Source organism: Triticum dicoccoides, chromosome 5A (assembly GCF_002162155.2).
Source record: "Triticum dicoccoides isolate Atlit2015 ecotype Zavitan chromosome 5A, WEW_v2.0, whole genome shotgun sequence".
NCBI classification, from domain to species: domain Eukaryota; kingdom Viridiplantae; phylum Streptophyta; class Magnoliopsida; order Poales; family Poaceae; genus Triticum; species Triticum dicoccoides.
This window is the reverse complement of record NC_041388.1, coordinates 380276815-380348903: the sequence shown is the minus strand read 5'-3', so window position 1 is coordinate 380348903 and position 72089 is coordinate 380276815. Positions and strand designations below refer to the sequence as shown.

Genomic DNA, 72089 nt, shown 5'->3' with positions numbered 1-72089 from the left:
GGCAAAAAGGGTGCACCCCTGTAACGCGCCCAGATCAATAGCCAAGAAATACAAACCCATTACGCGGCGCGGAACCGTTCTGGAGGGATGGATTGATGGCCCCTGCAAAATACACACCACACCGGATACTATACCAACCCACAGCCTTAGAGCATGTTGGATACTCCGGCAGGTAGCCAAAAATGGCGAGGACATCCTCACCAAGGACATCCCGGAGCAACACCCTCCAGAAGACGACGAACCCGGAGTACTGACAGTCTTTGAGACATTCACTTCAAACAATAGGCGCAAAAGGGCACTCCGCAAACTCACCGAAGTCTGCCAGATCGCAACAATAAACCCCTGGAACGACACAGCGATAACCTTTAACGCTGGCGACGAACCAAAACACAGGAAGTCCGAGCACCAGCCGCCTTGGTCCTCAGCCCAATTGTGGATGGCTTTCGGCTCACCAAGGTTCTCATGGACGGCGGCAGCGGACTAAACCTCATCTATGAGGATACAATACGAAAGATGGAAATAGACAGGAGCTGCATTGAGCAAAGCAGCACGACCTTCCGAGGAATCATTCCCAGTCGGGAGGCACGGTGTGCAGGAAAAATCACACTCGACGTGGTATTCGGCACGCCGGAGAACTATCGGTCCGAAGAAATAACTTTCCAGGTGTCCCCTTTCAACAGCGGATATCACGCCCTCTTGGGGCGAGATGCATTCACGAACTTTCACGCAATACCCCATTACGGGTACATGAAGCTTAAGATGCCCGGGCCCAACAGCATACTCACTCTAGTTAGTGATCTGGACATAGCACTCCGTGCCGAGAATAAAACTGCATCCCTGGCCCTTGAGGCATTATCTGAAGCCCTCGCGACCGAAGAATTAATCGCACTGCACTCCATGGTGGACAGAGATGATGTGGTCCTAGACAAACGCCCCAAATCCACCTCATTCAAGCCGATAGAAGAAATAGTCAAATTCCAAGTCCACCCAACGGACCCAAAGGAGACAACATCCATAGGAGCACAACTAGACCCAACGGTTGACGCCGCTCTACGAGAGTTCCTGCGCGAGAATTGGGATATATTCGCCTGGCACCCTTCTGATATGCCAGGATCCCACGCGAGTTGGCCAAACATAGCCTCAATATATTGAAGGGACATAAACTGGTCAAGCAAACAGCGGCGCTTCTCCGAACCCAAACGCCAAGCTACGGGGGAAGAGCTTGCCAAGCTAATCGAGGCCAGATTCATTAGAGAAATAAAACATCCCGACTGGCTGGCAAATTTGGTGATGGTACCAAAGAAGGACAAATCCTGGCGCATATGTGTCGATTTTAAAGACCTCAACAAGGCATGCCCCAAGGATCCCTTCCCCCTTCCCCGCATCGATCAAATCATTGACGCCACCGCAGGACATGACTCACTGTGTTTTCTTGACGCATATTCCGGATACCCTCAAATCAAAATGAAGGAATCCGATCAAGCTGAACGACATTCATCACCCCATATGGGCCATTCTGCTTCAACACTATGCCCTTCGGGCTCAAGAACGCTGGCGCCACATACCAACGCATGATTCAAACATGCCTGGAGAAACAGATCGGCAAGACATTTGAAGCTTACATGGACGACGTCGTCATCAAAACTAGGCACGTCGAAACACTAATAGATGATTTACGTCTCACATTCGACAACCTCCGCATGTATGACATTAAGTTCAATCCGGAGAAGTGCATTTTTGGTGTCCCTGTTGGGTTTCATCGTTTCCAATAGAGGAATTGAAGCAAACCCAGCCAAAATCCGAGCTTTGTCACAATTGGCTAAGCCAACAGACCTTAAACAAGTTCAAAAGCTCGCGGGTTGTGTAGCAGCTCTAAGCCGCTTTATCTCCAGATTGGGAGAAAAGGCACTGCCACTCTATCGCCTTCTACGGCAAACCGACCACTTCGAGTGGACGGACGCGGCAATAGCCGGACTGGAGGAAATAAAAACCCTTCTTGAGAGCAATCCAATCCTGGCCGCACCAAACGCCAGCGAACCGATGTTATTATACATATCGGCAACACATCAGGTGGTTAGCGCCGTACTCGTCGTTGAACAAGAACAGGACAGACATAAATTCCCGCTTCAGAAGCCAGTATACTACATATCTACTGTCCTTACACCATGCAAATCCCGGTACCCTCATTATCAAAGGATAGCATATGCGGTCTTCATGGCATCCCAAAAGCTCCATCTCTACTTCCAGGAGTGTTCGATCACGGTGGCCTCCAAAGTACCACTCAATGACATTATAAACAACTGTGATGCCACGGGCCGGATTGCCAAATGGGCCATCGAGCTCCTCCCATTTGACATTACATATAAGCCACGTTGAGCTATCAAATCCCAAGTATTGGTCGACTTCGTCGCCGAATGGACAGAAGCTGAACTCCCTAAAGAGTACGGCACGTAATCCAATTAGGTCATGTATTTTGACGGCTCCAAAATGCTGGCAGGGTTAGGAGCGGGCGTCGTTTTAACATCCCCTATTGGAGACATCTCCAGTACGTTCTCCAAATACTATACACAGACTCCAATAACGCAGCCGAATACGGGGCCTTATTGCGTGGTCTCCGAATGGCTGTCTCCATGGGCATACAACGCCTAGAAGTACGCGGGGACTCAAACCTTGCAATATCTGAAATAAATGGAGATTTCGACGCCAAAGATCCGAAGATGGCAGCGTATCGTAACGCAGTCATAAAAATGTCGGCCCGGTTTGAAGGGCTCGAGTTCCATCATGTGGCTCGAGAAAGTAATCAAGCGGCGGATGTTCTTGCTCGTATCGGCGCTAAGCGCGACCCCGTCCCACCTAATATTTTCCTAGAAAGGCTCTTTAAGCCATCCGTGGTGTGGCAGGGGAAAAACGACAATACTAGTTCGGATCCAAACATAACCCCAGATCCCGGAAACACCAACGTCGTCGGGGGCTCAGCCACCAAAATAACGCCGTCGACGTATCTCATCATGGCAGTCATTGCCCCATGGACCGAACCCTTCTTGGCCTACCTTAACAGGAAAGAGCTTCCCGAGGACCAGAATGAGGCCCGCTGCATTGTCCGGCGTTCAAAGGCATACACGGTTCATGATGGAGAGCTCTATAAGAAAAGCGCCACTGGAGTCCTTCAACGATGTATATCCGAGGAAGAGGGGTGGCAACTCTTGGCTGAAATTCATGCCAGACTCGGCGGTCACCATGCCGCAGCTCGGGCCCTTGTTAGCAAGGCCTTCCGTACAGGGTTTTATTGGCCGATGGCCCGAGCAGATGCACAAGACCTTGTCCAACATTGCGTCGAATGCCAACTCTTTGCCAATCAAAGCCATATGCCCCCACTACCTTACAAACAATCCCCATCACTTGGCCTTTTGCAGCCTGGGGACTCTATATGGTCGGACCCCTTAAAGGAGGAAGCCATAAGAGAAAGTATCTGGTGGACATGGTGGATAAATTCACTAAGTGGATAGAGGCCAAACCAGTTAAAACGGCCGAAGCGGGGCCAGTAATAGATTTCATATCCGGTGTGGTACACCATTACGGTGTCCTGCACAGTATAATCGCCGATAATGGCTCCAATTTTACAACCGATGAGGTGAAAACCTGGTGTGCTAATCTAGGCATTAAGCTCGATTATGCCTCTGTCTATCACCTGCAAACAAATGGTCAAGTCGAACGGGCTAATGGTCTTATTATGAGCGGCATCAAACCCAGACTAGTGTGGTCTTTGAAGGAATCAGACAAGCACTGGGTGGAGGAACTTGACTCCGTACTCTGGGGGCTGCGGACCACGCCCAACCGCTCTACTGGATATACACCCTTCTTCATGGTGTACGGTGCGGAAGCAGTGTTACCCTGCGATATTATTCATCACTCACCTCGAGTGCGTATGTATGAAGAGAGAGAAGCCGAGCTTGATCGGCAGGACAACTTAGATGCCTTGGAGGAGGAGCGCGACGTCTCCAAAGCCCGTTTCGCATTTTATCAATAGCAGGCTGCAGGTATCAAAGCAGAGAAGTGCGGGCCAAGACGTATAACGTTGGTGAACTCGTTCTACCCTTGTCGGAGAAGAAAAAGTACAAACTCAAGCCCAAGTGGGAGGGTCCCTTCATCATTGACGAAGTTCTCACCGGAGGAGCATACTGCCTACGTGATGCGTCAGATAATCACCTGGAGCCGAACCCCTGGAATGCGGCCAGGCTACAACGATTTTATGCCTAACGCCGAACTCTATGTTCGTTTCCTCCCTCCTGTTATTACCATTATTTATTTATTTTCTCTTTTCATCTTTTACCTTTTTTGTTTTCTCTTTAGCCTTATGGCTTTAGTGCGGCTAGACCATCCCTACCTGACACGTACATCTCTATATATGTACGTGCATTATACCTAGGGGCTTCTCGTACAGAAGCTTGCGACTATTCTTCGAGCATCAAGCTCAGCACATATGCGTTCCTTTTTTTCCATATGTACCTTTTCTTCGCCACTATATGCATCGATATGACTTAAGCTTTGGCCAAGCTGGGTTGCCTGGCTCCTGTGCTTATGCCCTACATTCCCATTAGTTTGGCTAGGGCATAAAGGGAGCACCTCTGTGATTGTTACTGCCGGGTCATCCGGATGTGTACCTCAGACTGGGTGAAGCCTAAAGCTAGCGTTCTTAAGGGAATATTCGGTTAGCGAATTATAGGTGTTTCCGCATTCACTCTATTGTGAACCCCAGTTGTTACTTACTCTACGATTTTATCAATCACAGTTCGGACATGCACATTAACATGCATGCACACCCAGGGAAAGGAACCCTTAACGGAAGTATTTCTCTGGAAGATGTTTCTTACATAATGTAATATAACATAACTAGCCGGATACACATTGTCTGTTTGAGCAATTATGACCCCTACGCCTGGTTTCCACGCATACCCCGGTATATTCTACCGCTACGGTATTCGGAAACACTCTGAACCTTCGGGTTAATAGGTTGAAGCGAAAAGGTCGGCGATGACAATTGTCTTTATTATCCAGCTAGAAGGAAAGTACAAAGTCGCTCACGACTCAAACACTTCCTCCTCTATACCTTCCAAAAGGCGGTCTAATTTACAATCCTGTTGAGAATATTTGGCGGCCACCTCTACTTGGTCATATACTAAATTAACGGGAATTTCTTCCCCATTCGGCCCTAGCGGTCCGACACGAGCCATGTGATTAGGATCCAGCTTGGTATATCGCGTATTCACCATGGCCCAGGCCTCTCGCGCACCCTCTCGGCAGGCCGATATCTTCCACAGCCGAACACGCTGCCGCGCTCTCTTGAACAGCTCTACCAGCTTCTCCATGCTTCCTGGAGGGGAGTCGGATGGCCATAAGGCCTTGGCTACATTCCGCATCGCCTGCCGAGCTTGCTCGTGCAACTGCGACAGCCCTTGCAGAAGATCACTTGATGATCCGGATACCTCCTCTTCGGGGCGGTTCGTCAATACACCTGCAATCACAGCTATATCAGCTACCGTTACCTCCAAACTGTTATAAGATAAAAGCGGCCACGTACTGAATATGCCGCTTCGCAGCTTCTTGTTCTCCTTCACAGAGTCCGCTAGCTGAGCTCGCACATCTTTCAGTTCTTCGCCCAGTTTGGCGTTAGAATCCTGGAGTTTCTTTTTCTCCTCAACAACTTTTGTCAATACATGCTCGCCCGCTGCTAGTAGCTTTTTGGCTCCGTGTTCTTTGCTTCGAGCGGCGTCCAGCTGCTCCCGTACTTGGTCTAACGACCCAACACAAAGATAAGTACCCAGATTCACACTATCGGTGTATCATTATGAATTTTCGATAGAGGGAAATATTACCGGGAGATGCCTTGTATTTCTCCAGTTCGGCATTGGCAGCAAGCAGCTGGCGCTGACACTTTTCTAGTTCCTGAGCTAGCTGGGTGTTCTTCTCCGTAAGCACCTGGTTGTACATTGATCCTTAAATCAGTTGTTTCAACTCCTTTAAGTCTCGGGGGCTACTGGCATATGGTTATCATAGTCAGACAAAACAAATTTACCTGCACATCTTTCAAATGTTGCTTTGTGGCCCTGTTAATTCCATCTCAAGCAGCTCAGATGTATGCATCGGCTGAGCTGAATGCGTTAAATGACTCTTCTGAAAAGCCAGGGTCTTGTAAAATGGCCCGGCGACGCCGACGATTCATGGCACTCTCCACTTTTGAGTTGGTGACGGATACATCGTTCGAGTCCTCGGCTGGAGGACAGTCCGGCGTCGCCCCTGCATCAGCCCCCGTCTTCACGGTAGGATTTGAATCCTGGCTGCGGGGAGTACGGCCGCTTGAACCTCCGGATATAGTCCGGCGCACCTTTCTCCTGACACATGGAAAACGGAAAGGTCACGGTTGGACGTGACTGCTCAGGTGCATGTTGGCGAATTCATACCTCTTCGATGAAGGTATGGTCGTGTCTTCATTTGCTTTCCTCTTGGAAGACTCGCCCGGAGTAGGGGACGCCCTCTTTGAAAGTACCCTTGGAGCGGTATGTCACGCCGAACCCTTCCCCTTTTGAGCACAGGATAGTGCGGTGGGTAAGAAGGAAGGAGAGATTTCTTTTGAGTAAGGTGTCTTCGGATCACTTACGTGTGAAGCTGGAAGGAGGCCGGGGTAATCGGCGATAATAGGTACATATGTATCGTTGTAGCTCATCTGATAGAACGTTCCCTCCTCAAGCTCCACGAATATATCTGGGTCTTCTTCATATCCAAGGTCAATATCCTGTTTGCGATTCTCCGACTGAGGGGCAGGGTCATGGATCCCCTCGATAGCCTTTCGCCATTCCTATTATGAGCAGATAAGATGTTGCCTGTCAATGAATGATCCAAGGACAAGATAAATTAAGTGAAGCTGAACCTTACCCAGCTGGGAGGATTGTACATGGAAAGTCCATCTCGATGTTGGAGATGGCTGAACTCCTCCTTCTCCCCTTTATACAGCTTGGCCAGGATCTTGGCTAGAGCGGCGGGGGTCTTCGGGCCTTTTCGGCCATAACATGAGGCGTCATTTTCTTTGTTATAGTGCCACATGGGCAGTCCTCGGTATTGGAGTGGCTGGACCCCCCGCGTTATGGAAATTGCCATCACTTCGACTATTGACAATTCGGACTGGGCAAGTGTCTTAATCTTGCCTAGTAGCAAGCTGATTTCCGCGCTATCCTCTTCCTCGAGGCTCCGAGGACGCCAGCTGTGGCGCTTCTTCAGTGGAGCATTTGAAAACTCGGGGAGGCCAATGCGGACGGGGTCGGGTAGAGCGACGTCGTCAATATAGAACCATTCGGAAGACCACTCTTCGGGAGCTTTCTTCGGCGTGCCAGACAGATATCCGGTCCCGGCAATGCGCCACACTTTGGCTCCTCCCACTTCAAAGATTGATCCACCTTGATTGCGAGGGACAAGGCAGAATAGTCTTCCCCATCAATCAAAATGGGCCTCGCAGCCCAGGAATAGTTCGCATAGGGCGACATAACCCGCAATGTGGAGGATGGAGCCGGGGGTAAAATTGTGCAGCTGGAGACCGTAGTACTCCAGCAGCCCTCGAAGGAATGGGTGAATTGGAAACCCCACCCCACCCCCCAGCAGATAGGGGACGAAGCATACCCGTTCTCCCGCAGACGGATTGGGAGAATCCTCTGCCTGGGTTTTGCCGTTGAAGGAGGCCAACCCTGCTCGAATAGGGACCAGATCTGCTGGAGGGAGAAATCCCTACATTTGCAGCTTTGCTAATCAGCTATGGGACAGAGAGCACCTCTCCCACTCGCCTCTCTCTAGGTTGGAATGGGAAGAAGAGCTGGGGTTGTTGGCCATGTTGGAATGGTCCTGCCTGGTGGTCTTTGAGGATTTTCTCCGCTTGGTGCCAAAGGGATCTGAGATCCAATCTCTTTAAATAGATACTCTTCCTTACAGGGCTGGGGTGTTATTTGCAAAAAATACCCTGACTGTCCGCATTCGCTCGACGCGTGGAAAACGAGGACATTAAGCGCGCAGAAGCCGAGGGGATACATCGAATCTATGGACGAATACACTACTTAAGGGAGGAACCCGCCTTGCAATACCGAAGATAATCCGTGTGCCGAACACCTCACTATTGAAGACTGGTTCGGGGGCTACTGAGGGAGTCCTGGACTAAGGGGTCCTCGGGCGTCCGGCCTGTTATCTATGGGCCGGACTGATGGGCTGTGAAGATATGAAGACCTAAGACGGTGCCCGTGTCCGGATGGGACTCTCCTTGGCGTGGAAGGCAAGCTTGGTGAACAACTATGAAGATTCCATATTATGTAACTGACTCTATGTAACCCTAGATCCCCCCGGTGTCTACATAAACCGGAGGACTTAGTTCGGATTGGTGATACTCAATACCGTAGTCTTACAGGCTAGAATTCTAGGGTTTAGCTATTACGATCTCGCGGTAGATCAACTCTTGTAACACTCATATTCATCAAGATCAATTGAGTAGGAAGTAGGGTATTGCCTCCATAGAGAGGGCCCGAACCTGGGTAAACATCGTGTCCCCTGTCTCCTGTTACCATCAACCCTAGACGCACAGTTCGGGACCCCCTACCTGAGATCTGCCGGTTTTGACACCGACAACCCCCCTTTTCCTTCCCCTCTCACAATCCTTCCTTGCCCCTCCTAGTAGGACTAGAAAAGGATGAATCCTACTCCTAGAAGGAGGAGGATTCCTCCCCTCCTTGGGCGCCCCAAGGGCCGGCCGGCCTCCCCCTTGCTCCTTTATATACAGGGCAGGGGGGCACCCTAGAACATACAAGTTGACATTGTTTAGCCGTGTGCGGTGCCCCCCTACACCATAATCCACCTCGGTCATATTGTTGCAGTGCTTAGGCGAAGCCCTGCACAGGTAGCTTCATCATCACCGTCATCACACCGTCGTGCTGACGAAACTCTCCCTCGACACTAAGCTAGATCTAGAGTTCGCGGGACGTCACCGAGCTGAACGTGTGCAGATTGTGGAGGTGTCGTATCTTCGGTGATAGGATCGGTCGGATCATGAAGACGTTCGACTACATCAACCGCATTGTCATAACGCTTTCGCTTATGGTCTATGAGGGTACGTGGACAACACTCTTCCCTCTTGTTCGCTATGCATCACCTAGATAGATCTTGCGTGTGCGTAGGAATTTTTTTGAAATTACTACGTTCCCCAACATCGGTAACCCCCGGCACTCCGGTAAATGCCCAAACTCACCCAGAACCATTCCGATGTCCAAACATAGGCTTACAATATATCGATCTTTATGTCTCGACCATTCCGAGACTCCTCATCATGTTCGTGATCATATCCAGGACTCCAAACTACCTTCGGTACATCAAAACACATAAACTCATAATATCAATCGTCGCCGAACTTTCAGCGTGCAGACCCTACGGGTTCGAGAACTATGTAGACATGACCGAGACTCATCTCCGGTCAATAACTAATAGTGGAAATTGGATGCTCATATTGGTTCCTACATATTCTACGAAGATCTTTATCGGTCAAACCGCATAACGACATAGGTTGTTCCCTTTGTCATCGGTATGTTACTTGCCCGAGATTCGATCGTTGGTATCTCAATACCTAGTTCAACCTCGTTACCGGCAAGTCTCTTTACTCGTTCCGTAATGCAACATCCCGTAACTAACTCATTAGTCACATTTCTTGCAAGGCTTATAGTGATGTGCATTACCGAGAGGGCCCAGAGATACCTCTCTGATACACGGAGTGACAAATCCTAATCTCGATCTATGCCAACTCAACAAACACCATCGGAGACACCTGTAGAGCATCTTTATAGTCACCCAGTTATGTTGTGACGTTTGATAGCACACTAAGTGTTCCTTCGATATTCGGGAGTTGTATAATCTCATAGTCATAGGAACATGTATAAGTTATGGAGAAAATAATATTAGTAAACTAAAGGATCAAAGTGCTAAGCTAACGGATGGGTCAAGTCAATCACATCATTCTATAATGATTTGATCTCGTTTATCAAATGACAACTCTTTGTCCATGGCTAGGAAACTTAACCATCTTTGATCAACGAGCTAGTCAGGTAGAGGCATACTAGTGACACTCTGTTTGTCTATGTATTCACACATGTACTAAGTTTCCGGTTAATACAACTCTAACATGAATAATAAACATTTATCATGATATAAGGAAATATAAATAACACCTTTATTATTGCCTCTAGGGCATATTTCCTTCAGTCTCCCACTTGCACTGGAGTCAATAATCTAGATTACATTATAACGATTCCAACACCCATGGAGTCTTGGTGCTGATCATGTTTTGCTCGTGAGAGAGTCTTAGTCAACGGGTCTGCAACATTTAGATCCGTACGTATCTTGCAAATCTCTATGTCTCCCTCCTTGACTTGATCGCGGATGGAATTGAAGCGTCTCTAGATGTGCTTGGTTCTCTTGTGAAATCTGGATTCCTTTGCCAAGGCAATTGCATCAGTATTGTCACAAAAGATTTTCATTGGACCCGATGCACTAGGTATGACACCAAGATCGGATATGAACTACTTCATCCAGACTCCTTCATTTGCTGCTTCCGAAGCACCTATGTACTCCGCTTCACACATAGATCCCGCCACGACGCTCTGCTTGGAACTGCAGCAACTGACAGCTCCACCATTCAATAAAAATACGTATCCAGCTTGTGAATTAGGGTCATCCGGATCAGTGTCAAAGCTTGCATCGATGTAACCATTTATGACGAGCTCTTTGTCACCTCCATAAATGAGAAACATATCCTTAGTCCTTTTCAGGTACTTCAGGATGTTCTTGACCGCTGTCTAGTGATCCACTCCTGGATTACTTTGGTACCTCCCTGCTAAACTAATAGCAACGCACACATCAGGTCTGGATCACAACATTGCATACATGATAGAACCTATGGCTGAAGCACAGGGAATGACTTTCATTTTCTCTCTATCTTTTGCACTCAATTTCACACCTTGTAACAGAGGCAAGAACCCTTTCATTGCTTGATCCATTTTGAACTTCTTCAAAACTTTAACAAGGTATGTGCTTTTTGGAAGTCCAATTAAGCGTCTTGGTCTATCTCTAAAGATCTTGATGCCCAATATATAAGCAGCTTCACCGAGGTCTTTCATTGAAAAATTCTTTTTCAAGTATCCTTTTATGCTATTCAGAAATTCAGTATCATTTCTGATCAGCAATATGTCATCCACATATAATATCAGAAATGCTATAGAGATCCCACTCACTTTCTTGTAAATACAGGCTTCTCCAAAAGTGTGTATAAAACCATATGCTTTGATCACACTATCAAAATGTATAATCCAACTCCGAGAGGCTTGCACCAGTCCATAAATGGATCGCTGGAGCTTGCACACTTTGTTAGCACCTTTTGGATCGACAAAACCTTCTGGTTGCATCATATACAACTCTTCTTTAAGATATCCATTAAGGAATGCAGTTTTGACATCCATTTGCCAAATTTCATAATCATAAAATGCAGCAATTGCTAACATGATTCAGACGGACTTAAGCATCGCTGCGGGTGAGAAGGTCTCATCGTTGTCAACTCCTTGAACTTGTTGAAAACCTTTTGCAACAAGTCGAGCTTTGTAGACAGTAACATTACCGTTAGCGTCGGTATTCTTCTTGAACATCCATTTATTCTCTATGGCCCGCCGATCATCGGACAATTCAACCAAAGTCCACACTTTGTTCTCATACATGGATCCCATCTCAGATTTCATGGCCTCAAGCAATTTTGTGGAATCTAGGCTCATCATCGCTTCCTCATAGTTCGTAGGTTCGTCATGGTCAAGTAACATGACCTCCAAAACAGGATTACCGTACCACTCTGGTGCCGATCTTACTCTGGTTGACCTACGAGGTTCAGTAGTAACTTGATCAGAAGTTTCATGATCATCATCATTAGCTTCCTCACTTACTTGTGTAGGAATCACTGGAACTGATTTTTGTGATGAACTACTTTCCAATAAGGGAGTAGGTACAATTACCTCGTCAAGTTCTACTCTCCTCCCACTCACTTCTTTCGAGAGAAACTCCTTTCTCTAGAAAGGATCCATTCTTAGCAACGAATATCTTGCCTTCGGATCTGTGATAGAAGGTATACCCAACAGTCACCTTTGGGTATCCTATGAAGACACATTTCTCTGATTTGGGTTCGAGCTTATCAGGTTGAAGCTTTTTCACATAAGCATCGCAGCCCCAAACTTTAAGAAATGACAAATTGGGTTTCTTGCCAAACCACAGTTCATAAGGTGTCGTCTCAACGGATTTTGATGGTGCCCTATTTAATGTGAATGCAGCCATCTCTAAAGCATAACCCCAAAATGATAGCGGTAAATCAGTGAGTGACATCATAGATCACACCATATCTAATAAAGTACAGCTACGACGTTCGGACACACCATTACGCTGTGGTGTTCTAGGTGGCGGGAGTTGTGAAACTATTCTGCATTGTTTCAAATGAAGAGCAAACTCGTAACTCAAATATTCTCCTCCATGATCAGATCGTAGAAACTTAATTTTCTTGTTACGATGATTTTCCACTTCACTCTGAAATTCTTTGAACTTTTCAAATGTTTGAGACTTATGTTTCATCAAGTAGATATTCCCATATCAGCTCAAATCATCTGTGAAGGTAAGAAAATAACGATACCCGCCGCGAGCATCAACACTCATCGGAACGCATACATCAGTATGTATTATTTCCAACAAGCCTGTTCCTTGCTCCATTGTTCCGGAGAATGGAGTCTTAGTCAGCTTGCCCATGAGGCATGGTTCACAAGCATCAAGTGATTCCAAAAGTCCATCAGCATGGAGTTTCTTCATGCGCTTTACACCAATATGACCTAAACGGCAGTGCCACATATAAGTTGCACTATCATTATTAAACTTATATCTTTTGGCTTCAATACTATGAACATGTGTATCACTATTATCAAGATTTAGTAAAAATAGACCACTCATCAAGGGTGCATGACCATAAAAGATATTACTCATATAAATAGACCAACCATCATTCTCTAATTTAAATGAATAACCGTCTCACATCAAACAAGATCTGGATATAATGTTCATGCTCAACGCTGGCACCAAATAACAATTATTTAGGTCTAAAACTAATCCCGAAGGTAGATGTAGAGGTAGCGTGCCGACGGCGATCACATCGACTTTGGAACCATTTCCCACACGCATCGTCACCTCATCCTTAGCCAATCTTCGCTTAATCTATAGCCCCTGCTTCGAGTTGCAAATAATAGCAACAGAACCAGTATCAATTACCCAGGAGCTACTGCGAGCATTAGTAAGGTACACATCAATAACATGCATATCAAATATACTTTTCATGTTGCCATCCTTCTTCTCCACCAAATACCTGGGGTAGTTCCGCTTCCAGTGACCAGTCCCTTTGCAGTAGAAGCACTCAGTCTCAGGCTTAGGTCCAGACATGGGCTTCTCCACTTGAGCAGCAACTTGCTTGTCGTTCTTATTGAAGTTCCCCTTCTTTCCTTTACCGGTTTTCTTGAAACTAGTGGTCTTTTTGACCATCAACACTTGATGCTCCTTCTTGATTTCTACCTCCGCTGCCTTTAGCATTGCGAAGAGCTCGGGAATTGTCTAATCCATCCCTTGCATATTATAGTTCATCATGAACTTCTTGTAGCTTGGTGGCAATGATTGAAGAACTCTGTCAATGACACTATCATCAGGAAGATTAACTCCCAGCTGAGTCAAGTGGTTGTGGTGCCCAGACATTCTGAGTATATGTTCACTGACAGAACTATTCTCCTCCATTTTGCAGCTGTAGAACTTATTGGAGACTTCATATCTCTCAATCCGGGCATCTTCTTGAAATATTAACTTCAACTCCTGGAACATCTCATATGCTCCATGATGTTCAAAACATCATTGAAGTCCCGGTTCTAAGCCGTAAAGCATGGCACACTAAACTATCGAGTAGTCATCAGCTTTGCTCTGCCAGGTGTTCATAACATCTGGTGTTGCTCCTGCAGCGGGTTTGTCACCTAGCGGTGCTTCCAGGACGTAATTCTTCTGTGCGGCAATGAGGATAATCCTCAAGTTATGGACCCAGTCCGTGTAATTTCTACCATCATCTTTCAACTTAGCTTTCTCTAGGAACGCATTAAAATTCAACGGAACAACAACACGAGCCATCTATCTATAACAACATAGACATGCAAAATATTATCAGGTACTAAGTTCATGATAAATTAAAGTTCAATTAATCATATTACTTAAGACCTCCCACTTATATAGACATCCCTCTAATCATCCAAGTGATCACGTGATCCATATCAACTAAAGCATGTCCGATCATCACGTGAGATGGAGTAGTTTTCAATGGTGAACATCACTATGTTGATCATATCTGCTATATGATTCACGCTCGACCTTTCGGTCTCAGTGTTCCGAGGCCATATCTGCATATGCTAGGCTCGTCAGGTTTAACCTGAGTATTCTGCGTGTGCAAAACTGGCTTGCACCCGTTGTATGTGAACATAGAGCTTATCACACCCGATCATCACGTGGTGTCTCGGCACGACAAACTGTAGCAATGGTGCATACTCAGGGAGAACACTTATACCTTGAAATTTAGTGAGAGATCACCTTATAATGCTACCGCCGAACTAAGCAAAATAAGATGCATAAAGGATAAACATCACATGCAATCAATATAAGTGATATGATATGGCCATCATCATCTTGTGCCTTTGATCTCCATCTCCAAAGCACCGTTATGATCACCATCGTCACCGGCTTGACATCTTGATCTCCATCGAAGCATCATTGTTGTCTCGACAACTATTGCTTCTATGACTATCGCTACCACTTAGTGATAAAGTAAAGCAATTACATGGCAATTGCATTTCATACAAAAAAGCGACAACCATATGGCTCCTGCCAGTTGCCGATAACTCTGTTACAAAACATGATCATCTCATACAATAAAATTTAGCATCGTGTCTTGACCATATCACATCACAACATGCCCTACAAAAACAAGTTAGACGTCCTCTACTTGTTGTTGCAAGTTTTATGTGGTTGCTACGGGCTAAGCAAGAACCATTCTTACCTACGCATCAAAAACCACAACGCGGTATAGTGATTGCTTTTTGATCTTAAAAGGAACCCTGTTCATTGAATACGATTCAACTAAAGTTGGAGAAACTGAGACCCACCAGCCACTTGTGTGTGAAGCATGTTAGCAGAACCAGTCTCGCGTAAGCGTACGCGTAATGTCGGTCTGAGCCGCTTCATCCAAAAATATCGCTGAATCAAGAATCAACTAGTGACAATAAGCAATATGTATATACTCACACCCACAACTCCTTTGTGTTCTACTCATGCATATAACATCTACGCATAGACCTGGCTCGGATGCCACTGTTGGGGAACGCAGTAATTTCAAAAAGATTCCTACGCACACGCAAGATCCATCTAGGTGATGCATAGCAACGAGAGGGGAGAGTGTTGTCTACGTACCCTCGTAGACCATAAGCAGAAGTGTTATGACAACGCGGCTGATGTAGTCGTACGTCTTCACGATCCGACCGATCCTAGCACCGAAGGTATGGCACCTCCGCGATCTGCACACGTTCAGCTCGGTGACGTCCCATGAACTCTACATCCAGCTGACTATAGGGGGAGAGCTTCGTCAGCACGACGGCGTGATGACAGTGATGATGAAGTTACCAATGCAGGGCTTCGCCTAAGCACTACAACGATATGACCGAGGTGGAAATCTGTGGAGGGGGCACCGCACACGGCTAAGAGATCAACTTGTATGTCTATGGGGCGCCCCCTCCCCCGTATATAAAGGAGTGGAGGAGGGGAGGGCCGGCCCTCTCTATGGTGCGCCCTAGGAGAAGTCCTACTCCCACCGGGAGTAGGATTCCCTGTTTCCCTAGTAGGAGTAGGAGAGAAGGAAGGGGGAGAGAGAAGGAAGGAAGGGGGGCCAGCCCCCCACCCAATTCGAATTGGGCTAGGGGGGGTGCGCCCTCCTCCTTGGCCTTCCTCTCCTATATTCCACTAAGGCCCAATAAGGCCCATATACTCCCCGGGGGGTTCCGGTAACCCCCGACACTCCAGTAAATGCCCGAACTCACCCGGAATCATTCCGATGTCCAAACATAGGCTTCCAATATATCAATCTTTATGTCTCGACCATTCCGAGACTCCTCGTCATGTCCGTGATCATATCCGGGACTCCAAACTACCTTCGATACAACAAAACACATAAACTCATAATACCGATCGTCACCGAATGTTAAGCGTGCAGACCCTACGGGTTCAAGAACTATGTAGACATGACCGAGACTCATCTCCGACCAATAACCAATAGCGGAACCTGGATGCTCATATTGGTTCCTACATATTCTACAAAGATTTTTATCGGTCAAACCGCATAACAACATACGTTGTTCCCTTTGTCATCGGTATGTTACTTGCCCGAGATTCGATCATTAGTATCTCAATACCTAGTTCAATCTCGTTACCGGCAAGTCCCTTTACTTGCTCCGTAATGCAACATCCCGTAACTAACTCATTAGTCACATTGCTTGCAAGGCTTATACTGATGTGCATTACCGAGAGGGCCCAGAGATACCTCTCCGATACACGGAGTGACAAATCCTAATCTCGATCTATGCCAACTCAACAAACACCATCGGAGACACCTGTAGAGTGCTACATCTTGAGCATGCGTTGGTTTTCCCTTGAAGAGGAAAGGGTGATGCAACAAAGTTGCGTAAGTATTTCCCTCAGTTTTTGAGAACCAAGGTATCAATCCAGTAGGAGGTAACACGCAAGTCCCTAGTACCTGCACAAACAAACAAGAACCTCACAACGAACGCGATAAAAGGGGTTGTCAATCCCTTCACGGTCACTTACGAAAGTGAGATCAGATAGAGATAATAAGATAAATATTTTTGGTATTTTTATTATATAGATTGGAAAATAAAGATTGCAAAATAAACAATGACAGAAATAGCAAGTGGATAGGAAAATAATATGATGGAAGATAGACCCGAGGGCCATAGGTTTCACTAGTGGCTTCTCTCAAGAGAGAAAATTCTACGGTGGGTGAACAAATTCCTGTCGAGCAATTGATAGAAAAGCGCATAGTTATGAGAATTTCTAGGCATGATCATGTATATAGGCATCACGTCTGCAACAAGTAGACCGAGACGATTCTGCATCTACTACTATTACTCCACACATCGACCGCTATCCAACATGCATCTAGAGTATTAAGTTCATACGAACAGAGTAACGCATTAGGCAAGATGACATGATGCAGAGGGATAAACTCAAGCAATATGACATAAACCCCATCTTTTTATCCTCGATGGCAACAATACAATACATGCCTTGCTGCCCCTGCTGTCACTAGGAAAGGACACGGCAAGATTAAACCCAATGCTAAGCACTTCTCCCATTGCAAGAAAGATCAATCTAGTAGGCCAAACCAAATTGATAATTCGAAGAGACTTGCAAAGATATTAAATCATGCATAAAAGAATTTAGAGAAGAATCAAATATTGTTCATAGATAATCTTGATCATAAACCCACAATTCATAGGATCTTGACAAACACACCGCAAAAAGAATTACCTCGAATAGATCTCCAAGAGAATCGAGGAGAACTTTGTATTGAGATCCAAAGAGAGAGAAGAAGCCATCTAGCTAATAACTATGGGCCCGAAGGTCTGCGGTAAACTACTCACACATCACCGGAGAGGCTATGGTGTTCATGTAGAAGCCCTCCGTGATCGATTCCCCCTCCGGCGGAGCACCGAAAAAGGCCCCAAGATGGGATCTCACGGGTACAAAAGGTTGCGACGGTGGAAATAGGGTTTCGTGGTGCTCCTGGATGTTTTTAGGGTATATGGGTATATATAGGAGGAAGACATAGGTCAGTGGAGCTACGAGGGGCCCACGAGGGTGGGGGGCACGCCCTCCTTCCTCGTGGCCTCCTTGCTTCTTTCTTGACGTCCACTCCAAGTCTCCTGGATCACGTTTGTTCCAAAAATAACTCTCCGAAGGTTTCATTCCATTTGGATTCCGTTCGATATTCCTTTTCTGCGAAACACTGAAATAGGCAAAAAAACAACAAATTGCACTGGGCCTTTAGTTAGTAGGTTAGTCCCAAAAATAATATAAAAGTGCATAACAAAGCACAGTAAACATCCAAAACAGATAATATAATAGCATGGAACAATCAAAAATTATAGATACGTTGGAGACGTATCAAGCATCCCCAAGCTTAATTCTTGCTCATCCTCGAGTAGGTAAATGATAAAAACAGAATTTTTGATGTGGAATGCTACCTAGCATAATTCTCAATGTAATTTTTTTATTGTGGCACGAATGTTCAGATCCGAAAGATTCAAGACAAAAGTTTAATATTGACATAAAAACAATAATACTTCAAGCATACTAAGAAAGCAATCATGTCTTCTCAAAATAACATGGCCAAAGAAAGTTATCCCTACAAAATCATATAGTCTGGCTATGCTCTATCTTCATCACAGAAAGTATTGAAATCATGCACAACCCCGATGACAAGCCAAGCAATTGTTTCATACTTTTGATGTTCTCAAACTTTTTCAATCTTCACGCAATATATGAGCGTGAGCCATGGATATAGCACTATAGGTGGAATAGAGTGGTGGTTGTGGAGAAGACAAAAAAGGGAGAAGATAGTCTCACATCAACTAGGCGTATCAACGGACTATGGAGATGCCCATCGATAGATATCAATGTGAGTGAGTAGGGATTGTCATGCAACGGACGCACTAGAGCTATAAGTGTATGAAAGCTCAACAAAAGAAGCTAAGTGGGTGTGCATCCAACTCGCTTGCTCACAAAGACCTAGGGCATTTTGAGGAAGCCCATCATTGAAATATACCAGCCAAGTTCTATGTAAAATTCCCACTAGTATATGAAAGTGACAATATAAGAGACTCTCTATCATGAAGATCATGGTGCTAATTTGAAGCACAAGTGTGGTAGAAGGATAGTAACATTGTCCCTTCTCTCTTTTTCTCTCATTTTTTTATTTGGGCCCTTTCCTCTCTTTTTTATGGCCTCTTTTTTTTTCTTTTTTTTCTTTTCGTCCAGAGTCTCATCCCGACTTGTGGGGGAATCATAGTCTCCATCATCCTTTCCTCACTTGGGACAATGCTCTAACAATGATTATCATCACACTTTTATTTGCTTACAACTCAAAAATAACAACTCGATACTAGAACAAAATATGACTCTATGTGAATGCCTCTAGCGGTGTACCGGGATATGCAATGAATCAAGAGTGACATGTATGAAAGAATTATAAAGGTTCATACCCCCCGGGTACTGTAATGAACTCATTCTTTATTTATATTGGTGTTAAACCTACTATATTCCAACTTCTCTATGGTTCATACCCCCCGATACTAGCCATAGATTCATCAAAATAAGCAAACAACACACGAAAAACAGAACAGTCTGTAGTAATATGTAGGTTTCGAATACTTATGTAACCCCAAAAATTCTGAAATAAATTGGTGGACGTTAGCAATTTGTCTATCAATCATCTGCAAAAAGAATCAACCTAATCGCACTCTCCAGTAAAAAATGGCAGCTAATCTCGTGAGCACTAAAGTTTTTTTTACAACAAGATCGCAAAGACTTCCCCCAAGTCTTCCCAAAGGTTCTACTTGGCACTAACACTAATTAAAAACATAAAACCACATCTAAACAGAAGCTAGATGAATTATTTATTACTAAACATGAACAAAAAACAAGAAACAAAAATAAAATTGGGTTGCCTCCCAACAAGCGCTATCGTTTAATTAATGCCCCTAGCTAGGCATAAAAACAAGAATAAATCTAGGTATTGTCATCTTTGGTATGCAATCCATAAGTGGCTCTCATAATAGATTCATAAGGTAATTTAATTTTATTCCTAGGAAAGTGTTACATGCCTTTCCTTATTGGAAATTGGAATCTAATATTTCCTTCTTTCATATCAATATAATTGCACCAATCGTTCTAAGGAAAGGTCTACCAAGAATAATAGGACATGTTGGATTGCAATCTATATCAATAACAATGAAATCTATGGGAACATAATTCCTATTTGCAACAATAAGAACATCATTAATCCTTCCCATAGGTTTCTTAATGGTGGAATCCACAAGATGCAAATTTAAAGAACAATCATCAAATTCACATAAACCTAAGACATCACACAAAGTTTTTGGAATCGTGGAAGTGCTAGCACCCAAATCACATAAAGCATAGCATTCATGATCTTTAATTTTAATTTTAATAGTAGGTTCCTACTCATCATAAAGTTTTCTAGGGATAGAAACTTCTAATTCAAGCTTTTCTTCATAAGATTGCATTAAAGCATCAACGATATGTTTGGTAAAAGCCTTATTTTGACTATAAGCATGAGGAGAACTTAGCACGGATTGCAACAAGGAAATACAATCTATCAAAGAGCAATTATCATAACTAAATTCCTTGAAATCCAAAATAGTGGGTTCATTGCTATGTAAAGTTTTGACCTCTTCAATCCCACTTTTACCAATTTTTGCATCAAGATCTAAAAACTCCGAATCATTGAGACGCCTTTTAGTTAAAGTTGACTCATCTCAATTCCTATCATTATCAAGATTCATATTGCAAAATAAAGATTTAATAGGAGACACATCAATCACTTTTAGATTTACTTCCTTATTATCCTCTAACTCTTCCGGTTTGGCGGCCATCTTATTAACTAAGGTGGCCTGCTTATCCGAAATTTGGGCTATTAAGTTTTCAAGATGAGCAACTGAGATTTCAAACCATAAAATTCTTTAGACATATCATTGAGCTCTTTATTCATGTACTCCATAAAACCTTTTTGTTCTTTAAGCTCGTTTCGGAAGAAATTATTATGCTCAAATTGCAAGGACATAAAACTTCTAATGTTGTTTTCAATTTCTTCCAACCTTCTAAGGTGAGAATCAACGCTTTTTGGCAGAGCCATCGCAACAAACAATCAAACACACAAGCACACAAGAAGCAAGCAAAAAGAGGCGAACATAAAAGAGGGCGCATAAAACGGCAAGGGTGAAGTGGGGGAGAGGAAAACGAGAGGCAAATGGTAAATAATATAATGTGAGGGATAAGAGTTTGTGATGGGTACTTGGTATGTATTGACTTGTGCGTAGATCTCCCCGGCAACGCGCCAGAAATGGCTTGTTGACGGGAGATCAAATCTTAACTTGACTTGGTGCAACCTCCCCGGCAACGGCGCCAGAAATCCTTCTTGCTACCTCTTGAGCATGCGTTGGTTTTCCCTTGAAAAGGGAAGGGTGATGCAACAAAGTAGCATAAGTATTTCCCTTAGTTTTTGAGAACCAAGGGATCAATCCAGTAGGAGGTAACACGCAAGTCCCTAGTGCATGCACAAACAAACAAGAACCTCGCAACCAACGCGATAAAGGGGTTGTCAATCCCTTCACAGACACTTACGAAAGTGAGATCTGATAGATATAATAAGATAAATATTTTTGGTATTTTTATTGTATAGATTGGAAAATAAAGATTGCAAAATAAACAATGATAGAAATAGCAAGTGGATAGGAAAATGATATGATGGAAGATAGACCCGGGGGGCATAGGTTTCGGTAGTGGCTTCTCTCAAGATAGCAGATTCTACGGTGGGTGAACAAATTACTGTAGAGCAATTGATAGAAAAGCGCATAGTTATGAGAATATCTAGGCATGATCATGTATATAGGCATCACGTCCGCGACAAGTAGACCGAAACGATTCTGCATCTACTACTATTACTCCACACATCGACCGCTATCCAGCATGCATCTAGAGTATTAAGTTCATAAGAACAGAGTAACGCATTAGGCAAGATGACATGATGTAGAGGGATAAACTCAAGCAATATGACATATGCCCCATCTTTTTATCCTCGATGGCAACAATACAATACGTGCCTTGCTGTCCCTGCTGTCACTGGGAAAGGACACCGCAAGATTGAACCCAAAGCTAAGCACTTCGCCTAGTGCAAGAAAGATCAATCTAGTAGGCCAAACCAAACTGATAATTCGAAGAGACTTGCAAAGATATTAAATCATGCATAAAAGAATTCAGGGAAGAATCAAATATTGTTCATAGACAATCTTGATCATGAACCCACAATTCATCGGATCTCGACAAACACACTGCAAAAAGAATTACATCGAATAGATCTCCAAGAGAATCGAGGAGAACTTTGTATTGAGATCCAAAGAGAGAGAAGAAGCCATCTAGCTAATAACTATGGACCCGAAGGTCTGCGGTAAACTACTCACACATCATCAGAGAGGCTGTGGTGTTGATGTAGAAGCCCTCTGTGATTGATTCCCCCTCCGGCGGAGCGCCGGTAAAGGCCCCAAGATGGGATCTCACGGGTACAGAAGGTTGCGGCAGTGGAAATAGGGTTTCGTGGTGCTCCTGAATGTTTTCAGGGTATATGGGTATATATAGGAGGAAGGAGTAGGTCGGTGGAGCTGCGAGGGGCCCATGAGGGTGGGGGGCGCACCCTCCTGCCTCGTGGCCTCCTTGCTTCTTTCTTGACGTCCACTCCAAGTCTCGTAGATCATGTTTGTTCCAAAAATAACTCTCCCTAAGGTTTCATTTCGTTTGGATTCCGTTTGAAATTCCTTTTCTGCGAAACACTGAAATAGGCAAAAAAACAGCTATTTGCGTTGGGCCTTTGGTTAGTAAGTTAGTCCCAAAAATAATGTAAAAGTGCATAACAAAGCCCATTAAACATCCAAAACAGATAATATAATAGCATGGAACAATAAAAAATTATAGATGCGTTGGAGACGTATCATAGAGCATCTTTATAGTCACCCAGTTACGTTGTGACGTTTGATAGCACACTAAGTGTTCCTCCGGTATTCGGGAGTTGCATAATCTCATAGTCACAGGAACATGTATAAGTTATGGAGAGAGCAATAGCAGTAAACTAAATGGTCAAAGTGCTAAGCTAACGGATGTGTCAAGTCAATCACATCATTCTCTAATGATGTGATCTCGTTTATCAAATGACAACTCTTTGTCCATGGCTAGGAAACTTAACCATCTTTGATCAATGAGCTAGTCAGGTAGAGGCATACTAGTGACACTCTATTTGTCTATGTATTCACACATGTATTAAGTTTCCGGTTAATACAATTCTAACATGAATAATAAACATTTATCATGATATAAGGAAATATAATTAACAACTTTATTATTGCCTCTAGGGCATATTTCCTTCACTATCTGGTGGCCCAATGATGTTGTTGATGTGTGCCATCACGAGTCTGGGTGTAGGGTTGCTGCCGCCGGTAGTTGTCGGCCTGGGTGGGATCCGAGTCTTGCACCTGCCCGTCCTCATTGCCCCCTCCTCCTCCACCTCCGTCATGGATGATGTTGAGCATCTCCCTGCCCGGGTGGTCGTATGCCGGCTCCCCCTCTCTAGGCATTGCAGCGTACAACGTGCAGGCACCCATTTGCTCCCCGCCCGCCGTCCGCGCCCAGACGAGCTGCGGCGAAGAATACTCGAAGCATAGCGGTGCCACGTTAACGTCAACAATTTAAAGCACCATACCAGCGGGGGTTCCAAGCTGCTTGGCGGCGTAGTAGTACGGAGGCATGTAATGCTCCGACAAAAACACTGTCTATGCTGTGAGCGCGATAGTCTGGCAGCGTCCACCACGACCACCACGAACGCCTTGTCCGCCACGACCTCCATGCCCAACGCCACCACCAAGTCCACCGACAGTCAACCGCTTCTTGAGCTTCTCCTCCTTTGCGGCCTTCACTTTGACGTGGCGAGTTTGCCGCCTAGCCGAGCTGATTTTCCGGGCGAGCTTGATGCTTGGATCCTCCGACAACTCCACCGCCTCCATCTCTAACACGTTCTTCGACAGTTCCATGCATTGGCGGCGGAAGGGAGGAGAGGGTGGGAGAAAAGTGCGGGAATTGGGCGGAGAACGGCAAGGGATGAAAGAAGATAGTGGGAGATTTTGGCCCAGAAATAGTGCGGGATGCTACAAAAGTGTAGGCTCGGCCTTCTTTTTGGGTGGGCCAGGGAGGCAAAGAGCGGCATTTCGCATGTCCGGACTCCCGCAATCCCCCACACACGTTTGGTTTCGGTTCGCGGGAGAAAACGTGTCCGGACCACTCGGCAGACCGATACAAGCCCGCATTGGATGACTTCTGAGGTCCAGATAGCGCGGTTCGAACGGATGCAGGCGGTTTGAGGGTCGGCGTTGGAGATGCCCTAAGATTGTTAAATTGAGTTACCAGGGCGGTCACATGTCGACACCTTGGCAAATCTACCACGCGAACAAAGTCGGCGGCGTTCAAATTTTGAACCGTTTTTAGGTTTTGATGAATTCGTTTGATTGTAACTTGCTTCCTACCGTACTACACCTGTGCTCCCATCTATATTACATTGGTGCTCCAAGTTGTACTGCATCTGTGCTTTCTCTGTGTAGTACATTTGTGCTTTCCTTTTGCGCGGTGCACTTATGGTCCCCTGCTTATGTATTTTTGCTGTGCTGTGCATTATGTGCTCTCTATCTATGTGTTTTTTGTACTTCATGCACAATGTGTCCCCTGTTGTATTGCATTTGTGCTCCCCGCATAGTACAATAGTGCACTACTCCCTCCGTCCGCGAATAAATGTACATCTAGCTTTTGTCTTAAGTCAAAGTTTTAAAATTTTGACCAACTTTCTAGGGAAAAGTAGAAGCATTTATGGCACTAAATTAGTATCACTAGATCTGTTTTGAAATGTACTTTGATAATCTACCAATTTGATGCCATATATGTTACTACTATTTTTTATATAGTTGGTCAAAATTTTAAAACTTTGACTTAGAATAAAAGCTAGATGTACACTTATTTGTGGACGGAGGGAGTACATGTTTTCCTTTTATCTAGTGCTATAGTGCATGCTATAGCTACGCACTAGAAAAAAGCAAAAACTAAAAACAAAGATAAAATATATTAAAAAACCAAAACACTACATTTTCAAGAAATCAAAGAAAATCGTAAAACCACAAGCAACGAACGAAAACAATCATTTTTGTTTGGGGAAGCATTCAGCAACACATGACGGTGTCAAAGTGCTCGTGAAGCGTGCCGACCGGTGCCCCATAAAAAGCCTCACCAGGGGATTCTTTATAAAAAAAGATGACCGAAGCAGGTCACAACCAAAACCTCCATCTAGATCCATTACCAGTCATCCTTGCGACCTTGCCACATAACTCAACATAAAAAGTCACACATGCCATATAGCGTCCATAGCGAGTAATATTAGCCGCTCACCTGCAGGGCACCCCCGCATGGATCAGCCTTAGATGATAGACTTTGGCACATTTTTTTTCGTGTTTTTTGGGGCCCATTTCTTTGCGTGTGTTATTGTGGGTTTTTATGGGGACCTGTTTTATCGGTTTTTCCATATGTTTCTTTTTTCTTTTCCATTTTTAATTATGATTTTAATGCACAAGTTTTTTTTTCACATGGATATTTTCTAAAATGTGTTATCAATTTCTAAAGTTGCATAGACAAATTTTATAAAAATATGTGAATAATTTTAAATTATATGTATTTTCTTTGAAACACATGAACAACTTCTTTAGTTACATGAATATTTTTCTATAAAATACATGAAAACTTTCTTAGAAGTACCTGAACATTTAAAAAATGCGTAAACACTTTTAAATTATATAATATTTTTTGAATCATGAGCACTTTTTTACATTTTTAAAATTGGTTAAAATTTTTGAGATGTACAAATTTATATACATTATGTGAACACCTTTTGAACTACATGAACATTTTAAAAATGATCCAACATGTTTTAGACCATTTCCGAATATATAAAAGAGAAAAAAATTAAAGTAGAAAAAAAAAGGCATAAGAGCAACTCCAACGGGCCGACCCAAACGGACGGCGATTTCGTCCGCTTTTTGTCCGTTTGGCTCGGCCGCCCGCCTGGCGTCCGCCCTGTTTTTCATATGGGTCGGCAGCGCGCCCAACGCGCCGACCCATATGTGCAGGCGTGGCCGGCTGGCCGCCCAATTTTGCATTGCATTCTCACATATGGTGAAATGAAAATTTAACAAACAAAATAGTACGCCCAAATAAAAAGTATAGTTTTACAGGCCAAATATAAAAAAAATGTTTCACATAGTTTTGCAAAACGAATAAAAAATATACATCTGTTGGTTGCCAACATGAGTCCACATATGCTCAACCAAATCATTTTGCAGTTGCACTTGAGTTTCCCAATCACGTATGTCTTCATGAAACTGAGTGAACTGCTCAAATGTTGCCGCTACTCCATGCTCAGGAACAACATTCTCACCCTGAAACTGAAAGCCTTGATCGTACAGACGTTCCGGGCGCTCGTCTTCTACGATCATGTTGTGCATGATCACACAAGCAGTCATCACCTCCCATAGTTTCTGCGTGCTTCAAGTATTAGCAGGATACCGAATGATGCCCCATCGAGATTGCAAAACACCAAAGGCACGCTCAACATCCTTTCTAGCACTCTCTTGCTCTTGGGCAAATCTTTTCCTTTTCTCTCCGATAGGGTTGAGTATTGTCTTGATAATAGTGGTCCACTGAGGATAGATACCGCCACCCAGATAATAACCTTTGTCGTAGGTGTGGCCGTTGATAGTAAAGTTCACCGGTGGGCTGTTGCCTTCGGCAAGCCTAGCAAACACCGGCAAGCGCTGAAGCACGTTGATATCATTGTGTGATCCAGTCATGCCAAAGAAAGAGTGCCATATCCAGAGATCTTGAGACGCCACGGCCTCTAGTATGACAGTGCAAGCCCTGGCATGTCCCTTATACCGCCCTTGCCAAGCAGAAGGGCAGTTCTTCCACTCCCGGTGCATGCAGTCTATGCTGCCAAGTATCCCCGGGAAGCCCCTGCTAGCATTCATCGCCAACAAACGGGTTGTATCTTCAGCTGTCGGCTCTCTCAAGTACTCAGAGCCAAACACAGCAATCACAGCCTTGCAGAACTTATACAGGGACTCTAGGCATGTAGACTCGCTCATACGGATGCACTCGTCAATGAGATCACCGGGCACTCCGTATGCAAGCATTCGGATGGCGGTAGTGCATTTCTGATAACAGGAGAAACCAAACTTGCCGACGGCATCCTCTTTGCACTCGAAGTAGTCATCATAGCCGACCACTCCCTCTCTAATACGGTTAAAAACATGCCTACTCATACGGAACCGGCGACGGAATTTATGATGTTTGAACAACGGGTTTGTTGTATCAAAGTAGTCCTTCCAGAGAAGGAAATGCCCGCTTCCCGGTTACGATTCAACGCCGGAAGGTGGCTCGGAATGGAGCCACGAAACAACGGCCGCTGGTTGTTGAGGTGGTGATGGACCAACACAGCAGCCAATATCTCCTCCTCGTCGTCGGACGAATCGTCGGAGTCGCAAAGAAAATTGTGGAAAAAGAACTCGTCGGTGGAGTCCATTTTCGTACCTTGGCAAACTGTCGAACAACTTGCGGGCGTCGAAGAATGAGACGGCCGGCGAGGGGAGACGCGGCGCCCACAGACCAGCTAGCTGCCCGGCCGGCGTCCGACGAGGGTGACGGCGTCCGATGAGCGTGTCGGTCGTCTGTGGCTGGGGCGGCGAGGCGTCTTCTTGGTCGCGGGGCGGCTGGGCGTGGGGGAAACAGCGGCGGGGAACCAGCTTGCTCCCCGACGGCAAAACGGCGGCGGCGGGCGACTGGGGGCAGGGGCGGCGTTGCTGGACGGATGTGGAGACGGCAGCAGCTGGAAGAGTCACCGGCAAAATGGGCGGCGGCGTCGGTGACGGAGGAGGCGAGGGCGAGGGTAGCTTGTTGGCTGGGGGAAGGGAACCAATATGCCACAGACGAGCGGGCCCGGAGACAGGAGTAGGCGAGCAAGCGTTCGTCTGTCGCGTGTCCGCGCCGACGCAAATCAGGCTTAAAAATGGGCCGGGAATGGGTCGCCCGCAGACGAAAAACGGACACGCGTCCGTTTGGGTCGGCGCGTTGGGCCGCTTTTTTTATCCACGCCGATCCAAACGGACGACCGCGGACGAAATGGGTCGTTCAATTAGAGTTGCACTAATAATAAGAAAGGAAGATATATCCGCTACTATGCCCCTTCCCTGCTCGCTGAAATGCAACGGCGGAAAAATTCCCGCGCTATTTTCTGCTACCGCGCGCTCCAAACCGCACCCCGCCGATCCGCGCTTCCTCCGGTCAACCAATAGCAGCCAACCTCTTCCCATCCAACGGCTGAAGCCATCGCCCGCACACTTCACGCGGATCAGTCCCGAATCCGACGGCTCGCGCACCATCCCCCCTCCCTCCCAGCAGCCAGCAAACGCCATATATAATCCCCTCCAGCAGCCTCCCACCAATCCAAACCAATTCGGCTGCATCCCTCCCAGAGAAAAATCCCCAATTCCTTCGTCCTCCTCCTCGCGAGACGCGCACAGCAGAGCCGAGAGGGAGAAGATGTCCGGGCGCGGCAAGGGCGGCAAGGGGCTGGGCAAGGGTGGGGCGAAGCGCCACCGGAAGGTGCTGCGGGACAACATCCAGGGGATCACCAAGCCGGCGATCCGGCGGCTGGCGCGGAGGGGCGGCGTGAAGCGCATCTCCGGGCTCATCTATGAGGAGACCCGCGGCGTGCTCAAGATCTTCCTCGAGAACGTCATCCGCGACGCCGTCACCTACACCGAGCACGCGCGCCGCAAGACCGTCACGGCCATGGACGTCGTGTACGCGCTCAAGCGCCAGGGCCGCACCCTGTACGGCTTCGGCGGTTAGGGGATGGCTAGCTTGGCTTCAGTGTGTCTATCAGGTCGCCGCTCTGCGAATGCTCGTGCTTGTGGTTTAATTTAAAATGCTTGTTATGAGAAAATGCTACCTGGATTTGTTTCTCTGTTCAATATCGTCAGTCCGGTCACAACTTCTGATTTGCTACCGTTTGAGTTTGTGAAATTCTTTTCATTCGGTTCTCCGAAGCTAACTTGGCAAATTTGTGATCGGGATTTATCTACCATTTGCATTTTTGCATCTCTAGATTGTAATATGAAACTCTGAAACTGAATTGCAGTGTGGTTTTCTCGTGAGGATGCTCATAGGTCATAGCTGCATTTTTCTGAAAGCTGCTACTGGAACTGTGCTCTGACGCTACGAAAGCATTTACTCTGTAATAGGCAACATCTCTGAGACAAAACTTCCTGCTGCAAGCTCCGGTGGTGGCATGAAAAGTTATTTTGTCACAAGTGTTATAATAAAATAAAATAAAAATCCAGTAAAGAAAAAGGAAATATTTTTTTTGGTTAATGCGGCTGGCATACAGAACTTGACCTGTTCTGGCACCAATGGTTGCCTTTAGAACGACACAGTATTTCTTCTCCTTGTTTTGCTAATTTTGTAAATCTAAGCAACATAAGATTTGCACACTACTTAGTCAAGAAATCACAGTATTTTGGTATTTCAGCATTAACAACTTCAATTTCTAGTATTCAGGTTATATAAAGTGATTTCAGAATGGGAACTGTTGGAGTACAAGACTAGGGAGGTGCGGGTGATTCCTTGTCCATAATCTTTCTTTTTTTGCATCGAACTAGGGAGCTTTGTTACTTAAGTAACATTCGATTACAATCTCCCGAAGGCAACTAACAAGCAACGCTGGACTTTGATGAAGACAACTCTGTGCCACATCTAATGTACAAGCGAGCTGGGCATATTGATGAGCGGGGACATTCACTGTTCTCCCGACATGAGTAATTGAAAAGGAAGCAAAACTAGGTACTATCTCCTGCAATTCCTTCAAGATAGGTGTTACAATCGAGCGAGAATTGTTGCACGAATTCGAGAGGTTGACTAAATCCAGACAGTTGACCTCCATGATCACATGTGAGTAGCCTCTGAGTTGCGATGATTACCCCTCCCAAAAAGCCATAAGTTTAGAAATAAATGGACCTGAGACTCCCGACAGGGGTTTAGTCCATGCGTCGAGGAAAGCAAGATGAGACCGGGCAACACCACCCACCCCACCCTTTAGTGCATTGGCATTAAGTGATCCATCGGTGTTAATGGTGATCCAACCTGGATCATGTGGCCTCTATCATATTCTTCTTCCATCTTGCCGGGTGTTCCAACAACGCCAAAGTTTCATGCACCCATTTCATCACTTGTACAGGTTCATACCCGTCTTTGTCATGCGTTCATCGATTGCGTGAGGACCAAATGGAGTGCATAATTGTGATAATCTTGCATCTATCAACATTAGTGAACATGTGATCAAGCAAGATATCCTTCGCCAAGAATCTAGATGCAGTCTCGATAAACGCAAATCAAACCGGCATCTCGCTACAATCCGATTTTTTTGTGTGAGTGCAACAAATCAAAGCGTGCATCAAGTCCTTGTCCATGGCCTGCCACACATCACATAGGCCTAGTTGTCTAATATGTCTATACTTCAGATTAACCGAGTCTGGGAGAATACCTCAAAGCACCCTCCACCAAACGACCCGGACTTTAGGTACAACACGAAGCTTCCAAACCACAGTCCATAGATGTGAGGTTTCTGTAATCCCCCTTCCTACGGAGAAGTAAGATCATTGCGAGTCACTAGAGGACGATACGCCGACTTTATAGAGCAACTACCATATTTTGCAAAAGTCCATGCTAATGAGTCTTCACAACCAGATGGATTGAGAGGGGTATTAAGAATAGCTTCGGCGCCTGGGTTGAAAAAGTTTTGGCGAAAAACTTCCAAGTTTTAATTTTCCATATAGTCGTCAATCAAGTACGAAACATTGTTAAGTGGGGCAACACCCGTTTGCCCTATTGGCTTCAAAGTAGCATTATTCATAATCAAAGGATCTGTCCATGTCGAGGTCGTTATACCATCACCAACCTGATGGATTAGATCAGTCTACATTGCCTTCTTTCCAGCCATGATGGTCTTCCAAGTTGCCGACGCATGCGGTGGAGCCGTGGCATGAAGAAAATTCGAGTGGGGGAAATATTTACCCTGCAACACTCTAACACAAAGGAACTCCGAAGTAGTCAACAAGCGCCAACCATGTTTACTGACCATTGCTAAGTTAAAACAATGGAAGTCCGTGAATCCCATCCCGCCCTTGATTTTTGGTTCAACAAGCTTCTCCCATGATATCCAACATAGGGATCTTTTATCCACAGAGTTTGCTCAACAATATTTTTCGATGCATGATGCTAAACCTTTGGATAGCTTCTTAGTTAATAAGAAATAACTCATACTTGTAAGTTGAGATGACATGAATAATTGATTTAGTAAGAACCTATCTAGCCTCACATGCTAGATTCCTGCTCGACCATCCCTGCATTTTGCTTTGAATTCTCTCATTTATGTGATGAAAAGTACCACTAGTAATTTCGCCAACCGATGTCGGAAGTCCTAGATAGTATTCCGAAAATGCTTCAACAGAAATACCAAGTGTGTGTTTCAAGGACTCCCGGAATGGTTGCAAAGTGTTTCCACCAAAAAAGATGGAGTTCTCCCGGTAACTGCCTACCTTGAACACTTAGCATAGACCTAGATAATCTCATTGAGTTTGTATGCACTTTTTGCCTTAACGTTGAGAAACATCAATCTGTCATCAATAAACAACAAATGATTAACCCAAGGTGCATGGATGTATGCCTCTATTCAATACGTGCTCCACCAAAACGATTCAATAATGAACTAAGGCCTTGAGCACAAAGAAGGGATAGATACGGTGACATGGGGTCCCCTTGACAGAGTCATCTGGATGGAGTGAAATATGGTAAGAAATCACCGTTCACCTTTATAGTGAACCTCACCGGAGGTCATACATGTCATCACCAATCTGGCAAACAATCATTGAAGCCTAATTTGTACATGATAACCTCAAGATAATGCCACTCGACCCTATCATAGGCTTTGATCATATCCAATTTAATGGCACAAGAAGCATTTTTGCCTTTCTTCCGCCTCTTAGTAGCATGAACACTCTCATAGGCTACAAGCACATTGTTCATGCTCAAACGACCTAGTACAAAGGCCCTTTGTTCTTCACCTATAACCTCATCAAGAATAACTCGAGCCCTGTCAGCCATAGCGCTGACAACAATTTTATATAAAACATGGCATAGAGGTATAGGCTGGTAATGAGAGATTTTTTGTGGGTGCCGTATGATATGTCTCCAATGTATCTATAATTTTTGATTGTTCCATGCTACTATATTATCCATCTTGGATGTTTTATATGCATTTATATGTGATACGTCTCCAACGTATCTATAATTTTTGATTGTTCCATGCTATTACATTATTTGTTTTGGTTGTTAATGGGATTATTTATACACTTTTATATTATTTTTGGGACTAACCTACTAATCCAAGGCCCAGTGCAAAGTGCTGTTTTTTTTGCCTATTTCAGTGTTTCGCAGAAAAGGAATATCAAGCGGAATCCAAACGAAATGAAACCTTCGGGAGAGTTATTTTTGGAACAAACATGATCCAAGGGACTTGGAGTAGACGTCAAGAAAGAAACAAGGTGGCCACGAGGCAGGAGGGCGCGCCTGCCCCCCGGGCGCGCCCCCATCCTCGTGGGCCCCTCACAGCTCCACCGACCTACTTCTTCCTCCTATATATATCCATATACCCCGAAAACATCCAGGAGCACCACGAAACCCTATTTCCACCACTGTAACTTTCTGTACCCAAGAGATCCCATCTTGGGGCCTTTTTTGGAGCTCCGCCGGAGGGGGAATCGATCACGGAGGGCTTCTACATCAACACCATAGCCTCTCCGATGATGTGTGAGTAGTTTACCACAAACCTTCGGGTCCATAGTTATTAGCTAAATGGCTTCTTCTCTCTCTTTGGATCTCAATACAATGTTCTCCTCGATCTTCTTGGAGATCTATTTGATGTAACACTTTTTGCGGTGTGTTTGTCGAGATCCGATGAATTGTGGGTTTATGATCAAATTTATCTATGAATAATATTTGATTCTTCTCTGAAATATTTTATGTATGATTGGTTATCTTTGCAAGTCTCTTCGAATTATCAGTTTGGTTTGGCCTACTAGATTGATCTTTCTTGCAATGGGAGAAGTGCTTAGCTTTGGGTTCAATCTTGCGGTGTCCTTTCCCAGTGACAGCAGGGGCAGCAAGGCACGTATTGTATTGTTTCCATCAAGGATAAAAAGATGAGTTTATATCATATTGCTTGAGTTTATCCCTCTACATCATGTCATATTGCCTAATGCGTTACTCTGTTCTTATGAACTTAATACTCTAGATGCATGCTGGATAGCGGTCGATGTGCGGAGTAATAGTAGTAGATGCATAATTGTTTCCGTCTACTTGTCGCGGACCTGATGCCTATATACATGATCATGCCTAGATATTCTCATAATTATGCAGTTTTCTATCAATTGGTTGACAGTAATTTGTTCACCCACCGTAAAACTTATGCTATCTTGAGAGAAGCCACTAGTGAAACCTATGGCCCCCGGGTCTATCTTTTATCATATAAGCTTCCAATCTATTTTATTTTGCAATCTTTACTTTTAATCTATATCATAAAAATACCAAAAATATCTATCTTATTATTATTATCTCTATCAGATCTCACTCTCGTAAGTGACCGTGAAGGGATTGACAACCCCTTTATCGCGTTGGTTGCGAGGTTCTTATTTGTTTGTGTAGGTACGAGGGACTTGCGTGTAGTCTCCTACTGGATTGATACCTTGGTTCTCAAAAACCGAAGGAAATACTTACACTACTTTGCTGCATCGACCAACGCAGTGCTCAAGAGGTAGCAAGAAGGATTTCTGGCACCGTTGTCGGGGAGATCTACTCACAAGTCAAGACATACCAAGTACCCACCACAAACTCTTATCCCTCGCATTATATTATTTGCCATTTGCCTCTCATTTTCCTCTCCCTCACTTCACCCTTGCCGTTTTATTCGCCCTCTTTTTTCCGTTCGCCTTTTTGTGCTTGCCTCTTGCTACCACCATGTCTGAAATTGGGGAGGTTATCGTTGATAAGGATAGTGGTAATAACATGGAAAACTTTGATGCTTTTGTTGATCCTCCTAAAGAACCTACTATTTTACACACTAAAAAGTTTCGGATTGGTAGTGGTAATATTATTGGAAAAGGAGTTATTCAAGATTTCTTTACTTGTGTCGGTGCTTTACCTACTATGGGAGGGTCTATTCTCCATAGAACTAGTAGTTTTGCGGATGCTATATCTTTTCTCATAGTTGAACCTGAAAGACAATTTATTCATATGCACCCTTGCATCCAAAGGATTTTTCTAGAATTTCCTAATATTGAGCACTCTTCTGTTAAGCGAGCAGCTACTATCTTTTTAGCTCATGAGTTCAGATTTATAATAAAAGAATCCAATGAAATTTTTGCACATTATAGGGTGGACGCCGGCCGTCCTCCCATAGAAGCAATCCTTTTTTATCAAGAAGACATAATGCGCTTACGATCCTTAGATCATGTTGCTTTTAGCGAAAACCTTAGAAAGAACGTCCCTACCGATGTTCTTGTTGATAGTATTTCTAAACTTAATAATAATTTTGCCATCCAAAATAATGGATTGGGTTTTCCCCATGAACAAAGGCTCATGACTTTTTGCCAAAAGAATGCCTGTAATGATGAATTGGTTGTGCAATATGAGGGGCCAAAGGAGGAACCAATACCTTCTGAACTTGATCTTGGGGACTTTTGTCCCATTAAATTTAGCCCTTTTGATTACTTTTGCTTGCCACAAAGAAATCTTGCTACTGAACGTGGGGAGTATGAGATGAGTTTTTGCGATCTACCTTATCATTATCATGGCAATACCTAGATCTATTCTTGCTTTTATGCCTAGCTAGGGGCGTTAAACGATAGCGCTTGTTGGGAGGCAACCCAATTTTATTTTTATTTCTTACTTTTTGGTTATTTTTAGTAACAAATAATTCATCTAGCCTCTGTTTAGATGTGGTTTTATGCTTTTAATTAGTGTTTGTGCCAAGTAGAACCTTTGGAAAGACTTGGGGGAAGTTTTTGCAATCTTGCTGTAAAAAACAGAAACTTTAGCGCTCACGAGATTTGCTGCCATTTTTTACTGGAGAGTGAGATTAGGTTGATTCTCTTTGAAGATGATTAATAGACAAATTCCTCACATCCACCAATTTATTTCAGAATTTTTGGGGTTATAGAAGTATTCGAAACCTACAGATTACTACAGACTGTTCTGTTTTTGACAGATTCTGTTTTTCGTGTGTTGTTTGCTTATTTTGATGAATCTATGGCTAGCATCGGAGGGTATGAACCATAGAGAAGTTGGAATAAAGTAGTTTAATACCAATATAAATAAAGAATGAGTTCATTACAGTACCTTAAGTGGTGGTTTGTTTTCTTATACTAACGGAGCTCATGAGATTTTCTGTTGAGTTTTGTGTTGTGAAGTTTTCATGTTTTGGGTAAAGATTTGATGGATTATGGAACAAGGAGTGGAAAGAGCCTAAGCTTGTGGATGCCCAAGGCACCCCAAGGTAAAATTCAAGTACAACCAAAAGCCTAAGCTTGGAGATGCCCCGGTAGGCATCCTCTCTTTCGTCTTCTTTCATCGGTAACTTTACTCGAGGCTATATTTTTATTGACCACATGATATGTGTTTTGCTTGGAGCGTCTTGTATGATTTGTGTCTTTGTTTTTTAGTTTACCACAATCATCCTTGCTGTACACACCTTTTGGGAGAGACATACATGAATTGGAATTTATTACAGTACTCTATGTGCTTCACTTATATCTTTTGAGCTAGATAATTTTGCTCTAATGCTTCACTTATATCTTTTAGAGCACGGTGGTGGTTTTATTTTAAAGAAATTATTGATCTCTCATGATTTACTTATATTATTTTAAGAGTCCTTTAGAACAGCATGGTAATTTGCTTTGGTTATGAAATTAGTCCTAATATGATAGGCATCCAAGATGGGTATAATAAAAACTATCATAGAAAGTGCATTGAATACTATGAGAAGTTTGATACTTGATAATTGTTTTGAGATACAAAGATGGTGATATTAGAGTGTGCTAGTTGAGTAGTTGTGAATTTTAGAAATACTTGTGTTAAAGATTGCAAGTCCCGTAGCATGCACATATGGTAACCGTTATGTAACAAATTTTAAACATGAAGTGTTATTTGATTGTCTTCCTTATGAGTGGCGGTCGGGGACGAGCAATGGTCTTTTCCTACCAATCTATCCCCCTAGGAGCATGCGCGTAGTGCTTGGTTTTTGATTACTTTTAGATTTTTGCAATAAGTATGTGAGTTCTTTATGACTAATTTTGAGTCCATGGATTATACACACTCTCACCCCTCCATCATTGCTAGCCTCTTCGATACCGTGCATTGCCCTTTCTCACCTAGAGAGTTGGTGCAAACTTAGTCGGTGCATCCAAACCCCGTGATATGATACACTCTATCACACATAAACCTCCTTATATCTTCCTCAAAACAGCCACCATACCTACCTATCATGGCATTTCCATAGCCATTCCGAGATATATTGCCATGCAACTTTCCACCGTTTCATTTATGACACGCTTCATCATTGTCATATCGCTTTGCATGATCATGTAGTTGACATCGTATTTGTGGAAAAGCCACCATGCATAATTTATCATACATGTCACTCTTGATTCATTGCCCTTCCCGGTACACCACCGGAGGCATTCATATAGAGTCACATTTTGTTCTAGTATCGAGTTGTACTCATTGAGTTGTAAATAAATAGAAGTATGATGATCATCATTAATAGAGCATTGTCCCAAATAAAAAAAAGAAGAGAAAGGCCAAAAAAAGAAAGACCCAAAATAAATAAATAAAAAGGGACAATGCTACTATCGTCTTTTTCCACACTTGTGCTTCAAAGTAGCACCGTGATCTTTATGATAGAGAGTCTCTTGTTTTGTCATTTTCATATACTAGTGGGAATTTTTCATTATAGAACTTGGCTTATATATTCCAACAATGGGCTTCCTCAAATTCCCTAGGTCTTCGTGAGCAAGCAAGTTGGATCACACCCACTTAGTTTCTTTTGTTGAGCTTTCATATATTTATAGCTCTAGTGCATCCGTTGCATGACAATCCCTACTCCTTGCATTGACATCAATTGATGGGCATCTCGCTAGCGCATTGATTAGCCTCGTTAGTGTGAGACTTTCTCCTTTTTGTCTTCTCCACATAACCCCCATCATCATATTCTATTCCACCCATAGTGCTATATCCATGGCTCACGGTCATGTATTGCGTGAAAGTTGAATTTTTTTTTAGATTACTAAAGTATGAAAAAATTGCTTGGCTTGACATCGGAGTTGTGCATGATGAGATCATTCTTGTGTGACGAAAATGGAGCATGACCAAACTATATGATTTTGTAGGGATGAACTTTCTTTTGCCATGTTATTTCGAGAAGACATGATTGCTTAGTTAGTATCCTTGAAGTATTATTATTTTTATGTCAATATTAAACTTTTGTCTTGAATCTTGCGGATCTGAACATTCATTCCATAATAAAGAAAATTACATTGGGAATTATGCTAGGTAGCATTCCACATCAAAAATTCAGTTTTTATCATTTACCTACTCGAGGACGAGCAGAAATTAAGCTTGGGGATGCTTGATACGTCTCCAACGTATCTATAATTTTTGATTGTTCCATGCTATTATATTATCTGTTCTGGATGTTAATGGGCTTATTTATACACTTTTATATTATCTGTTTTGGATGTTCCATGCTATAATTTTTGATTGTTCCATGCTATTATATTACCTATGATACGTCTCCGTCGAATCTACTTTTCCAAACACTTTTGCCCTTGTTTTGGTCTCTAACTTGCATGATTTGAATGGAACTGACCCGGACTGACGCTGTTTTCAACAGAATTGCCATGGTGTTATTTTTGTGCAGAAATAAAAGTTCTCAGAATGACCTGAAAATCAACGGAGATTATTTTTGGAATATATAAAAATACTGTAAGAAAGATCCAAGTCAGGGCGCCCACAGCCTGTCCACGAGGGTGGGGGGTGCGCCCCCCTGCCTCGTGGGCCCCCTGACGCTCCACCGACCTCAACTCCAACTCCATATATTCGTGTTCGGGGAGAAAAAAAAATCAGAGAGAAGGATTCATCACGTTTTACGATATGGAGCCGCCGCCAAGCCCTAAATTCTCTTGGGAGGGCTGATCTAGAGTCCGTTCGGGGCTTCGGAGAGGGTAATCCATCGCCATCGTCATCATCAACCTTCCTCCATCACCAATTTCATGATGCTCACCGTCGTGCGTGACTAATTCCATCATAGGCTTGCTGGATGGTGATGGGTTGGATGAGATTTATCATGTAATCGAATTAGTTTTGTTAGGGTTTGATCCCTAGTATCCATTATGTTCTGAGATTGATGTTGCTATGACTTTGCTATGCTTAATGCTTGTCACTAGGGCCCGAGTGCCATGATTTCAGATCTGAACCTATTATGTTTTCATGAATATATGTGAGTTCTTGATCCTATCTTGCAAGTCTATAGTCACCTATTATGTGTTATGATCCGGCAACCCTAAAGTGACAATAATCGGGACCACTCCCTGTGATGACCGTAGTTTGAGGAGTTCATGTATTCACTATGTGTTAATGCTTTGGTCCAGTACTCTATTAAAAGGAGACCTTAATATCCCTTAGTTTCCAATAGGACCCCGCTGCCACGGGAGGGTAGGACAAAAGATGTCATGCAAGTTCTTTTCCATAAGCACGTCTGACTATATTCGGAATACATGCCTACATTACATTGATGAACTGGAGCTAGTTCCGTGTCACCCTAGGTTATGATTGTTACATGATCGATCGCATTCGGCATAATTCTTCCATCACCGATCCAATGCCTACGAGCTTTTCACATATTGTTCTTTGCTTATTTACTTTTCCGCTGCTACTGTTACCATCACTATAAAACCCCAAAATATTACTTTTGCTATCGTTACCTTTTGCCACCGTTACCACTACTATCATATTACTTTGCTACTAAATACCTTGCTGCAGATATTAAGTTTCCAGGTGTGGTTGAATTGACAACTCAGCTGCTAATACTTGAGAATATTCTTTGGCTCCCCTTGTGTCGAATCAATAAATTTGGGTTGAATACTCTACCCTCGAAAACTGTTGCGATCCCATATACTTGTGGGTTATCAAGAACATTTTCTGGCGCCGTTGTTGGGGAGCATAGCTCTATTCTTTGAGTCACTTGGGATTTATATCTTTTTATCAATATGAAGAACTTGAAAGATCCAAGAACCAAGATTTATCCCTCAACTACGAGGGGAGGTAAGGAACTGCCATCTAGCTCTGCACTTGATTCACCATCTGTTATGAGTAAACTTGCGACACCTACACCTGCTATTCATTCTGATATGTTGCATGTTATTGATGATGCCACTTCCGCTTTGCATGATGCTTATGATGAAACTACTTCTATGCTTGATACTATTGTGCCACTTGGTGAATTTCTTGATGAACAACTTGCTAGGGCTAGAGAGAATGAAATTATTGAAACTGATAATATTAATGAAAGTGATGATGAAGATTCTCCCCCTATATATGAATTGCCTGTTGTTCCTGAGGGTTATGTTATGGATGAAGAAACTGCTAGAGACTTTCTTTCCTGCAATGACAGAAGTGATCTTAAGAAACTATTAGCTAAGCTTAAAGAAAAAAACTCTGAATGCTAGAATGAAATGTGATCCTGCTTATGCTACTTCACCTATCTTTATTACTGATAAGAATTATGATTTCTCGGTAGATCCTGATATAATTACTTTGGTTGAATCTGATCCTTTTTATGGCTATGAATCTGAAACTGTTGTGGCACATCTTACTGAATTAAATGATATAGCTACCCTGTTCACTAATGATGAGAAAACTCGCTACTATTATATCCTTAAATTATTTCCATTCTCATTAAAGGGTGATGCTAAGATATGGTTTAATTCTCTTGATCCTGGTTGTGTGCGTAGTCCCCAGGATATGATTTACTACTTCTCTGCTAAATATTTCCCCGCTCATAAGAAACAAGCTGCTTTAAGGGAAATATATAATTTTGTGCAAATTGAAGTAGAGAGTCTCCCACAAGGTTGGGGGAGGATTCTCCAATTACTTAATGCTTTGCCTGATCATCCTCTCAAGAAAAATGAAATACTTGATATCTTTTATAATGGACTAACCGATGCTTCCAAAGATTACATGGATAGTTGTGATGGTTGTGTTTTCAGGGAAAGAACAATTGATCAAGCTGAAATTTTATTGAATAATATGTTGACTAATGAAAATAATTGGACACTTCCTGAACCAACTCCCAAGCCAACTCCGAAGAAAAGGGGTATTCTATTTCTCAGTCCTGAAGATATGCAAGAGGCAAAGAAATCTATAAAAGAAAAAGGTATAAAGGCTGAAGATGTTAAGAATTTACCTCCTATTGAAGAAATACATGGTCTTAATTTGCCGCCTGTTAAAGAAATACATGGTCTCGATAACCCGACATAGGTAGTAAAGGTAAATTCTCTCTATAGATATGATAAAGCTGAAATCCCTCCTGCTAAGTTTGCTAGCCAATGTTTGGATGAATTTGATAACTTTATGGTTAAGCAAGAATATTTTAATGCTTATGTTGGTAGACAATTGAAACACAATGCTTATATGATTGGACACTTGAGTGATTATATGGCTAACGTTAAAGGTGAACTTAAACTTATTAGTAAACATGCTTCTATGGTTACCACTCAAGTAGAACAAGTACTTAAAGCTCAGAATGATTTGCTCAATGAATTGAATAGTAAAAATAATGACTTTGCTGTTAGAGTTGCAACTAGAGGAGGTAAAGTGACTCAGGAACCTTTGTATCCTGAGGGTCATCCTAAGAGAATTGAGCAAGATTCTCAGAGAATTAATATTTATGCACATAGTCTTTCTAAGAGGAAGAGAAAGAAAAATGATAGGACTTTGCATGCTTCTAGTGAACATGTTATTGACACACCTGAGAATCCCAATGATATTTCTATTTCTGATGCTGAAACACTAGCTGGTAATGAACATGAACCTAGTGATAATGTTAATAATGATGTTCATGTTGATTCTCAACCTAGTAATGCTAATGATGTAGAGATTGAACCTGTTGTTGATCTTGATAACCCACAATCAAAGAATCAACGTTATGATAAGAGAGACTTTGTTGCTAGGAAGCATGGTAAAGAAAGAGAACCATGGGTTCAGAAACCGATGCCTTTTCCTGCTAAACCATCCAAGAAAAAGGATGATGAGGATTTTTAGCGCTTTGCTGAAATGATTAGACCTATCTTTTTGCATATGCGTTTGACTGATATGCTTAAAATGAATCCTGATGCTAAATATATGAAGGAAATTGTTACTAATAAAAGAAAGATACCGGAAGCTGAAATTTCCACCATGCTTGCTAATTATACTTTTAAGGGTGGAATACCAAAGAAACTTGGAGATCCAGGAGTACCAACTATACCATGCTCCATTAAAAGAAACTATGTTAAAACTGCTTTATGTGATCTTGGAGCCGGTGTTAGTGTTATGCCCCTCTCTTTATATCGTAGACTTGATTTGAATAAGTTGACACCTACTAAAATATCTTTGCAAATGGCTGATAAATCAACTGCTATACCTGTCGGTATTTGTGAGGATGTGCCTGTTGTGGTTGCAAACGTTACTATTTTAACAGACTTTGTTATTCTTGATATTCCCGAGGACGATAGCATGTCTATTATTCTTGGAAGACCCTTTTTGAATACCGCAAGGGCTGTTATTGATTGCACCAAAGGAAATGTCACTTTTCATGTTAATGGTAATGAGCATACGACACACTTTCCGAGGAAACAACCTCAAGTCCACAGTATCAATTCTATTGGAAAAATTTCAACAATCAGTATTGGAGGTTTTGAATTTCCTCTTCCTACTGTCAAGAACAAATATGATATTCTTATTCTTGGGGACATGCATATCCCCGTTGAGGTAACCTAGTGTTATTCGAAAATTCTCCGGTTTCATGTTATTCGAAATGAGTTTGTTAACAAGACCTGATCAACGTTGTTAGTGGATTCCTTTTGATGAGCATGAGATGGATGAATTTAGAAAACACAACTCTCTATATCCTCTTTTTACTTTTTGTTATTTATATTAAATAAAGGAAAAATAGTATTTTCTGTCTGTTTTTTGAATTATCGATGCAATGAAAAATACCCCGAAAATACAAGTTCTCCAAATGCCCTGAAAATTAAATATGATTTTTCTAGAATATTTGAGAATATCTGGCACTGAAAACACAGCAGGGGGAGCAGCCACGTGCCCACGAGGGTGGAGGGCGCACCCACACCCCTGGGCGCGCCCCTGCCTTGTGGACCCCACATGGGTCCCCTCCACTTATTCCAGCTACCACACACTCCTTCCTCCCAAAAAATTACTAGCCAGCTCAAACCCGAGTCCAAGCTCATCTTGCTGCAATTTTCGATCTCCTTGCTCAAAGTTCCATTCACAAAACTGCTTTGGGGGATTGTTCTTTGGTATGTGACTCCTTCAATGGTCCAATTAGTTTTTGTTCTAGTGCTTTATTCATTGCAAATTTTTGCTGCTTAGGTGACCCTGCTCTTGAGCTTGCATGTCACATTTATGTGGTCAAAAGTAGTTTTGATGCATGATATTGCCTCTAGGCACTTGTAGGAGTAGTTGCTATCAATATTGTTGAGTTTGGTTCACTTTTATTTTGAGTCACTAAAAATTTCAGAAATTTTTCAGAGGAAGAAATATGTTTAGGAAAATGTATCAAGGTGGTTCTTCAAGGAAGCAAGCACCCATGCCCGCAATACGCGATGCGGACGAGGAACCACCAAGAGAAGCTCAAGTGCGGCCTTGTGAATGGCCGTCAGACGATTTCATGGTCGGAGTAGGAATTAAGGAGGAATTTGATGCATATGCGCGTAATGCTGAACTTGAGGGCTTCATGCTAGACAAGTGCCCTCAATACTATCACCTAACTGATTCCTTTGTGAGAAGATTCAAATTTTCATCTTCACGTAATTCTCACACTGTTCTATTTGATCTTTATGATAAATCTTATACCATGGACCTAGAAGATTTTAACACTGCTTGTAAACTTCCACAGTGGGGTAATGTTAGTGAACCTCGCAAATCTGAATATAGAGACTTTCTTGCTAGTATAACTGTGGGGGAATCTACGGAAATCATGCAAGCTACCATAGGGAGCATTCATTTTCCTGCTATACATTATTTCGCTCTCTTCATAGGTAGGTGCATAAATGGTAAGGATGAAGCATGTCACATGTGTGTCCCTGATCTTAGTGTTCTCAAGAGCGTTGTATTAGGAGATAGACAATACAACTTGGGGGCCATTGTTGCACGTAGGTTGCATAATAATCGTATTCATGGAGATTTATTTATTGGAATTTATGCAACTCGTATAGCTAACTTTCTTGAGATACCCATACATGGATATGATATTGAGTTGCCTCCTGCTTATTTAGATTATGATGCTATGGTTCGTCATCAGTTTATTGAGAGGAACGACCAGTCCCTCCAGTACTGACTAATCTTTGACAGACGACACACCTATCACATCGCTCTCCCTGCTCCCGCTTTCTTTGTCTTTCAGGCAAAGAGGTGATATTTTATAACCAGGGAGGAGGCGACCGAGTATGAGAGGAGGGCGAAGGCAGCTCGCCTCCAAGCTGCAGCTCATCAGGCAATTGCCGTTGCATCTCAGTATGACCCCAACTACAACTTTGGATATCCACCAGCCCAACCATGGCCATAGACCAACTTAGGCCAAAAGCCTAAGCTTGGGGGAGTATGTATTTCTCACCGTATTACATTCATGTTCACACACTCATGCTAGTTGTCGGCGCTCATACTTTTTCACTGTAATATCCATGCTAGTTTATTTTCCTTTTTATGCTTTCTTCTTGTGTGTTTGATAAACCTTAAGAAAAAACAAAAAATTAGTTGTAGCTTTTTAGCTAGTTTACTTTCCATGCTTGTAGTGGTAGTAATTAAAAAGAAAACCTAAAAAGATTTCTCATTCTTCTATTGCTTGTTGGGAGCTTCCCCGTGTAAATAGTTTTGTTTCTTTTCTTTGGGGGTCGAGAGGAGAAGATAATAATGAAAATGTTGAGTGGCTCTTATATGCATTATTGTTGATCTAACAAAGAGGCCATATTACCTTGTCTTCTCTCTTGAATTGAATGCTTGCAGATTCCAGCTTAGTCCAATGCACGTGCACTATTATTATTATCCACACTATTCGGTCGTGCAAGTGAAAGGCAATAATGATGATTATAAGATGAACATATTGAGATGATAAAAGCTGGTATGAACTCGACCTCTCTTGTTTTTGTAAATATGATTAGTTCATCATTCCTGATTCAGCCTATTATGAATAAACATGTTTGCAATGACAATCATAGATTATAGTTGCTTATGCCATGCTTAATTAGCTAGGAGTTTATAATGGTTTACCTTGCGTGCCAACATGCTATTAAAATGGTTGTGATGTGGTATGATAGGGTGGTATCCTCTTTTGAACGATTCGAGTGGCTTGACTTGGCACATGTTCACGCATGTAGTTCAAACAAATCAACATAGCCTCTACGATATTTATGTTCATGGTGCATTATATCCTACTCATGCTTGCATTCGGTGTTCATTAATTTTAATGCATGTTCATGACTGTTGTCGCTCTCTAGCTGGTCGCTTCCCAATCTTTTTCTAGCCTTCACTTGTACTAAGTGGGAATACTGCTTGTGCATCCAATTCCATAAACCCTAAAGTTGTTCCATATGAGTCCACCATACCTACCTATATACGGTATCTACCTGCCGTTCCAAGTAAATTTGTACGTGCCAAACTCTAAACCTTCAAATAAGCATTCTGTTTTGTATGCGTGAATAGCTCATGTATCAACTAGGGTTGTCTGTATCTTCCATGCTAGGCGGGTTATTCTCAAGGGGAGTGGACTCCGCTCCTCACTCATGAGAACATGGCTGGTCACCGGGATGCCCAGTCCCATGCTTTATGCAAATCAAATCAAAATAACTGCAAACAAAACTCCTCCAGGATTTTTGTTAGTTGGAGGCACTCATTGTTTTGAGCAAGCCATGGATTGATGCTTGTTGGTGGAGGGGGAGTATAAACTTTACCATTCTGTTTGGGAACCGCCTATAATGTGTGTAGCATGGAAGATATCGAGATCTCTCGGTTGTTATGTTGACAATGAAAGTATACCGCTCAAAATATTATTCATATATATTTCAAAACCGAGTTCTGGCACCTCTACAAATCCCTGCTTCCCTTTGCGAAGGGCCTATCCATTTACTTTTATGTTGAGTCATCATCCTCTTATTAAAAATCACCAGTTGGAGAGCACCGCCGTCATTTTCATTCATTACTGTTAGTTTACATTGAGTATGACTTGACTGGATCTCTTTTACCATGAATTACAATGTCTAGTCAGTCCTTGATCTTTAAAGGTGCTCTGCATTTATGTTTTGCGGTCTCAAAAAGGGCTAGCAAGATACAATCTTGTTATATCATATCATGATTGTTTTGATAAAGTGTTGTCATCCGAGATTTATTATTATTGCTCGGTAGTTGATTATGCCATTGATATGAGTAAACATGAGACCTAAGTGTTATTGTGAATATGGTTAGTTCATAATCTTTGATGAAAACTTGAATGCTGGCTTTACATATTTACAAAAACAAGAGCAAACAGAGTTTGTAAAAGTTTCTCTTTATCACTTTCAGTTTATCAACTGAATTGCTTGAGGACAAGCAAAGGTTTAAGCTTGGGGGAGTTGATACGTCTCCGTCGTATCTACTTTTCCAAACACTTTTGCCCTTGTTTTGGACTCTAACTTGCATGATTTGAATGGAACTAACCCGGATTGACGCTGTTTTCAGCAGAATTGCCATGGTGTTATTTTTGTGCAAAAATAAAAGTTCTTGGAATGACCTGAAAATCAAGGGAGATTATTTTTGGAATACATAAAAAATACTGGAAGAAAGATCCACATCAGGGGGCCCACACCCTGTCCACGAGGGTGGGGGGCGCGCCTACCCCCTGGGCGCGCCCCCTGCCTCGTGGGCCCCCTGACGCTCCACTGACCTTAACTCCAACTCCATATATTCGTGTTCGGCGAGAAAAAAATCAGAGAGAAGGATTCATCGCGTTTTACGATACGGACCTGCCACCAAGCCCTAAACTCTCTTGGGAGGGCTGATGTGGAGTCCGTTCGGGGCTCCAGAGAGGGGAATCCGTCGCCATCGTCATCATCAACCTTCCTCCATCACCAATTTCATGATGCTCACCGCCGTGTGTGACTAATTCCATCATAGGCTTGCTAGACGGTGATGGGTTGGATGCGATTTATCATGTAATCGAGTTAGTTTTGTTAGGGTTTGATCCCTAGTATCCACTATGTTCTGAGATTGATGTTACTATGGCTTTGCTATGCTTAATGCTTGTCACTAGGGCCCGAGTGCCATGATTTCAGATCTGAACCTATTATGTTTTCATGAATATATGTGAGTTCTCGATCCTATCTTGCAAGTCTATAGTCACCTATTATGTGTTATGATCCGGCAACCCCGAAGACAATAATCGGGACCACTCCCAGTGATGATCGTAGTTTGAGGAGTTCATGTATTCACTATGTGTTAATGCTTTGGTCCGGTACTCTATTAAAAGGAGGCCTTAATATCCCTTAGTTTCCAATAGGACCCCGCTGCCATGGGAGGTAGGACAAAAGATGTCATGCAAGTTCTTTTCCATAAGCACGTATGACTATATTCGAAATACATGCCTACATTACATTGATGAACTGGAGCTAGTTCTGTGTCACCCTAGGTTATGACTGTTACATGATCGATCGCATCCAGCATAATTCTCCATCACCGATCCAATGCCTATGAGCTTTTCACATATTGTTCTTCGCTTATTTACTTTCCCGCTGCTACTGTTACCATCACTATAAAACCCAAAAAATATTACTTTTTCTACCGTTACCACTACTATCATATTACTTTGCTACTAAATACCTTGCTGCAGATATTAAGTTTCCAGGTGTGGTTGAATTGACAACTCAACTGCTAATACTTGAGAATATTCTTTGGCTCCCCTTGTGTCGAATCAATAAATTTGGGTTGAATACTCTACCCTCGAAAACTATTGCGATCCCCTATACTTGTGGGTTATCAACCTACTAACCCAAGGCCCAGTGCAAATTGCTGTTTTTTTGCCTATTTCATTGTTTCGCAGAAAAGGAATATCAAACGGAATCCAAACGAAATGAAACCTTCGGGAGAGTTATTTTTGGAACAAACGTGATCTAGGGGACTGGGAGTAGACATTAAGAAAGAAATGAGGTGGGCATGAGGCAGTTGGGTGCGCCTCCCGCCTGGGCGCGCCCCACCCTCGTGGGCCCCTCGCAGCTCCACCGACCTACTTCTTCCTCCTATATATATCCATATACCCCGAAAACATCCAGGAGCACCACGAAACCCTATTTCCACCGCCGCAAACTTCTGTACCCAAGAGATCCCATCTTGGGGCCTTTTCCGGAGCTCTGCCGGAGGGGGAATCGATCTCGGAGGGCTTCTACATCAACACCATAGCCTCTCCGATGATGTGTGAGTAGTTTACGACAGACCTTCGGGTCCATAGTTTTTAGCTAAATGGCTTCTTCTCTCTCTTTGGATCTCAATACAATGTTCTCCTCGATCTTCTTGGAGATCTATTTGATGTAACTCTTTTTGCGGTGTGTTTGTCGAGATCCGATGAATTGTGGGTTTATGATCAAGTTTATCTATGAACAATATTTGATTCTTCTCTAAAATCTTTTATGTATGATTGGTTATCTTTGCAAGTATCTTCGAATTATCAGTTTGGATTGGCCTACTAGATGGGTCTTTCTTGCAATGGGAGAAGTGCTTAGCTTTGGGTTCAATCTTGCGGTGTCCTTTCCCAATGATAGCAGGGGCAGAAAGGCCCGTATTGTATTGTTGCCACCGAGGATAAAAAGATGGGGTTTATATCATATTGCTTGAGTTTATCCTTCTAGATCATGTCATCTTGCCTAATGCGTTACTCTGTTCTTATGAACTTAATACTCTAGATGCATGCTGGATAGCGGTCGACGTGTGGAGTAATAGTAGTAGATGCAGAATTATTTTGGTCTACTTGTCGCGGACATGATGCCTATATACATGATCATGCCTAGATATTCTCATAATTATGCACTTTTCTATCAATTGCTCGACAGTAATTTGTTCACCTACCGTAATACTTATGCTATCTTGAGAGAAGCCACTAGTGAAACCTATGGCCCCTGGGTCTATCTTTTATCATATAAGTTTCCAATCTATTTTATTTTGCAATCTTTACTTTCAATCTATATCATAAAAATACCAAAAATATCTATCTTATTATTATTATCTCTATCAGATCTCACTCTCGTAAGTGATCGTGAAGGGATTGACAACCCCTTTATCGCGTTGGTTGCGAGGTTCTTATTTGTTTGTGTAGGTACGAGGGACTTACGTGTAGTCTCCTACTGGATTGATACCTTGGTTCTTAAAAACCGAGGGAAATACTTATGCTACTTTGCTGCATCACCCTTTCCTCTACAAGGGAAAACCAACGTAGTGCTCAAGAGATAGCAATATGCTATTTTATATTATTTTTGGGACTAACCTATTAACCTAGAGCCCAGTGCCAGTGCCAGTTTCTATTTTTCCTTGTTTTTGAGTTTCGCAGAAAAGGAATATCAAACGGAGTCCAAATGAGCTGAAAATTCTTTAATTTTTTATGGACTAGAAGAAGCCCCCGAAGCAAAAGATTGGGCCAGAAGAGTCCTGAGTCAATGACAAGGGTGGAGGGCGCGCCCCCTGCCTTGTCCTTGACTAGTGGGACCCCCTGGCGTGAAACCGATGCCAAAATTTCCTATAAATCCAGAAACCCCCAGAAAGAAATCTAGATCGTGAGTTCCACCGCCGCAAGCCTCTGTAGCAACAAAAAACCAATCGGGAGCCTGTTTCAGCACCCTGCCGGAGGGGGAAACCATCACCGGTGGCCATCTTCATCATCCTGGTGGTCTCCATGATGAGGAGCGAGTAGTTCACCCTCGGGGCTGAGGGTATGTACCAGTAGCTATGTGTTTGATCTCTCTCTCTCTCTCGTGTTCTTGATTTGGCACGATCTTGATGTACTGTGATCTTTGTTACTATAGTTGAATCATATGGTGTTTCCCCTCCTCTACCTTCTTGTGATGAATTGAGTTTTACCTTTGAGGTTTCACTATTATCGGATTGAATACTATTATGGATTTGAGAACACTTGATGTCTTGTGTGAGATACTCGTGGTGACAATGGGGTGTTCTATTGATTCACTTGATGTATTTTTTGGCACTCACCTCACGGATTCTCGAGGTGACATTGGGGTAATCTATGCATAGGGGTCGATGCATGTTTTCATCCTTGTTTCTCTGGTAGAAAACTCGGGGCACTCATTGAGGTTCTTTATGTTGGATTGAATATTATGAATCTGAAGTTGTTTCATGCATATCGTATAATTGACCCACGGATACTTGTGGTGACATTGGAGTATCTAGGTGACATAGGGTTGATTGGTATGTGTCATATGGTGTTATTTTACTATGAACTCTAGGGCTATTTGTGACACTTATGAAGGAAATATGCCCTAGAGGCAATAATAAAGTTGTTATTTATATTTCCTTATATCATGATAAATGTTTATTAGTCATGCTAGAATTGTATTAACCGGAAACTTAGTACATGTGTGAATACATAGACAAACAAAGTGTCACTAGTATGCCTCTACTTGACTAGCTCGTTAATCAAAGATGGTTAAGTTTCCTAACCATGGACAAAGAGTTGTCATTTGATGAACGGGATCACATCATTAGAGAATGATGTGATTGGCTTGACCCATCCGTTAGCTTAGCACTTTGATCGATTAGTTTACTGCTATTGCTTTCTCCATAACTTATACATGTTCCTGTGACTATGAGATTATGCAACTCCCGAATACGGAGGAACACTTAGTGTCGGGACCCCGATTCCAAGTCACATCGATCTAGCCGGTAACACCTCATATCACTTTGCAGCCTCATGCACGGTATTCCCACGGGTGTCGCCTTACCCTGGCCCGGGACCGTTTGCACCTTTTGGCTCACGTATATGATTGTGTCGCTAGCATCCATATGACAAAGAACCCGGGCCGACATGGCTAGTCGTGAACCCAAAGCGGCACTAACCCATGGGGACAGGCATACATGATTCACATCGAGCATGTCGATCAGCAGCGTGTGAATCCGGGCTGTAGCACTGGGCTAACAGGACTCTGGGAACCCGGGCTGTAGCAGGCTAGGCAGGACTCCGGATGTCACCGCGTGACATTTCCCCGAAGGGACAGACACAGGAACGAAGTGAAGCACATGCCGGCCAGTCAAGTGTCCTGAGCAGTAGTGCTGGGCTAGCAGGACTCCGGTGAACCGGACTGTAGCGGACTACTATGGCTCAAGGAAGCACTAGTCTACATTTCCCCATAAGAGAGACTGCCAAGGATAAACAACTAGATTGTCGGATCCCACACATAGCAATACACGTCACACATACGCATAACATGCAAGTATGTGTTGTACAACATGACATCACAACATAACGCAGACTCATATAGATAAAGACCCAGAAGAGCCACATAGCATAAAATACAAACAGGGGTCACATGACCCATCATTCAGAGCATACAAGCAACGGAAGCATTACATGTCTGAGTACAGACAACTACAAAAGGAAAAAGGATGAGAAGCCTGACTATCTACAAGTCCCTCCCAAGGGTACGAGATCGTAGCTGAGGTAACAAGCTACTCGTCGAAGTCCAAGCGGTACTACTAGTGAGACAGATGTCTCACCTGCAAAACATAAATAAAGCAAACATGAGTACAAAGGTACTCAACAAGACTTACATCAGATCCTATCATACATGCATTTGTATCAAGAAGGTAATGTGGGGTTTAGTTGCAGCAGGCCAGCTTTGACTCAGTGGCTATCCTGTTCTACGACAATGAGAAACTTCTTTGAGATGAGGCAGCGCACATGAGTCCACTAATCACCACATCAATACACTACTATGGATTCATCCTCGTCTCCTTACAAGAAGGCCATCCATAGCACTCACACTTGTCTTGAGCATTTTAGAGTATCCACTTTAAGTTGTCTATGTACCACGTAAGCATCCAAGAAGTCCATAACCGAGGACACGGCTATTCGAATAGATCATGATAACCCTGCAGGGGTGTACTTCTTCACACCCGCTCTCACCACTTATCACCATGTACACGTCATGTACATCGGCAACCTTCAAGCGGAAGCCTGGCGAGGGTGTCAGCCACGACCTGACTAACCACACAAGACTCTAGTCCAGGTTTATCGCCTATTCGGGTTCCATCCGCAAGGAGATCCGGCCGGGGTGTCGCTCACGGCCCCAAACGATATGTGCAGGGTTCCCAAGCCCACCTCGCCGGATGGATCTACACTTGGTACACCGTGCCACTTGTGCCTAGTCTGTCCCAAGCCCACCTGGCCGGGTGCCACTTGATAGACTACTAACAATACCTACAAACACCAGAAACTATTTGCGACTCCTGGACAGAGATCAAGTTGGCTAATAAGTAGAGAGGGGCACTTAAGCATTCCAATGTGTGGTAGTAGCTAGTCATTGGACAACATACACAAAACTCAGTGCTTAAGGACGGATCCAGCGAGACAACCCACCATGTACTCCTACATGGCCTCTCACCGCTACCTTTACCAAATGGTGTTCACACGCTTAACTCTCAGCACCAGAACATATTGTACCACTCCAATTCATTCTCGATGAATTAGACCTGACACAACTCTAAGCAATAGCAGGCATGGCATGGCAAGAACACAACATGGCTCAATCAACTCCTACACATGCTAGTGGGTTTTAACTATTTACTGTGGCAATGACAGGTCATGTAGAGGAATGGGTTCAACTACCGCAGCATAAAGTAGCAGTTGGATCATTGTTCTCCTAATGCAATAAAAGAGAGCAGGAGCGAGAGAGTAGGATTGTATCGGAATGAACAAGGGGGTTTGCTTGCCTGGTAGATCAACATGGGGGGCACTGCTCCTCAGACAGGTACTCTGGAGCACTCTCCGGAGCAGGACCTATCAAGAAGGAACGATGTCGGCAATCAAAACACAATCATATGCAACATTATGATGCATGAACATGGCATGGGTGTGTGATGTGCTTTGAGCTAATGCATTTAGCATTCTATTTGGAAGAGGTCCATTTGAACCCAAGGTTCAAATGCAACTCTAAATTAACTCTTTATAAATGCCATTTATATGTTTCCTCATATACGACATGTATAAGTTGGTTTGTCATGCATGAAAATGTTACAGATGGATAGATTGAATTTTTTTGATCATTTTTCATATATAAATTATTTCAATCTGGGCTACGGTTGAATTACTATGAATTTTTGAAGTTTATATCATTTTCTGGAATTTCCTAATTTATTTTAAATCCAGAAAATAGCTTATTGCGTCAGCACTGCATCACGCTGATGTCAGCGGTCAACGGAGCGGCCCATGTCAAACCTGACCTGTGGGGCCCACTGGTCAGTGACCCAGTGCTGCCTAGGTCACAGATAGGTGGGGTCGGGTCAACGCCCACATCAGCATAGTCAAAGCTGACACGTGGGCCCACTGTAATTAGATTAATCTTAATCTTGCTTAGTTAGCCGGTTAGTTAGGAAGTGGGGCCCGGGTGTCTGTGTCCCAGGGTGTTACTAACTGCGTCATTAACCCTAATTAATCGTGCCACATCAGCGTCACCGGATTAAGGGCCGGCGACCTTACAGTGCGGCGGCGACTCGCCGGCCGGCCGTTTCCGGCGACGGATGGCCGCGTGGATGGCTTCTATGGAACGCCCGTAGTGTGGCGCGTCCAGGGGTGGTCGTGGGGATGCCGGGGATGGGCTGCAGCGGTGAGGGCGGCGAGCTTTGCGGCGGCGGAGCTCGGTGGTGTGCGGGTGCTGCGCCAGGGCTCGCTACCGAGCTGCCTGTGCTGCACGACAGCGCCAGGGGTGCTCTAGGGCGCGCCCGTTGCATGGCGGAAGCGAATGGAGCACGGGGAGCACGCGTGCTGCGGCAATGGCAGAGTCGAGCTTCGGCTCGTGTGGCAAGGGAGCTAGAGTGCACGGGAGGACAGGGGAGAAGGGGGAGATGACGACGGGGCTCACGGAGATTCGAATGGCGCCGTCGTTGAGCTCGGGGAGGCACTGGACGACGCGGATCGACGGGCGAAGTCCGGTGACAGATGCGGCGGTGACGGGCTCGGAGGCGTCGTCACAGGAAGTCCGGTGATGTGACCTTCATCTTGGTGAGGCGGTGCTCGACGGCGGACCAGTGGGACATGACAATGGGGCTCAGCGTGGGCAGTAGCTACGGCGACGGTGAGCGGTGGCGACGAGCTTTGCTCGGTGGTGCTCGGGGGAAGGGGAACAAACGAGGGATAGGCACGGGAGAGAGGGGGAGAGTGACTAGGGGGTTGCGGGCGTCTCCGTGGCGCTCGGGTGAGGACGGGGGAGGCAGCAGGAGGTGGAAGCAGGAGGTGGCTTCGCCTCCTGTGCGTGCGCCACGCCGTCGTCCTCCTAGCAAGGAAGGAGACGACTGGCGCCTGGCTCTGGTGGGCTGCCAGGTAAGGCCAGGTAAGCCTTTTCCTTTTCCTGTTTTTTCTTTTCTATTTTTCTGACATTTGTTTAGTTTTAAATAAAATACTAAACCATTTTATTTTCTTATGCCAATTTTTGCAGGGGCTAGTGGTATTATTCCAGAGCTCCTCAACTACTGGCATAATTTTTGGACAATATTATATATATATATTAATATATATCCAAAGCAAATAATTATTGCATTAATTCCAAAAGGCCAAAATAAATATTTATGAGCTCCTGAAAATATTTGTTAGAATTTTACCTCTGACCAATATTTTCAGAGAGCAACATGAACATTTTCTTGGACCTTTTTGGAGCAATTTTTATCTGGGTCATTTCCAGAAATAAATTCTGAGGGTTTCACAATCCACATTTCAAATTTCAATGAAATTTAAACATGATGCAACATGAAGGCTAGCCTAGGTCATACTAGAACTAGGGATGTGACACTTAGTGTGCTATCAAACGTCACAACGTAACTGAGTGACTATAAAGATGCTCTACAGGTGTCTCCGATGGTGTTTGTTGAGTTGGCATAAATCGAGATTAGGATTTGTCACTCCGTGTATCGGAGAGGTATCTCTGGGCCCTCTCAGTAATGCACATCACTATAAGCCTTGCAAGCAATGTGACTAATGGGTTAGTTATGGGATGTTGCATTACGGAGCGAGTAAAGAGTCTTGCCGGTAACGAGATTGAACTAGGTATTGAGATACCGACGATCGAATCTCAGGCAAGTAACATACCGATAACAAAGGGAACAACGTACGTTGTTATGTGGTCTGACCTATAAAAATCTTCGTAGTATACGTAGGAACCAATATGAGCATCCATGTTCCTCTATTGGCCCTAGGAGGGGCGCGCCAAGGGAGTAGGATTCCTACTCCTAGTAGGAGTAGGTTTCCTCCTTTCCTAGTCCAACTAGGAGAAGGGGGGAAAGGAGGGGAGTGGAGAAGGGAGAGGGGGGCCGCGACCCAAACCCCTTGTCCAATTCGGACTAGGCTTGGGAGGGGCGCGCGCCACCTCCTGGCTGCTACCTCTCCTTCCCACTAAGGCCCATTAAGGCCCAATACTACTTCCCCGTATTCCCGTAACTCCCCGGTACTACGAAAAATACCGAATCACTTGGAACCTTTCCGATGTCCAAATATAGTCGTCCAATATATCGATCTTTACGTCTCGACCATTTTGAGACTCCTCGTCATGTCTCTAATCTCATCCGGGACTCCGAGCTACCTTCGGTACATCAAATTACATAACTCATAATACAAATCGTCACCGAAACTTTAAGCGCGCGGACCCTACGTGTTCGAGAACTATGTAGACATGACCGAGACATGTCTACGGTCAGTAACCAATAGAGGAACCTGGATGCTCATATTGGTTCCTACATATTCTACGAAGATCTTTATCGGTCAAACCGCATAACAACATACGTTGTTCCCTTTGTCATCGGTATGTTACTTGCCCGAGGTTCGATCGTCGGTATCTCAATACCTAGTTCAATCTCGTTACCGGCAAGTCTCTTTACTCGTTCTGTAACACATCATCCTGCAACTAACTCATTAGTTGCAATGCTTGCAAGGCTTAAGTGATGTGCATTACCGAGAGGGCCCAGAGATACCTCTCCGACAATCGGAGTGACAAATCCTAATCTCAAAATACGCCAACCCAACAAGTACCTTCGGAGACACATGTAGAGCACCTTTATAATCACCCAGTTACGTTGTGACATTTGGTAGCACACAAAGTGTTCCTCCGGTAAATGGGAGTTGCATAATCTCATAGTCATAGGAACATGTATAAGTCATGAAGACAGTAATAGCAACAAACTAAACGATCAAGTGCTATGCTAACGGAATGGGTCAAGTCAATCACATCATTCTCTAATGATGGGACCCTGTTAATCAAATGATAACTCATGTCTATGGCTAGGAAACTTAACTATCTTTGATTCAACGAGCTAGTCAAGTAGAGGCATACTAGTGACACTCTGTTTGTCTATGTATTCACACATGTACTATGTTTCCGGTTAATACAATTCTAGCGTAAATAATAAACATTTATCATGAAATAAGGAAATAAACAATAACTTTATTATTGCCTCTAGGGCATATTTCCTTCAATCATAACGGTGCTTTGGAGATGGAGATCAAAGGCACAAGATGATGATGGCCATATCATATCACTTATATTGATTGCATGCGATGTTTATCCTTTATGCATCTTATTTTGCTTAGTTCGGCGGTAGCATTATAAGATGATCTCTCACTAAATTTCAAGGTACAAGTGTTCTCCCTGAGTATGCACCGTTGCGATAGTTCGTCATGCCGAGACACCACGTGATGATCGGGTGGGATAAGCTCTACGTTCACATACAACGGGTGCAAGCTAGTTTTGCACACGTAGAATACTCGGGTTAAACTTGACGAGCCTAGCATATGAAGATATGGCCTCAGAACACTAAGACCGAAAGGTCGAGCATGAATCATATAGTAGATATGATCAACATAGTGATGTTCACCATTGAAAACTACTCCATCTCACGTGATGATCGGACAAGGTTTAGTTGATATGGATCACGTGATCACTTAGATGATTAGAGAGATGTCTATCTAAGTGGGAGTTCTTAAGTAATATGCTTAATTGAACTTTAATTTATCATGAACTTAGTCCTGGTAGTATTTGCATAACTATGTTGTAGATCAATAGCTCGTGATGTGGCTCCCCATTTATTTTTAATATGTTCCTAGAGAAAAACTATGTTGAAAGATGATAGTAGCAATGATGCGGACTGGGTCCGTGATCTGAGGATTATCCTCATTGCTGCACAGAAGAATTATGTCCTTAATGCACCGCTAGGTGACGGACCTATTGCAGGAGCAGATGCAGACGTTATGAACGTTTGGCAAGCTCTGCGCCATGCTTTACGGCTTAGAACCGGGACTTCAAAATCGTTTTGAACGCCACGGAGCATATGAGATGTTCCAAGAGCTGAAATTGGTATTTCAGACTCATGCTCGAGTTGAGAGGCATGAGACCTCTGACAAATACTTTGCCTACAAGATGGAGGAGAACAACTCAACCAGTGAGCATGTGCTCAGAATGTCTGAGTACTACAATCGCTTGAATCGAGTGGGAGTTAATCTTCCAGATAAGATAGTGATTGACAGAGTTCTCTAGTCACAATCACCAAGTTACTAGAACTTTGTGATGAACTATAATATGCAAGGAATAACGGAAACGATTCCCAAGCTCTTCGTGATGCTGAAATTGGTGAAGGTAGAAATCAAGAAAAAGCATTAAGTGTTGATGGTTGACAAGACCACTAGTTTCAAGTAAAAGGGCAAGGGAAGGAAAGGGAAATTCAAGAAGAATGACAAGCAAGTTTCCACTCCCATGGAGAAGCCCAAAGCTAGACCCAAGCCTGAAACTGAGTGCTTCAACTGCAAAGGAAATGGTCACTGAAAGTGGAACTGCCCTAGATACTTGGCGGATAAGAAGGATGGCAAAGTGAACAAAAGTATATTTGTTATACATGTTATTGATGTGTACTTTACTAGTGTTTATAGCAACCCCTCAGTATTTGATACTGGTTTAGTTACTAAGAGTAGCAACTCAAAACGGGAGTTGCAAAATAAACAAACATAAGTTAAGGGCGAGGTGATGATGTGAGTTGGAAGTGATTCCGAGGTTGATAACACCATCGCACACTCCCTTTACCTTCGGGATTAGTGTTGAACCTAAATGTTATTTGGTGTTTGCATTGAGCATAAATATGATTGGATCATGTTTATTGCAATACGATTATTCATTTAAGTCAAAGAATAATTGTTGTTCTATTTACATGAATAAAACCTTCTATGGTCATACACTCAATATAAATGGTTTATTGAATCTCGATCGTAGTGATACACATATTTATAACATTGAATCCAAAAGATGCAAAGTTAATAATGATAGTGCAACTTATATGTGGCACTGCCGTTTAGGTCATACTGGTGTAAAGCGCATGAAGAAAATCTATGCTGATGGGCTTTTGGAATCACTTGATTATGAATCATTTGATGCTTGCGAACCATGCCTCATGGGCAAGATGACTAAGACTCCGTTCTCCGGAACAATGGAGCAAGCAACTGACTTATTGGAAATAATACATACTTATGTATGCGATCCAATGAGTGTTGAGGCTCGCGGCGGGTATCATTATTTTTTGACCTCATAGATGATTTGAGCAGATATGGGTATATCTACTTAATGAAACATAAGTCTGAAACATTTGAAAAATTCAAAGAATTTCAGAGTGAAGTGGAAAATCATTGTGACAAGAAAATAAATTTTCTATGATCTGATCGCAGAGGCGAATATTTGAGTTACAAGTTTGGTCTTCATTTAAAAAATGTGGAATAGTTTCACAACTCACGCCACCTGGAACACCATAGTGTAATGGTGTGTCCGAACATCGTGACCGTACTTTATTAGATATGGTGCGATCTATGATGTCTCTTACCAATTTACCACTATCGTTTTGGGGTTATGCATTAGAGATAGCTGCATTCACGTTAAATAGGGCACCTTCTAAATCCGTTGAGACGACACGGTATGAACTATGGCTTGGCAAGAAACCAGAGCTGTCATTTCTGAAAGTTTGGGGTTGCGATGCTTATGTGAAAAAGTTCCAAACTGATAAGCTCGAACCCAAATCGGAGAAGTGCGTCTTCATAGGATACCCAAAAGAAACTGTTGGGCACACCTTCTATCACAGATCCGAAGGCAAGATATTTTGTTGCTAAGAATGGATCCTTTCTAGAGAAGGAGTTTCTCTCGAAAGAAGTGAGTGGGAGGAAAGTAAAACTTGATGAGGTAACTGTACCTGCTCCCTTATTGGAAAGTAGTTTATCATAGAAATCAGTTCCAGTGATTCCTACACCAGTAAGTGAGGAAGCTAATGATGATGATCATGAAACTTCTGATCAAGTTACTACCGAACCTCGTAGGTCAACCAGAGTAAGATCTGCACTAGAGTGGTACGGTAATCCTGTTCTGGAAGTCATGTTACTTGACCATGACGAACCTACGAACTATCAGGAAGCGATGATGAGCCCAGATTCTGCAAAATGGCTTAAGGCCATGAAATCTGAGATGGGATCCATGTATGAGAACAAAGTATGGACTTTGGTTGACTTGCTCGATGATCGGTGAGCCAGTCAGAATAAATGGATTTTCAAGAGGAAGACGGACGCTGATAGTAGTATTACTATCTACAAAGCTCGAATTGTCGCAAAAGGTTTTCGACAAGTTCAAGGTGTTGACTACGATGACATTTTCTCACTCGTATCGATGCTTAAAAGTCTGTCCGCATCATGTTAGCAGTTGCCGCATTTTATGAAATCTGGCAAATGGATATCAAAACTACATTCCTTAATGGATTTATTAAAGAAGAGTTGTATATGATGCACCTAGAAGGTTTTGTCAATCCTAAAGGTGCTAGCAAAGTGTGCAAACTCTAGCGATCCATCTATGGACTAGTGCAAGCATCTCAGAGTTGGAATATACGCTTTCATGAGTTGATCAAAGCATATAATTTTATACAAACTTTTGGAGAATCCTGTATTTACAAGAAAGTGAGTAGGAGCTCTGTAGCATTTCTGATATTATATGTGGATGGCATATTGTTGATTTGAAATGATACTGAATTTCTGGATAGCATAAAAGGACACTTGAATAAGATTTTTTTCAAAGAAAGACCTCGGTAAAGTTGCTTACATATTGGGCATCAAGATCTATAGAGATAGATCAAGACGCTTGATGAGATTTTTTCAATGAGTACATACCTTGACAAGATTTTGAAGTAGTTCAAAATGGAACATTCAAAGAAGGAGTTCTTGCCTGTATTGCAAGGTGTAAAATTGAGTAAGACTCAAAACACGACCACGGCAGAAAATAGAAAGAGAATGAAAGTCATTCCCTATGCCTCAGCCATAGGTTCTATAAAGCATGCTATGCCATGTACCAAACCAATTGTGTACCTTCCCATGAATTTGGCAAGGGGATACAATATTGATCTAGTAGTGGATCACTAGACAACAGTCAAAATTATCCTTAGAAGACTAAGGAGATATTTCTCGGTTATGGAGGTGATAAAAGAGTTCGTCGTAAAGAGTTACATCGATGCAAGCTTTTTACACCGATCTAGATGACTCTAAGTCTTGATCTAGATACATATTGAAAGTGGGAGCAATTCTGTGAGAACCCGGAATTAACTTCCAGACCCTCCTGTGTATATTTGTCAACCCCAGGATCATTGTTGACAACACAGCGAAATGATATCATTGCACAATACATAAAAGGTATTACAATTTTAAATATATCTTTCTGCAAGGCATACCTAGATAAATGTCTCATGACACTTATTACATTCGAAAAAACAGCGGAAAGTACAATGCGTAGCGACTTCATCTCAGCCACACGCAGTCGATGTAGTCCACGTGACCTCACTCATACGGATCGCCATAGTTGTTGTAGTCATCACCTTCGTCTTCATGGAACTCTGTTGTCATCAAAATTATTGCCATGAGTACATTACGTACTCAACATGCCTCCCTCGGGAAAGGACCTAATAGCTACATGTGGCTTCAAGGGAAGGATGTATGGCTCATTTGCATAAAAGCTAATTTTGTTTGAAATAACATAGTACTTGGATATAGCAGTTTTAGATGAAAACGTGTTTTGTCTCCAGAATAACTTTCATCAAGTGAGGATCCTCGATAAACTCACACTCTTCATAGGTTTCAAGAATAGGGCAAAGAGGGAATAAGCAAGACAGGTCCCGTATGTCAAGAAAGATTCATGTGTTGTCCATGACCGTGGATACGGCTATTCGAATAGTTTTACACTCTGCAGAGGTTGTACACTTTACCCACATGACACAATCCCGACTTGTTGCCACTAGCCGTCGCTAGCGTAGTACACCATTTGGTATACCGGCAGGGAGATTGTGACGAGGTCTTTGGACTAGATCCCCCAAAGATGTGACATGACCACTGGGTTTGGCGCATGGAACTGAGAGTATGTCCTCAAACCGGCCCCCATCTGTGCCGAGGATACTCCTCGCAAGGCAGCTGTCCCATCTGCGGTACACGACATCGACACCTAAGGTTGACAAGCTTACTTGACCAAGCCAGTGCCCATATAGCATGTGGCTGTACTATTATCACAATCTTCAAATCCAAGACTTATTAGGCCTCATGCGGCACGGACGACTGATTGCCCCCTTCAACTTATGAAGGGCAGCCAATCGCTCCATCAATCCTTGATTCAGCTATCGCCCGCGCCAGTATTCACATGGTAAGTTTCACCCAGAGTAGAAGAGGATACAGAAGGTTAACAAGGGCCAACAGGCCTAGCTCAGTGTTAAGTTTCAACTGTCAATGACTCAGAGGCCATTCAACAAGGCACCTATAGGGTGATAAGCATGGCTAAGCATTTCTACTCTACAGGAACTTTATACATCTACTCAGGTGTCAAGTAAATAGGCGACAAGCGAATCAAGGTAATGTGTCAATCGACACGCTAGCTATGAGAATTAAAATATCATGCACATAACAATAAAACTCAATGCAATTTTATAAACCATAGGATAAGTATGATCAAAGAAGGTGGCATGCCTTCGTTGTTGAGTCCTTGTTCTGTAACTTGGTTCTGTCCATATCCCACATCGTCGTCACTCCCTACTCGTCATAACGACACCAAATGGAAAACAAATAAATACCAAAACAATAGTAAATCCAAATAACATCCAAAACAAATTAGGAGTGGATGGATAACAGGATATTGATCAAGATGGAGATTCCAAAATGAAGTAGCAAGATAGGAAGGTAAGAGATATGATTCAACGAAGGAACATTGGTTAGGTTGACACGACTAAGGAAGACTTGTCAATCAAGACTAGCGTTCTAATATGAATTATGCGATTAAACACTAGTAGTGCCCACTACACATCTTGACAAACTATATAGAAAACTACTATATAACAAACACAATGGCATCAACACACATGAAAAGGAAGCGCCTTATGTATTTAACTACACAATCACAACATTGCATGATAAAGGTGAAAGTTAACCACAAATAAATATTTAGATGGAATCTAAATATCTATAAGGGTAAATAGCAGTAAAAACATATACATCAACTACATAATGATTCGAAAGCAAGTGTTCCATAAAACAAACAACCAACATTACAAACCATAGTACTTAAAGAATGAAACAACATACAACACATGAATTGACTTGGATATAGATTCTATCCTAAAGCAAAACTAGAGTAAAATGAGATCAACTTCATTATATCAAACTAATACTATGGCCACACAATTAAACAACATGACACATATTACACAAGGTATGTGAATGATAAGTTATAAATATGTCTTGACTAATAACACAAGCATCAAACATATAAGTGACCCTGGCAACATACCAAACTGGGAGATGGTCTTAATAATAAAGAACAACTAATACTAATGACCACCGACAACAATATTATCACCACATGCTTGCAATAATAAAGCACGATACACACACTGAGTGTGTCATCAAAGCATAACTCTGCTGACATGACATATGACTCGTCCTAAGCATAAGAGTCATATCAACAAGTATTAAAACACTCCTAAGGCCAAGATGTAACGAAGTTAAACATCTACAAGGAAGAATTAAACTAGGCAACTATAACACTTAGAACTTCATAAGACTTGAAAGATCACTTGCATGACGATGGCTAGACATACAACAATGCAACAACTAGATATAATAGATATGACAAAGGACATGCACACAACAAATGCAATAGTAAGATAAACCCGATATGATGCTAAGCATGGGTGATCATCACACGAGATCCCAAAATATGCTACCAATAGAGTACAACTCATAACTATGAGATAACTTAGTTAATATCAACTAACATGACTATCAAGAATGGCATCAGCACACAACACTATCATGTTAGTTGTGACTTATAAGCAAAAAGGAAAAGCATACTAAGCAAGTACACATCTAGGTCATGGCATCAATCACATCAAACGATATGCTATACTAGCAATAACATGAAGACATGTATTTCTACCTAGTACAAACTAGACTTGCTAATACATAACTGGACAACCTAGGCATCATAGAACACACGGGTTGTTACACACATGTTATGCAATCTATTTATACAATCCCAACAACATGGCATAGTATTGATAAAGCAAGAAGTTGCTCAATAAAAGAATGAACAAGATCAACAAACTACTATAATATAAATCAAGGCTAACCAAATGTGTAGTCATACAATACAAACTAGAAATGATATAGTACATGGTACACATACAACCAAACATGCATTCTACTATAAGCAACTGTTAACACGGCATGGTAATAAACTAATATAAATAAACACACATTATAATTATCAATATGCAATAAACTAGTTATTCCATCAAAATGATTCTATATAGTAATACAAATATGAATGACATAAAGCATCCAACCATGAAATCATGAATAACAACATCTAGAAAGAAGAGGAACAACTTGGGAATTATATTCTACGCAACAAACTATAATGCACTCATTTCCAAACAACAAGGCAGTTTATTTGACATCTAGCATAAAGAAAACTATGCAAAACACCTACAAATGATGCCTAATAACTATCAGAGGCATGCCATGATTTCAAACCAATAAAATTGTTGGGCAACGTAGTAATTTCAAAAAATTTCCTACGCACACGCAAGGTCATGGTGATGCATAGCAACGAGAGGGGAGCGTGTTGTCTACGTACCCTCGTAGACCGACAGCGGAAGCGTTATGACAACGCGGTTGATGTAGTCGTACGTCTTCACGGCCCGACCGATCAAGCACCGAAACTACGACACCTCCGAGTTCTAGCACACGTTCAGCTCGATGACGATCCCCGGACTCCGATCCAGCAAAATGTCGGGGAAGAGTTCCGTCAGCACGACGGCGTGGTGACGATCTTGATGTTCTACTGTCGCAGGGCTTCGCCTAAGCACCACTACAATATTATCGAGGACTATGGTGGAGGGCAGCACCGCACACGGCTAAGAGAACGATCTTGAAGATCAACTTGTGTGTCTAGAGGTGCCCTCCTGCCCCCGTATATAAAGGAGCAACGGGGGTGCGACCAGCCCTAGGAGGAGGCGCGCCGGAGGAGTCCTACTCCCGGAGTCCTACTCCTACCGGGAGTAGGACTCCCCCCTTTCCCTAGTTGGATTAGGACTTGGGAGGAAGGAGGAGAGGGAAGATAGGAAAGGGGGGGGGGGCGCCCCCCCTCCTTGTCCAATTCGGACTTGGGGGGAAGGGGCGTGCGGCAGCCCCTAGGCCTCCTCTCCTCTTCCTACACTAGGCCCATTAAGGCCCATTAGGTTACCGGGGGGTTCCGGTAACCTCCCGATACTCCGGTAAAATGCTGATTTTACCCGGAACACTTCCGATGTCCAAACATAGGCTTCCAATATATCAATCTTTATGTATCGACCATTTCGAGACTCCTCGTCATGTCTGTGATCACATCCGGGACTCCGAACAAACTTCGGTACATCAAAATATAAAAACTCATAATGAAAAAGTCATCGTGACATTAAGCGTGCGGACCCTACGGGTTCGAGAACAATGTAGACATGACCGAGACACGTCTCCGGTCAAGAACCAATAGCGGAACCTGGATGCTCATATTGGCTCCTACATATTCTACGAAGATCTTTATCGGTCAGACCGCATAACAACATACGTTGTTCCCTTTGTCATCGGTATGTTACTTGCCCGAGATTCGATCGTCGGTATCTCAATACCTAGTTCAATCTCGTTACCGGCAAGTCTCTTTACTCGTTTCGTAATACATCATCTCGCAACTAACTCATTAGTTGCAATGCTTGCAAGGCTTATGTGATGTGCATTACCGAGAGGGCCCAGAGATACCTCTCCGACAATCAGAGTGACAAATCCTAATCTCGAAATACGCCAACCCAACATGTACCTTTGGAGACACCTGTAGAGCTCCTTTATAATCACCCAGTTATGTTGTGACTTTTGGTAGCACATAAAGTGTTCCTCCGGCAAATGGGAGTTGCATAATCTCATAGTCATAGGAACATGTATAAGTCATGAAGAAAGCAATAGCAACATACTAAACGATCGGGTGCTAAGCTAATGGAATGGGTCATGTCAATCACATCATTCTCCTAATGATGTGATCCCGTTAATCAAATGACAACACATGTCTATTGTTAGGAAACATAACCATCTTCGATTAACGAGCTAGTCAAGTAGAGGCACACTAGTGACGTTTAGTTTGTCTATGTATTCACACAAGTATTTGTTTCCGGATAATACAATTCTAGCATGAATAATAAACATTTATCATGATATAAGGAAATAAATAATAACTTTATTATTGCCTCTAGGGCATATTTCCTTCAGTCTCCCACTTGCACTAGAGTCAATAATTTAGATTACACAGTAATGATTATAACACCCATGGAGCTTTGGTGCTGATCATGTTTTGCTCGTGGAAGAGGCTTAGTCAATGGGTCTGCTACATTCAGATCCGTATGTATCTTGCAAATCTCTATGTCTCTCACCTGGACCAAATCCCAGATGGAATTGAAGCGTCTCTTGATGTGTTTGGTTCTGTTGTGAAATCTGGATTCCTTTGCCAAGGCAATTGCACCAGTATTTGTCACAAAAGATTTTCATTGGACCCGATGCACTAGGTATGACACCTAGATCGAATATGAACTCCTTCATCCAGACTCCTTCGTTTGCTGCTTCCAAAGCAGCTATGTACTCCGTTTCACATGTAGATCCCGCCACAATGCTTTGTTTAGAACTGCACCAACTGACAGCTCCACCGTTTAATGTAAACACGTATCCGGTTTGCGATTTAGAATCGCCCGGATCAGTGTCAAAGCTTGCATCAACGTAACCATTTACGATGAGCTCTTTGTCACCTCTATATAAGAGAAACATATCCTTAGTCCTTTTCAGGTATTTCAGGATGTTCTTGACCGCTGTCCAGTGATCCACTCCTGGATTACTTTGGTACCTCCCTGCTAGACTTATAGAAAGGCACACATCAGGTCTGGTACACAACATTGCATACATGATAGAGCCTATGGCTGAAGCATAGGGAACATCTTTCATTTTCTCTCTATCTTCTGCAGTGGTCGGGCATTGAGTCTTACTCAATTTCACACCTTATAACACAGGAAGAATCCTTTCTTTGCTTGATCCATTTTGAACTTCTTCAAAATTTTGTCAAGGTATGTGCTTTGTGAAAGTCCAATTAAGCGTCTTGATCTATCTCTATAGATCTTAATGCCCAATATGTAAGTAGCTTCACCGAGGTCTTGCATTGAAAAACTCTTATTCAAGTATCCCTTTATGCTATCTAGAAATTCTATATCATTTCCGATTAGTAATATGTCATCTACATATAATATCAGAAATGCTATAGAGCTCCTACTCACTTTCTTGTAAATACATGCTTCTCCAAAAGTCTGTACAAAACCAAATGCTTTGATCACATTATCAAAGCGTTTATTCCAACTCCGAGAGGCTTGCACCAGTCCATAAATGGATCGCTGGAGCTTGCACACTTTGTTAGTTCCCTTTGGATCGACAAAACCTTCCGGCTGCATCATATACAACTCTTCTTCTAGAAATCCATTCAGGAATGCAGTTTTGACATCCATCTGCCAAATTTCATAATCATAAAATGCGGCAATTGCTAACATGATTCGGACAGACTTAAGCATCGCTACGGGTGAGAAGGTCTCATCGTAGTCAATCCCTTGAACTTGTCGAAAACCTTTTGCGACAAGTCGAGCTTTGTAGACAGTAACATTACCGTCAGCGTCAGTCTTCTTCTTGAAGATCCATTTATTCTCAATTGCTTACCGATCTATGGGCAAGTCAACCAAAGTCCATACTTTGTTCTAATACATGGATCCCATCTCAGATTTCATGGCTTCAAGCCATTTTGCGGAATCTGGGCTCACCATCGCTTCTTCATAGTTTGTAGGTTCATCATGATCTAGTAGCATGACTTCCAGAACAGGATTACCGTACCACTCTGGTGCAGATCTTACTCTGGTTGATCTACGAGGTTCAGTAGTAACTTGTTCTGAAGTTTCATGATCATCATCATTAGCTTCCTCACTAATTGGTGTAGGTGTCACAGAAACCGGTTTCTGTGATGTACTACTTTCCAATAAGGGAGCAGGTACAGTTACCTCATCAAGTTCTACTTTCCTCCCACTCACTTCTTTCGAGAGAAACTCCTTCTCTAGAAAGTTTCTGAATTTAGCAACAAAAGTCTTGCCTTCGGATCTGTGATAGAAGGTGTATCCAATAGTGTCTTTTGGATATCCTATGAAGACACATTTCTCTGATTTGGGTTCGAGCTTATCAGGTTGAAGCTTTTTAACATAAGCATCGCAGCCCCAAACTTCCAGAAACGACAACTTTGGTTTCTTGCCAAACCACAGTTCATAAGGCGTCATCTCAACGGATTTTGATGGTGCCCTATTTAACGTGAATGCGGCCGTCTCTAGAGCGTATCCCCAAAATGATAGCGGTAAATCAGTAAGAGACATCATAGATCACACCATATCTAGTAAAGTACAATTATGACGTTCGGACACACCATTACGCTGTGGTGTTCCGGGTGGCGTGAGTTGCGAAACTATTTCGCATTGTTTCTAATGTACACCAAACTCGTAACTCAAATATTCTCCTCCATGGTCAGATCGTAGGAATTTTATTTTCTTGTTATGATGATTTTCAACTTCACTCTGAAATTCTTTGAACTTTTCAAATGTTTCAGACTTATGTTTCATTAAGTAGATATACCCATATCTGCTTAAGTCATCTGTGAAGGTGAGAAAATAACGATATCCGCCACGAGCCTCAACATTCATCGGACCACATACATCTGTCTGTATGATTTCCAACAAATCTGTTGCTCTCTCCATAGTACCGGAGAACGGTGTTTTGGTCATCTTGCCCATAAGGCACGGTTCGCTAGTACCATGTGATTCATAATCAAGTGGTTCCAAAAGTCCATCAGTATGGAGTTTCTTCATGCGCTTTATACCGATATGACCTAAACGGTAGTGCCATAAATAAGTTGCACTATCATTATCAACTCTGCATCTTTTGGCTTCAACATTATGAATATGTGTGTCACTATTATCGAGATTTAATAAGAATAGACCACTCTTCAAAGGTGCATGACCATAAAAGATATTACTCATATAAATAGAACACCCATTATTCTCTGATTTAAATGAATAACCGTCTCACATCAAACAAGATCCAGATATAATGTTCATGCTCAACGCTGGCACCAAATAACAATTATTTAGGTCTAATACTAATCCCGAAGGTAGATGTAGAGGTAGCGTGCCGACCGCGATCACATCGACTTTGGAACCATTTCCCACGCGCATCGTCACCTCGTCCTTAGCCAATCTTCGCTTAATCCATAGTCCCTTTGTTCACCTTGCCATCCTTCTTATCCGCCAAATACTTGGGGCAGTTCTGCTTCCAGTGACCAGTCTGCTTGCAGTAGAAGCACTCAGTTTCAGGCTTAGGTCCAGATTTGGGTTTCTTTTCCTGAGCAGCAACTTGCTTGCAGTTCTTTTTGAAGTTCCCCTTCTTCTTCCCTTTACCCTTTTTATTGAAACTAGTGGTCTTGTTGACCATCAACACTTGATGCTCCTTCTTGATTTCTACCTCCGCAGCTTTCAGCATTGCGAAGAGCTCAGGAATTGTCTTAACCATCCCTTGCATATTATAGTTCATCACGAAGCTCTTGTAGCTAGGTGGAAGTTATTGGAGAATTCTATCAATGACGCAATCATCTGGAAGATTAACTCCCAATTGAATCAAGTGATTATTATACCCAGACATTTTGAGTATATGCTCACTGACAGAACTGTTCTCCTCCATCTTGCAGCTATAGAACTTATTGGAGACTTCATATCTCTCAATCCGGGCATTTGCTTGAAATATTAACTTCAACTCCTGGAACATCTCATATGCTCCATGACGTTCAAAACGTCGTTGAAGTCCCGATTCTAAGCCGTAAAGCATGGCACACTGAACTATTGAGTAGTCATCAGCTTTGCTCTGCCAGACGTTCATAACATCTGGTGTTGCTCCAGTAGCAGGCCTGGCACCCAGTGGTGCTTCCAGGACGTAATTCTTCTGTGCAGCAATGAGGATAATCCTCAAGTTACGGACCCAGTCCGTGTAATTGCTACCATCATCTTTCAACTTTGCTTTCTCAAGGAACGCATTAAAATTCAACGGAACAACAACACGGGCCATCTATCTACAATCAAACATAAACAAGCAAGATACTATCAGGTACTAAGTTCATGATAAATTTAAGTTCAATTAATCATATTACTAAAGAACTCCCACTTAGATAGACATCCCTCTAATCCTCTAAGTGATCACGTGATCCAAATCAACTAAACCATGCCCGATCATCACGTGAGATGGAGTAGTTTCATTGATGAACATCACTATGTTGATCATATCTACTATATGATTCATGCTCGACCTTTCGGTCTCCGTGCTCCGAGGCCATATCTGTATATGCTTGGCTCGTCAAGTATAACCTGAGTATTCCGCGTGTGCAACTGTTTTGCACCCGTTGTATTTGAACGTAGAGCCTATCACACCCGATCATCACGTGGTGTCTCAGCACGAAGAACTTTTGCAACGATGCATACTCAGTGAGAACACTTCTGGATAATTAGTGAGAGATCATCTTAAAATGCTACCGTCAATCAAAGCAAGATAAGATGCATAAAAGATAAACATCACATGCAATCAATATAATTGATATGATATGGCCATCATCATCTTGTGCTTGTGATCTCCATCTTCGAAGCACCGTCATGATCACCATCGTCACCGGCACGACACCTTGATCACCATCGTAGCATCGTTGTCATCTCACCAATTTATGCTTCCACGACTATCGCTACCGCTTAGTGATAAAGTAAAGCATTACAGCGCAATTGCATTGCATACAATAAAGCGACAACCATATGGCTCCTGCCAGTTGCCGATAACTCGGTTACAAAACATGATCATCTCATACAATAAAATTTAGCATCATGTCTTGACCATATCACATCACAACATGCCCTGCAAAAACAAGTTAGACGTCCTCTACTTTGTTGTTGCAAGTTTTACGTGGCTGCTACGGGCTTAAACAAGAACCAATCTTACCTACGCATCAAAACCACAACGATAGTTTGTCAAGTTGGTGCTGTTTTAACCTTCACAAGGACCGGGCGTAGCCACACTTGGTTCAACTAAAGTTGGAGAAACTGACACCCGCCAGCCACCTGTGTGCAAAGCACGTCGGTAGAACCAGTCTCGCGTAAGTGTACGTGTAATGTCGGTCCGGGCCGCTTCATCCAACAATACCGCCGAACCAAAGTATGACATGCTGGTAAGCAATATGACTTATATCACCCACAACTCACTTGTGTTCTACTCGTGCATATAACATCAACACATAAAACCTAGGCTCGGATGCCACTGTTGGGGAACGTAGTAATTTCAAAAAAAATTCTACGCACACGCAAGATCATGGTGATGCATAGCAACGATAGGGGAGAGTGTTGTCTACGTACCCTCGTAGACCGACAGTGGAAGCGTTATGACAACGCGGTTGAGGTAGTTGTACGTCTTCACGGCCTGACCGATCAAGCACCGAAACTACGACACCTCCGAGTTCTAGCACACGTTCAGCTCGATGACGATCCCCGGACTCCGATCCAGCAAAGTGTCGGGGAAGAGTTCTACTGTCGTAGGGCTTCGCCTAAGCACCACTAGAATATTATCGAGGACTATGGTGGAGGGGGGCATCGCACACGGCTAAGAGAACGATCTTGAAGATCAACTTGTGTGTCTAGAGGTGCCCCCTGCCCCCGTATATAAAGGAGCAGGGGGGGTGCGGCCGGCCCTAGGAGGAGGCGCGCCGGAGGAGTCCTACTCTTACCGGGAGTAGGACTCCCCCCTTTCCCTAGTTGGATTAGGACTTGGGGGGAAGGAGGAGAGGGAAGAAAGGAAAGGGGGGGGGGCGCCGCCCCCCCTCCTTGTCCAATTCGGACTTGGGGGGAAGGGGCGCGCGGCAGCCCCTAGGCCTCCTCTCCTCTTCCTCCACTAGGCCCATTAAGGCCCATTAGGTTACCGGGGGGTTCTGGTAACCTCCCGGTACTCCGGTAAAATGCCGATTTTACCCGGAACACTTCCGATGTCCAAACATAGGCTTCCAATATATCAATCTTTATGTCTCGACCATTTCGAGACTCCTCCTCATGTCCGTGATCACATCTGGGACTCCGAACAAACTTCAGTACATCAAAATATATAAACTCATAATGAAAAAGTCATCGTAATGTTAAGCGTGCGGACCCTACGGGTTCGAGAACAATGTAGACATGACCGAGACACGTCTCCGGTGAATAACCAATATCGGAACCTGGATGCTCATATTGGCTCCTACATATTCTAGGAAGATCTTTATCGGTGAGACCGCATAACAACATACGTTGTTCCCTTTGTCATCGGTATGTTACTTGCCCGAGATTCGATCGTCGGTACCTCAATACCTAGTTCAATCTCGTTACCGGCAAGTCTCTTTACTCGTTTAGTAATACATCATCGCAACTAACTCATTAGTTGCAATGCTTGCAAGGATTATGTGATGTGCATTACTGAGAGGGCCCAGAGATACCTCTCCGACAATCGGAGTGACAAATCCTAATCTCGAAATACGCCAACCCAACATGTACCTTTGGAGACACCTGTAGAGCTCCTTTATAATCACCCAGTTACGTTGTGACGTTTGGTAGCACACAAAGTGTTGGGGAACGTTGCAGAAAATTAAAATTTTTCC

General features: G+C 43.1%; 1 protein-coding gene across 1 annotated transcript; it reads left to right on the top strand.

The window, feature by feature from the left end:
* Positions 1-28569: 28569 nt before the first annotated feature.
* LOC119301634 (histone H4) lies at positions 28570-29209 on the top strand. The gene has a single exon (XM_037578631.1). It carries the CDS (start codon positions 28663-28665, stop codon positions 28972-28974), a length of 312 nt encoding a protein of 103 aa, XP_037434528.1. The 5' UTR covers positions 28570-28662; the 3' UTR covers positions 28975-29209.
* The last annotated feature ends 42880 nt before the right edge of the window (positions 29210-72089 follow it).

Bases quoted from the DNA above. Each gene is read 5' to 3' on its own strand.
- LOC119301634 (XM_037578631.1), top strand. From the start codon at position 28,663: ATGTCCGGGCGCGGCAAGGGCGGCAAGGGGCTGGGCAAGGGTGGGGCG.